The following is a 71051-nucleotide window of genomic DNA, read 5'->3' on the forward strand; positions in this document are numbered from 1 at the left end:
GTGCATTCAGGATTTCTGAAAGCGAAGAATGCTTAATAGTGAAAGATTGGAGCAAAATTGTTAACGATCGCAGAGAAGTACTAGGGGGCAGTAAGGTGAAGCGCAACCCAAGATTAGGAGACAGATTCATCTGCATGCTCCAGTATGATGAATCAGGAGAGCTATACATGTTCTATGCTATTCTACCTGAGAGGGAGCAGCAGGATCAGTAGCTACTAGTTCATGCTCTTAATTAGTACTTGTCTCATGTCCGTGTCCTGAACTTCGATCTTGGTGACGATTATGTTGAACTTGATGATATCTTTGCTTCTGTTACAAAGTGAATGTTTCCTCTTTAAGCTAGCCAGCGTTGATGATGATTAGATAGCTAGCGCGGTAATGACTATGATGATTAAATAGTGGTAATTAGACGACTACGATGATTTTTAGCTAGCTAGAGTTTATTTATATATGTGATGATGATGATGATGATGATGATGATGACGACTACAACTCATTATAACGTAAAACAATCCTAAATTAAATTAATAACACAAATTTAATTGAAAAATACAAAATAAAACAAAAACCCACAACCATTTAGTACCGGTTGGTGTTACCAACCGGTACTAAAGGGCTCCCGGCCCCCGGAGCTGGCTCGTGCCACGTGGTTCCCCTTTAGCACCGGTTCGTGCTGAACTGGTACTAAAGGGGGGGAGTGCCGAAACGTTAGTGCCGGCTCCATAACCGGCACTAAAGGCCCTTACAAACCGGTGCTAATGGCCCGTTTTCTACTAGTGCATCAAGGAAACGGGAGTCCAAAGCAACAGACCAAAGAAGCCTAGAGCCAAAGCGTTTTGCGGTCTTTTTAGTTTTGTCAGGTTGGTGTGTACGTGACTTGTATTATGATTCTTATGATATAAATAAAACACATACTATCATGCAAAAAAAAAACTTCGTGTGCAACAACCTCGATCTTTGACGTGCAATTGGTTTTTTTGGGAGAGTGAAAAAACTTCGTATTTGCACCCGCTTTGCGCAGGTACAGCCTCGATCTTTGCCGTGCAGTTGATCTTTCCGGAGAGCTCAAGACGCTTACGTTTTAGAAATTAGAAGTTTGCGCAGTTGGAATTCTTCCCGTTCATGGAAAAAAAAATCTTCCTGAGACAGAGTTGCATAAGTACTACTGTATTCAAGATGGCAGTCGAGTTTCCATTGTGATCTTTTTCACCGTCGGTTTCTACTTGCGCCGTCGTACTCATGCATACGTGTCCGGTGTGAATTGCTAATAGCACTAGTACGCCCTTGTGCTTGTGTATAAGTATAGACGAGTTGTCCGTCCATATGCTGATCCACGCATATCGTACGGCAAGTGAAAATCGCTCCGTCTTAGTTTCCCCGCCCTGAGCTCGTGATCGACCCATGGATCCTCTCGTGGACACCCTGCGAGCGCCGCTGGACGTGCAGGCCGGCGGACCTGATCTCGTCGCCGAGACTAACGTCGACGTGCCAGATAGCTCCAAACGCAGGAGACCTGATCCCATTGACACCAACGTCGACCTGCCAGATAGCTCCAAACGCAGGAGACCTGATCCAATTGACACCAACGTCGACCTGCCAGATAGCTCCAAACGCAGGAGACTTGATCCCGTCGACACGGGCGCAGGCGACGGCGGCGAGCTGATGCTGTTTCTCCAGGATTTCGCTGCCACCGGCAACGAAGGTGTTTTTCCTCTCAAGGTGTTGTGCGACATCCTGATGCTGTTCCTCGACGCCTATTTTTCAGGCACTAGGAAGACGCGGCGCAATCCTCTCGTCGACACCGTGGGAGCCGCGCCCATGGATGTGCAAGCCGGCGGACCTGATCTCGTCGCCGACACCAATGTCGACGTTTCCGAGACCAACGTTGACGCGCCAGATAGCCCCAAGCATGGGAGAACTGATCCCGACGACAAGGTCACATACGACGACGGCGAACTGATGTTTTTTCTTCAGGACTTCGCTGCCACCTCCAACGACGGTGTCTTACCTCTTAAGGTGTTGTGCGACATCCTACTGCGCCTCCCAGCAAGGACGATCTGTCGCTTCCGCTGCGTCTCCACCTCGTGGCATTCCCTCGTTGACCACCCAGGCTTTCTCGACGTATATTTTTCAGACTCAATGAGAAGACGGCGTAGCTTTATTTAGTAAAGGAGTGCCTACAACAACTAAGATATAGTTGTCTTATTTTTTTTAGTGTTAAGATAGTAGTTATCTCATTCATGTCATACCGTGTCATGTTATAAAACGTGTGGCTACCACGTCCAAACTTATTTTGCTTTTCTACGGGCTGTTGGACTACTTGTTGGTTGTTGTTGTCCCTTTTATTCATCAGGCTTTGTTCAAAAATTATTTAGACTTGTATAGAAAAACAAAGCGAAAAATACTAAGAGAGAACATTTTAGGCTCGAATTTGACATTGTCATATGTTTTTTGTTTTCGTGAACGAAATGGAAAGGGACCTTGACGTAAGCTCCTCCCTGCGGCTGCATGATTATCCACGCCCTGCAGCTAACGCAGGTTCAGAGCTCAGACGTGCATCCAAAATAATTAAGGGGGAACCAAACCAATGAGAAGAAGAAGCGAAATTAAACGAATGTAAATGTACCATGTCGAGCCTCGTCATCGGAGCTACTTGGTCCGACGCTAGCTTCTGGTCTGCCGCCGGCATGCCGCCGCACGGCCACGGAGAAGGAGAAGGCAGCAGTAATAGCACAACAAAGGCCGCCGCGATCGCCACTCCAAGAAAGAAGCCCAAGAAATTTCATGTCCCAGCGCGTACATGACAAACTGGGATCCTCGACCGACAGCGAGTGGAGTATGTTCGAATTCAGAGCACATGCTGGGCAGCCGACGAACTGAACTTGTGTTATATAGACGGTGAACTGGATTGGAGGCACGCAACATCGGGAAGCCATTTACTGATAGGTTCCAGGATTTCATATGATCTTCTGTCAGGAGAGAAGAATGAAAAGAAAATCCAGAGACGTTATGGCATATCATTACCGTTGATGAGGTTTGACATTGTGGCATGTGTGTAGTCTCCCCCGTGATGCATGCCGTCTCCCTGTGGACCCTGAAACACGAGAGAGCCTATGTTTTTCTTTTTCTTTTTTGTGTGTGAATGCTTGTGCTTGGAGCAAACCGAAGAATTCTATTGTCGTCAAGGAATCACTGATCGAGATTGCCTCGAGATTCGCTATCTGCCACGTTAAGTATGGTCAACCAATTCATGCCAAGACAGATATATATACCCGCTAGAAAAAGAGAGATATAAAATTTCCTTTTTTTAGATCAAGATATATATAATTTACCTTTTTAGGGAACATCACTGATGCTTAAACTTGCCACGAATGTGTACTTTGGTGTTTGAACTTGTAAAATACATTGAACTGGTTCCGTAACTTGACATGGACGTGCATATACAGTTCAAATCTTGTTTTTGTACGTCCATGACGCCGATGAGGCACTCGATGTAAGGGCATCTCCAGCCGTTGGCCCCCAGGAGGGGCAAAAAATCGCCCCCTGGGGGCGCACCGGCGCTAAACCGCGCACTAGGGGCGTGATGCCCCCCAGTCGCGCCCCCCCACGGATTTTTAAAATGTTCAAATTCGGCGCAAACACAACGCAAACACGGGCGAGTTTATTCAAATTTAAACATATTTTACAAAAAAAAAACTACCGCGGGCTACCCCCGCCGTCTCCCTCGCCGCCCGCCTCGCCGCCCGCCCACGCGGTTCTACATGCCGAGGAGGCTGTAGAACCGCGTGTAGTCACCGCCGCCGTCGTCATTGCCCCCGCCTACGCCTCCGCCGTCCCTGCTGCATCCCTCCCCCGGTTGGCGCGGCAGGTTGGACGGTCCGGGGGCGTCGTCGTCGTCGCTATCGAGGACGACGGCACCGTCCTCGTCCTCGCGCTCACGTCTGCGGGCGGCGATCTCCTCCAGGGCCCGGTGCTGCCGGACCATCTCCTCGCGCACGTAGTCGTCGCGCGACCACCGCATGGCGTCCTCGTCGGAGTAGCCGCGCCGGGCTATCTCCTCGTACTCCGGGGGGAGGCTGGACTCCACCTTGGGCTCGATGAGGGCGCCGGAGCTGCGGGTACGCGCGCTGACAGGCGTGTCCTGGGCTCCGACTTGACGGGGCGGAGGTGTAGGCAGGGAGAGCCGCCGGAGCTGCGGGTACGCGCGCTGGCAGGCGTGCCCTGGGGCTCCGGCTTGACGGGGCGGAGGTGGAGGCAGGGAGAGCTGCCGGACGAGGAGGAGGACACCCCGGTCTTCATGCGCCTCGGCGTCCAGGAGCTTCTCCGGCGGCGTGAGAAGGACGGGGGAGCGGGGTACTCGAGGCGCGGCGTGTTGCCGCCCTCGATGTACTCGAGGACGGCCTCCAACGTGCGGCCGGGCACGCCCCACCACCGGCGCCGACCATCGGAGTTGAGCCTGCAGGAGGGCACGACGCCGTTGGTGGCCTCGAGCTGCTCGGCGTGACGGCGGCGGAAGTAGGGCTCCCAGAGCAGGCTGTCGATGACGTACCGTGGCCCCTTCCTCGCTGCCCGTGGCAGGGACGCGCGGATGCGTGCGATCTCCGCACGCCGCGTCGCCCCGGTGGGTGGTGGTGGCACCGGCACGCCGCCGGCGCTGATCCTCCAAGCCCCGGGCACCCGCATGTCCGGCGGGACCGAGTACTCGGCCTCGAAAAGGAGGCGAGCCTCGTCCTCGTGCAGATGACGGCGCCCGAATCCGTTCGCCGCCGCGTCGTCGTCTGGGAAACGCTCGGCCATGCTTTCTCAACTGGTGACGGCGAGAGGAGGAAAGGGGGAGAAATGAGCGCGTCGTCGATGGATGATCGGGGTGAGTCTCTCCGGCGCGCTTGCAGTCGGCTTTTATAGGCGGAGACGCCGCGTGGTAGGCTTGGCCGACGCGTTACGCGTGGCGTGATTGCGTGGCGGCCGAGGGACGCGCCGCCCAGTCTTCACTGTGCCGCCCGTGAGGCATCAATGGAGGTTGACCGGCGCTGCAGCTTTGGTATTGATTCGCTGCGGGAAACGAGGCGATGAGGATGACGAAGGGGCGAGAAGAGGGTAGAGTCGCTGACGCGGCGGGCCCGCGGCTCTTGGTGCCAAAAACGATTCGCCCGGCGCCCCCGAGCGACCCCCAGCGCGCCGGGTTCGGGTTGGGTCCGCCGGCACCAATTTGGCGGACGAAAAGACGCCTGGGGGGCCTTCTTGGAGGCGCGGCTGGAGATGCCCTAAGGGACAAGGCGTGTGGCCTGTTTTTTTAGAAAAACCTCTAGAATAAAAAAATCTTACAAAAAGTCCCTCAGAGAGAAACTGATATATTGCAAAAAAATCTATTAATCTATTAATAAATGAATTGGTCCGGGGTTTGAAACCTGCGTGTGCCTAGCCAATCTACCCGTTCAAATTTAGTGTCAGGAAAGGGACTCATACACTTTATAAACATAAAACTGAACAACATAAATTAAAAAAATTATTCCAGCAATATAGTGCCACTGCTTTGAACCTGCAACCAGGGGCTATATAGTGGCCGCATGTACCACTATAACCGACGACGTTGAATGGTAAAATAATTAATTTAGGTTTATAACATAACGAGCCCGTGTGGGTAAAATGGACCACTATGTGGATCAAGTTTCAACGGGTTTGTTCTTTTTCATTTCATTTTTTAGAAAGAAGTTAATTATTATCACGTGCAAACAATATACATATATGTAATACAAATTATGTTAAAACGTTCATATAATTTCATAGAATACCTACGCAGTAATTTAATAGAGATACACATAATAAAATTATGAATTAGAATAAAATTTATAATTTGAAAAAATGTTTGTAATTCTAGAAACATTCATATATTTAAAAAAATCATATAGTTTTAATTTTTCACATTTTTAATAAACTATTTATGCAGTATATCAATGTGTTCATCCTTTAACAAAGAAATGTGTTGTTTTAAAAAGTTTATATAGTATATAAGTTTGTGTGTGTTTCTAAAAAAAATACAAGCCTAGTGTGCCATTAGACTGCGTATCCCTACATGAATAATACCAGAATCATATAAACATTTTAAGCATTCATAAATATTTTCAATTTAGAATATGTTTAAAATAACATATGAATTATTTTTCAAATGGCACGAAGATTTTTGCATTATTTTGAAATTATGTATGTTATACAGTCATAAAGAGTACTTGTACTTTTGATATATGACAACTCATTGGTTGGAGTGGCATCGGTGCTTGGTCTACAAGCTTTGTTCTGATGTTCGGGTCACAGATCTGGTGTTGTTTTTGCTGGATTATTAAATTCTATTTATTTTGTTTGGCCAAATATTTATAAAGGTTACGAATCATTAAATATCAGCAAATGTGAAGTTGTCGAGTGGCTAGCCGCGTGCACTTGACTGGTATGTCGTTGGTTTGATCCAGCACACCCGTTTTAATTTTTATCTTATAGTTATACTCCTAGTTTTTATTTTACAATTTGTCAGTTTCATCGTGAGGGCCTTTTTGGTAAGAAAATAATTCTGGAGGTTTTCCCACAAAAAACAGGCCACACACCCTTGTCAATGACAGTGGGCCCCATGGCATGCTGGCGTGCCTTCTCAGCTTCACGGACATATACAAACGCCATTTGAACCGTATATGCACGTCCATGCCAAGTTATTGAACCAGTTCAATATATTTTGCAAGTTCAGGCACTGAAGTGCACATCCATGACAAGTTCAAGCACCACGGGTGTATTTACCTCAAAGATATACTCCTATATAATTTGTAGTACTAGTACTTGGTACGATTCCATATAATATAAGAATAGAGTCCTCTTTCAGAGAGAGAAATAAATATGATGTTTGCATCGGTGTCATAAATTGCATGAATTTATGTCCACTGGTCTATCGTAGTCCAGAGTCAGAGTCGGCACACGTGAACAGATCGAGTTGTCCGTAATATCGATCGATCAATGGATCCTCTCGCCGACACCGTCGAAGCACCCCTGGACGTGCAAGCCTGCGAACCTGATGATCTCATCCCGATAGTCAAGAACCACGACCATTGCTTCAATATCGCCGCCGAAAGCAACCACGTCGCCGCCTCCACCGATACCGACTTAGACGCCCCTGCCGCCATTGACGATGGTGTCCTGCCCCTCCAAGTTGATGCTTCCGTCGACGAAGGCGTCCAGCTCCAGGACGCCACCACCGGTGACAACGACGACGACCTCCTGTCTTTGGACATGCCAGCAGGAGGTGGACCTCTCGCCGTCATCGGCACAGACGGCAGCGATGACGACGACGATGATGGCGAGGAGCCTGACAACACCGACCTGGACTATGATAGCTATTTATATGACTATGCCGTCCTTGGAGATGGAGGTGGAGGTGGCGGTGACGGCGTCCAGCTTCAGGACGTCGCCACTGGGGATAACGAGGACCTCCTCTCCTTAGAGTTGCCGGCAGGAGGTGGACCTCTCGCCGCCATTGCAGCAGATGACGACGACAGTGACAGCGACACTGACAGTGAAACCGACGGTGACGACGACAGTGACAACGACAGCGACGACGACGAAGTGCCCAACAAAACCAAGCTACGCTTCGACTATGATAAAATGCGGACTCTCGTCGGCTCCAGACAAGGGAGACCTGATCCCGTCGACAAGGACAAGGGCGACGGCGGTGAACTGATGCTCCGGGACCTCGCCGCCACCTCCAACGACGGTGTCTTACCTCTAGAGGTGCTCTGCGACATCCTAGTGCGCCTCCCAGCCAAGACGGTCTGCCGCTTCCGCTGCGTCTCCACCTCATGGAGCTCCCTCCTCCGCCACCCAGGCTTCATCACCGCCCACAGGGCCCGCCACTACCGTCCCCTCATTGCCGCCACCGTGCGCCTGGATTCCAGCAATGACATGGCGATGTGCGTCAACCTCCTAGACTTGTCCGGCAACGTGGTCAAGATGATACGAACCAGCGCCGCCGTGACCCAATGCTCCCTCTACGGCATGTGCGCGCACGGCGAGCTCGGCTGCCTCGTCGGAAGAACGGACCGGCGTCTGCGCGTGCTCGACGTGGCCACCATCGCCGCGGCCGCCTTTCCGCCGCTTCCCCGTGGTGCCCTGGCGTGCACGCTCGGGAGGGTGCCCTCCACGGGAGAGTACAAGGTCCTAACCATCGTCCCCGAGACACGATCTTTACGGGGTCGTCCTTGTAACGTCCAGGTCGGCATGGTTCTGACCCTTGGAAGCAGCGGCGGCGGCTTCTGGAGGAAGAGGGGAAGCCCTCCGGTCATGGTGGGTCGACGGCACAGGGACGTAGCCGTCGTTAAGGGGGTCGCCTACTTCTCCGTGGAGATGAAGTACGACATTGAAGAAGAAGATCGCTGGACGGTGGGGTTGGACCACGACCTTGATCTAGAAGATCACTCGATGGTGGGGTTCGACCTGGAGACCGAGAAATGGCAGTCGGAGACCTTCTTCGCACCCCCGGCTAGCGAATGGGCCCCGGCTAACGAGGACGATGCCCACAGGCATGTGGACTACAATGACATGAGCTTGGCCGAGATCAATGGTTTCCTGGCCGCGGCTCACCACGACAAAGAGGCCTCCGTTGTGAAACTTTGGTTCATAATGTACGTGGGTACGCAAACTAGTATGTGGTTCTCACTGTACAAGATCCCCATGACAACTGGGCACGGGTATAGCTTCGACAAGCCATTGCTGGTGCTGGGCGATGGGAAGATCGTCGTCTGGTCGTCGATGGATGGGTCCCGTGACGGCGTGCCGCAGATATATGATCCGAGGACGGACATGTTAACACAGGGGGCGGTGACGCCGAACTGCTACGCCGTCGGCCCCTACACGGGATGCCTGCTGCGTGCTGGGAGCGCAAATCCTCGTAGGTACAAGACGCTCGAGTTGCTGAACGCAGGGAGTTCATATGGCCTCAGCAAGAAGATTGAGCATGGCACTAGCTAGTTGCCCCGAGCACTGTAGTTAGTGTGTATTAGCTATAGCTTCAAAATAGTTGGTACTGTAGTAACTAATATAGTAAAAAAAACTATTGCCTGAGTTGGTTGCAAGTTGCAACAAAATATACTTTTTTATAATAATGTGTAGAACTTGATGGTTTATCTTTTTCTTTGAGCTAACTTTGCTTTCTTCTTACGCAACACCTTGTACCACTCCAAAAGAAGAAAATAATAGAAACATATTTCTGTCCGTGTTTGTATCTGTTAATTATCTGGGCAATTCTCTTCTTCTTAATTAATCGATGAGTCAAGGCTTTTTTTTTGCCTCCGTTTCGGAAAACATATCTTCTCTATTTGTTGCCATGGCATAGATCTTCAGGACATCTTCTCCGCATTCCCTGCCAATATGTTGCTACCTTCCCACGACGGTACCTAGGGCTACCCTACACTTTCGCCGCCTTGGCAAGATCGATTATCAGGGCCTCATTGAAAAGATTGCCAGTAGATTGCTGAGATGTCTTGGAAAGAACCTTAGGAAGCCTGGTAGAGTCACCATGGCCTAGTACATCCTCACCGCAATTGTCGCCTTCGATATAACAGCACTGAACCCGCCCAAGTGGTCACATGGATAACTAACAAGATCACGCACGGGTTTTGTCTAGCAGAAGAATGATCAGAGGCATAAATCCAGAGGGCACTCCCTTGTGAACTGGAAGTCGGTGTGCCACCCAAAAAGGCTTGGGGGCCTTGGAATCACTTACATTGACCGCTTGGGGAGGGCTTTGCGCCTTCCTTGGCCTTGGTTGCAATGGACCGACCCTGATAGGCCTTGGGTGTGCTGCCAACTCCCTTGTGACCAGGCAGATATGGATCTCTTTCGTGCTTCCACCACTATTACCTTGGGGAATGGGCGTAAGGCGTTATTCTGGCATGACAACTCAAGTGGAAAGGATTCCCTCAAGACACTCGTGCCTGAGCTCTACAAGACTGCTTATGGTGAGTAGTCTACATGTGGTTTGTTTGTATCGATTTTCATCCAGTTTTTAGTTAATTAATTGCATAGTTCTCTTCTTCTTGATTAATCAATGAGACAAATCTTTGCCTCCGTTTCAAAAAAAAAAACTAACGCCATATTTTTGTACGCAATGATCCTCGTCTGTCTGCTCGCATGATTCTTCAAGCACCCGAGGCTTGCCACGTTAGAAGTGCCGAACGTTCACGCTACCCGTCGCGACCACGAACGATCAGCCCACTCGCCCATTGTGTCGAGTTTTTACACGCACTTACCCACTTCTTCCCCAACTGACTCAGCCAGTCTCCTCATTTCTCCTATGTTTTCCTCTCCCCTCTAGAGCTCCACGCGAGCGACGATGCTCGTCGTGGTGCTTCGCAATTGGGCGAGATTCAAAGGCCACCTGCCGCAAACGCTTTCATCCAGCTCCACCGCACCGGCATTGCGTCGGAGTTCGAGGTATGTTGTGCCGCGCACCACCATCCTCTGTGTTTATCCGCTTTTCGTCGTCGTGTGTGTCCTGCGCGTTTTCCAACTAGGTCGAGTTGCCGTAATGGAGACGGCTGCTTGACGGCGATTGCGTAGTGTTTGCTCAGATTGCAGCGGTTTTGTGGTTTGGTGTCGCTGGCACATGGGCAGCAGTGCGGGGGTAGGATTTTGGTGGTTGCAGTCGCCACGCTGGGAACAACCTCCGAGGTTGAGGGTTTTTCTCGTTCTGCGGCAACGAGCATCGTCGGCTAGATCATCATTCGAGGCATTTGGTGGGCATGGAAATTTAGCTGTCATTGGGGCAATTTACCCTCATCTTTGTTGTGCTCCCATTCTGCTTGTGTAATTGTAGGATTTTTTTCCCTTTTTGTCCATGGTGTGGTTGATTGTACTTCTTGTAGTGCTACTTTTATGCAGCTTGGTTACTTCTGCCATGTCCAGATGTGTGTGATATATACCTTGGTTGCTATGCTCATGTGCCCTTTTTATGTTGAATGCAATGGAAGCCATGCTCATTTTAGCTTTGGAATGTTGTTGCACGTTTTTGCCATGTTGTCATTTTTTTACTAGTTCTCTTCAATTCAAAAATTTCCATGTGTTCCAATTTAGTGTTGGGGAACGTAGTAATTTCAAAAAAATTCCTACGCACACGCAAGATCATGGTGATGCATAGCAACGAGAGGAGAGAGTGTGATCTACGTACCCTTGTAGATCGACAACGGAAGCGTTAACTTGGTTGATGTAGTCGTACGTCTTCACGGCCCGACCGATCAAGCACCGAAACTACGGCACCTCCGAGTTCTAGCACACGTTCAGCTCGATGACGATCCCCGGACTCCGATCCAGCAAAGTGTCGGAGAAGAGTTCCGTCAGCACGACGGCATGGTGACGATCTTGATGTACTACTGTCGCAGGGCTTCTCCTAAGCACCGCTACAATATTATCGAGGACTATGGTGGAAGGGGGCACCGCACACGGCTAAGAATATGATCACGTGGATCAACTTATGTCCTTAGGGGTGCCTCTTGCCTCTGTATATAAAGGTTCAAAGGGGGGGGCGGCCGGCCAAGAGGAGGCGCGCCAGGAGGAGTCCTACTCTCCTTTCCTAGTTGGAATAGGATTCGCGGAGGGGGGAAAGAGGAGAGAGAGGAGGAAGGGGGGCCGGCCCCCTCTCCTTGTCCTATTCGGACCAAGGGGGGGAGGGGCGCACGGCCCATATCTGGCCACCTCTCCTCTCTTCCACTAAGGCCCACTAAGGCCCATATACCTCCCGGGGGGGTTCCGGTAACCTCCCGGTAATCCGGTAAAATCCCGATTTCACCCGAAACACTTCCGATATCCAAACATAGGCTTCCAATATATCAATATTTATGTCTCGACCATTTCGAGACTCCTCGTCATGTCCGTGATCACATCGGGGACTCCGAACAACCTTCGGTACATCAAAACGCATAAACTCATAATATAACTGTCATCGAAACCTTAAGCGTGCGGACCCTATGGGTTCGAGAACAATGTAGACATGACCGAGACACGTCTCCGGTCAATAACCAATAGCGGGACCTGGATGCCCATATTGGTTCCTACATATTCTACGAAGATCTTTTATCGGTCAGACCGCATAACAACATACATTGTTCCCTTTGTCATCGGTATGTTACTTGCCCGAGATTCGATCGTCGGTATCCTATACCTAGTTCAATCTCGTTACCGGCAAGTCTCTTTACTCGTTCTGTAATACATCATCCCGCAACTAACTCATTAGTTGCAATGCTTGCAAGGCTTAAGTGATGTGCATTACCGAGAGGGCCCAGAGATACCTCTCCGACAATCGGAGTGACAAATCCTAATCTCGAAATACGCCAACCCAACATGTACCTTTGGAGACACCTGTAGAGCTTCTTTATAATCACCCAGTTACGTTGTGACGTTTGGTAGCACACAAAGTGTTCCTCTGGCAAACGGGAGTTGCATAATCTCATAGTCATAGGAACATGTATAAGTCATGAAGAAAGCAATAGCAACATACTAAACGATCGGGTGCTAAGCTAATGGAATGGGTCATGTCAATCAGATCATTCAACTAATGATGTGATCCCGTTAATCAAATAACAACTCTTTGTCCATGGTTAGGAAACATAACCATCTTTGATTAACGAGCTAGTCAAGTAGAGGCATACTAGTGACACTCTGTTTGTCTATGTATTCACACATGTATTATGTTTCCGGTTAATACAATTCTAGCATGAATAATAAAATTTTATCATGATATAAGGAAATAAATAATAACTTTATTATTGCCTCTAGGGCATATTTCCTTCAGTCTCCCACTTGCACTAGAGTCAATAATCTAGATTACACAGTAATGATTCTAACACCCATGGAGCCTTGGTGCTGATCATGTTTTCCTCGTGGAAGAGGCTTAGTCAACGGGTCTGCAACATTCAGATCCGTATGTATCTTGCAAATCTCTATGTCTCCCACCTGGACTAGATCCCGGATGGAATTGAAGCGTCTCTTGATGTGCTTGGTTCTCTTGTGAAATCTGAATTCCTTCGCCAAGGCAATTGCACCAGTATTGTCACAGAAGATTTTCATTGGACCCGATGCACTAGGTATGACACCTAGATCGGATATGAACTCCTTCATCCAGACTCCTTCATTCGCTGCTTCCGAAGCAGCTATGTATTCCGCTTCACACGTAGATCCCGCCACGACGCTCCGTTTAGAACTGCACCAACTGACAGCTCCACCGTTTAATGTAAACACGTATCCGGTTTGCGATTTAGAATCGTCCGGATCAGTGTCAAAGCTTGCATCAACGTAACCGTTTACGATGAGCTCTTTGTCACCTCCATATACGAGAAACATATCCTTAGTCCTTTTCAGGTACTTCAGGATGTTCTTGACCGCTGCCCAGTGATCCACTCCTGGATTACTTTGGCACCTCCCTGCTAGACTTATAGCAAGGCACACATCAGGTCTGGTACACAGCATTGCATACATGATAGATCCTATGGCTGAAGCATAGGGAACATCTTTCATTTTCTCTCTATCTTCTGCAGTGGTCGGGCATTGAGTCTGACTCAACTTCACACCTTGTAACACAGGCAAGAACCCTTTCTTTGCTTGATCCATTTTGAACTTCTTCAAAATCTTGTCAAGGTATGTGCTTTGTGAAAGTCCAATTAAACGTCTTGATCTATCTCTATAGATCTTTATGCCTAATATGTAAGCAGCTTCAGCGAGGTCTTTCATTGAAAAACTCTTATTCAAGTATCCCTTTATGCTATCCAGAAATTCTATATCATTTCCAATCAGTAATATGTCATCCACATATAATATCAGAAATGCTACAGAGCTCCCACTCACTTTCTTGTAAATACAGGCTTCTCCAAAAGTCTGTATAAAACCAAATGCTTTGATCACACTATCAAAGCGTTTATTCCAACTCCGAGAGGCTTGCACCAGTCCATAAATGGATCGCTGGAGCTTGCACACTTTGTTAGCTCCCTTTGGATCGACAAAACCTTCCGGTTGCATCATATACAACTCTTCTTCCAGAAATCCATTCAGGAATGCAGTTTTGACATCCATCTGCCAAATTTCATAATCATAAAATGCGGCAATTGCTAACATGATTCGGACAGACTTAAGCATCGCTACGGGTGAGAAGGTTTCATCGTAGTCAACCCCTTGAACTTGCCGAAACCCTTTTGCGACAAGTCGAGCTTTGTAGACAGTAATATTACCGTCGACGTCAGTCTTCTTCTTGAAGATCCATTTATTCTCAATTGCTTGCCGATCATTGGGCAAGTCAACCAAAGTCCACACTTTGTTCTCATACATGGATCCCATCTCAGATTTCATGGCTTCAAGCCATTTTGCGGAATCTAGGCTTACCATCGCTTCTTCATAGTTCATAGGTTCATCATGATCTAGTCATAAGAACATGTATAAGTCATGAAGAAAGCAATAGCAACATACTAAACGATCGGGTGCTAAGCTAATGGAATGGGTCATGTCAATCAGATCATTCAACTAATGATGTGATCCCGTTAATCAAATAACAACTCTTTGTCCATGGTTAGGAAACATAACCATCTTTGATTAACGAGCTAGTCAAGTAGAGGCATACTAGTGACACTCTGTTTGTCTATGTATTCACACATGTATTATGTTTCCGGTTAATACAATTCTAGCATGAATAATAAAATTTTATCATGATATAAGGAAATAAATAATAACTTTATTATTGCCTCTAGGGCATATTTCCTTCATTTAGATGTGTGAATTTGTATACCTTTTTACGATGTTCTTGTGTATGCAGAAGATTTTTGTTCTCTCTCAGTTTTTCCATGTGTTCATGTGTAGATGTGTGATTTGTATAACTTTGCTGCCATGCTCTTATGTACGCAGAAGATTGTTCACTTCTAAATATTTCATGGCATCATGCATTGTGATTTCTTCACATTTTTTCCATGCATATATGTACTATTGTTTTCACCGCAAATTTGCCATGTCATTTTGCATGTGTGATCTTTTCAGAGTTTCTTCTTTTGTTTTGGCATGCTGTTATATGTGCACTAATTTGTTAAATGCAAAGTTTGCCATGCCATCATGTATGTGGTTTGCTTACTATTTGCCATCCTATCATCTTGCCATAGATTTTCTTTTGGCAACTTTGCCATTATATTATATGATGTGGTTTACTACATTCTTGCTATTTCCAGTCTTTTGTTTTTTATGAGGGGATGGAGGGGTTGTCAAGGTTCCAGAATTGAACTTATTTATATACTTTTTGTTTTGGAGAATTTCCATATTTAAACTCATATATCTCTCTTGTCATGTGCAGGCTTATTTCATCAAGGCCGACTGACGATGATGATAATTTCATGCCGGCGAGAAGGAATGATGTGGCGGGCGGCAAACAGATTTTAAAGGAGGCATTGATACCTTTTTCGTCTGTTCAATTGGAAAAATTAACAATGAAGGGTGCTAGTTTTACTTGTTCCTATGTTTCATGCCAAACTTTTTCCTTACTTTCTGTTGTTTCCCCGTATACACCACGGTAATTTCTAACACCCCTCTGATTAGGCTTTGCACACCCCCTCTGTTTTTATTTTGATTTTTTTAGTATTCAAATAACACATATCTTTACCTACTAATAAACCAACTATTGCTTCTGGACGTCCGTCGTGGCCGTTTTTGCAAAAAAGCCCCTATTGTTTGTTGAATTCAACCCGCAGTCCTATATTAAGTGAGTTCCTAAGAAAACGTTTCATTTTTGCAAAAGAGCCCCTACATTAGTTGGAATTCAGCCCGCAGTCAGTCCTTATATTCCTTATCCATTCCCAGAGTCCACCGCCGGCCACTCGCCGCCGCTTGGTGCCGGCATCCACGGCGCCGCTCCACGACCCCTCGCACCCGCCGTCGCCGGCAGCCACCAGCATGCCACTATTCTTTTTCCTCTCATCCTCCCCTTCGCGCCTGCGTCCCTCCATCGTCGGCGAGGACCACCTCCGGCCTCCCCTTCCTCTGCTCCGCCTCCTTACCTCGCGCCCGAGTGCCGCTCCTGCAGCACCTCCGCCGTCCGCCTCTGTTTCCGGTGCCCCGTCGTCGCGGGACCTCCCCTCGCACGGCATGCTGCTGCTTCCCCTCGCCCAGTCCCGTGCGCCTCATGCCTCCGCGCAAGCGCGCCGCGCCCCGAGCTCCATCCTGCCCGCTTCGCCCACGCCTCCTCCTTTCGTCACTGTCCGCGACCTCCTCTGCTCGCGCATGACCATCTCGTTGGCCTCCCCTGCTCAAGCGGGCCAACCACCAGGGACGACGGGGCTCCTATGGCCGCCGGTGTCAGGAGAAAGAAGGGTGGCGGCGCTCCTGGCGACGAGCAGCAAGCGAAGGCGAGGAGGTGGCGGTGTTCTTGGTGGTCGCCGGCGTGGCGAGGGCCCGAGGAGTCGCCGGCGCGCGCATCGGGCGCGGTCGGAGCAGAGGAATGCAGGTCGTGCTCGAGCGCAAGTCCCGTGTCCAATTTGGATTGATTTTAGACCGTGTCCTTGTCGGACACAAGTCAATGGAGTGCTGAACCCGGATTGCTGTTTTTTGGTATGAGAAGGAAGGGTACTCAGCCGTAATCTCCATCAGATCAATTTTGGAGGAACATCTAATGTCGCCGCCGAGTTCGCCGGAGGAAGAAGCGCCGAGTTTGCCGGAGGTACAAGAACAATCAGGCTACCATGGAAGTTCAGCTTAATCAGGCATCCTCAATCCTCCATGGAGGCAGTAATTAGTCAGGCATCTGATCTTGGTTAGTTTTACAACATCACAAAAAGAAGATATGAAATTTCATGTTACACATCGAGATACATAGTACTAAGGTCAACTGACTATTATGTAGCTGGAGATGCTCGCCGGAGCACCTCCTACCTCTCTCTCGCTCTTGTTCTCTCACTCTGGACACAGACGAAAAAGAACATAAACAAGTGGTTTTTGTGCAGCCCAAGTTCTGTTGTTTTTCTGCTTATCCTTTTATTCAGCGATCTAAAGTGATGTCGTGATGCTTGCAACAACCCCATCGTGCCCGTGCCATCCCACAGGCGAAGTCATGCAGCTGGCTTCCTACATATTCGCACGGAACACACAACGATCGTGCCCTCGTGCTCTAACAGAAAAACTGAAACTGAAGAACTCTGAAACTACTGAACTTTCTGAAGAAAACTTACACCTATCGACTAGACTGCTCTGGCAGTACTTAAAGAGGGAATCTGAGCATAGCATTACTTCCTAGCAGGCAGCAGGGGCTGCAACTTTTTTTTGCTGGGAGTCGTCTTACCTTCTGAAAATATTTGCTTGCTTGTCACTGTTTGAATTTGCTTGGTTATTCTTCAGTCATAGTGCTTTATGGATTTCATAATCTATCTACGCCCTACTAATATAGTACTAATGAATTCCAATTGCATGCTGAAATCATTCTGATGTTGCTCCTGACTGAAATTGGTTCAGTCATAATTGGCTCATTGCTTCAGTTTATAGGTCTAGCTAAGAATTTGTTTTCTGCTAATGGTCTAGCATTGTATTAATTTGTTGTATACATGCTGATTTTGAATTTTTGCATCGATTGATAGAATTTTGTCCAAACTAAAATGTTGTTGTTCAAGTGTAGGATAATTAGTTTTGATGTCTCTGTTGTGTGTGCACGTGAAGGTGCCAAAGGCGTCTGGTAGAACTCAAGTGGATGCCTGTAGCGATCCGACCCGAATGGATCAAGTCTCTGTGCTTAAGTGTCATCCCTGGATCGGTATGCTGACACACACAGTACTCGAGGATTTATAACAGAGGTAAATCACATGTATAAGTAACGTAAATACTATTACCTCAATCCAAATAGCGGAAGTAACAAGGTTGTGGATTCCCATCAACACCAACGACAAAGTTGAGTGTAGAAATCGTAACCCTAACGTATCACTTACTCGCCGTAAGAAATCCTGCAACATGAGACGTTGCAGCCACAAAGGGTCAGTACATGGAATGTACTGGAAATTCACACCATAGAGAATGATGAATAAAGGCTATCACTACATGCATATTTGGCTGGTGGCAAAGCTCTATGGTTATAGGGTTTTGCGTAAAGCCAATTTTTCCCTACTGCAAAGGAATAAATTTTATTTAACTATCATGGTGGTTGTTAAACATTGAGAATGGTTGACAGCATTCTTAATCCCAATTAAATATCATCATTAAAACCCAACAATATTCATTTAAAGTAACGTGATGAGATTCACATGATAATCCAGGTACTAGATACTCAAGATGTCCATAACCGGGGACACGGCTAATCATGATTAGTTTATACACTCTGCAGAGGTTTGCGCACTTTTCCCCACAAGACTCGATCGCCACCTTTTGGTTTCTCGCACTACATGGTGTTTGAGAAGACGGATGGCCGAGACATAGTCTTTCAGAAGCGCTAGCACCTTACGATGGATAGACCGTTACACCAACTTTCCCCTACATCTGCTAGTCTACCCTGTAAGAGTTCGCATGACTTAATCAACTATGCTAGAGCCCATAATAGCTTGTGGCTGCACAAGGAAGTTTCTAGTATGAATAATCTCATGATCCCTTTGAGCCTGGGTGGCGGTCCATAAAAAAAAGGCAATCCTGGTCTACCCAGGTGCCTAGACAGGCAATCCTGGAATACCCAGGTACCTCAATCCACCCAGATGTGTGTTTAAGTTGCCACCTTAAGTAAACCATTAATTAACAATTTCACATCTGTCATGAATACTCTCAAAACCCAATCCACTTCTACGAGTATAGCATGGCACTATAAGCATAACGTAATAGTAACTCCCAAGGTTTGAATGCAGGGCAATAGGTTCCTACCTCATCAACTAGTTCCCAATACCCACATGTTATCAATCCTACTCATGCAATGTTTGAGGGTGCAACTAATGCATAAAAACTGGGTATGAAAAGGGATATGATCAAAGTGTGAACTTGCCTGCAATGTTGATGAAGATGATTCGCACTCATAACTCTTGATAGTTCTACTCATCACACTCCGGTCAATCTATCATAATCAAGCAATAGTAACCACACATAAGCAATCACTCAAAAGATCAGAAAGAACGAAGAAGACGATTCGGAAAACATCAAAACCAAGCAAATAACTCTTGCAACATAAAACAATTTCTAACAGTACCAAAATTATGTGAATTTGGCCTTATCAGAAAGTTTAGGTCAAGAGCTTCGATTTGCAAAAAGAATCAACTAAATCGGAGTTACGAAACTCAAGTTATGATCAAACGAAGTTTGAATTCAAATCTGATCTAATTCAAATTTTAAACTTTTCAAAAACCTGTTTGAGTTGGATTAATGGATAGAGGGGATCGTAACGAAGACGTGAGCGTTGGTTTCATTGGATTTGGACTAACGAGTAAAAAGATGTGGTCGTTTGAAGTACAGAGACAAATCTGTAAAAGAAACTACTACAAATAGGTCCCTGGATAGAAAACTAAAGAAATAAAAGAAAAAAACTAAATAGTGAACGTTCGTTACCGATTGCTAACGAACGAAAATCGTTCGCTACCGAACTCTAGCTAACGAACGCTCACAAAATAACTAACCTAATATATAAAAACCGTTCTAAAAGAAAAACCGATCTATATATAAAAAACCAAAGAAAAACCGGGGTAGGTTAACTCGGTTTATACCGGTTCGAGGAAAAAGTCCGGCGGCGGCGGTTAACTCCGGCGGGCGGCGCGGCGAGACGGCGGCTACGGCGCGGCAGCAGGCGACGGCGGATGCGACGCGGGATGGCAGCGGCAGCGCGGCAGCAAGGCCAGCAGGCGGGGCGCGGTGTGGTGGCGGTGGTGCAGCGGCGGCGAGCGCAAACGGCGGCGGCGTTCGGCGTTCGGCGGCAGCGGCAGATCTAGTCGCGGCGGCGGCGATGCGAGAGCGGGGAGGAGAGAGTGGGGGCGAGGGGCGGCGGGGTTGGCCTTATAAGGGCGAGGGGAGGGGACGTGGTGGCTTGGAGGAGGGGCGACGGGCGGCGTGGCTCGCTCGGACTCCGGCGAGTCCGGGTGAAGCACGGGAGGAGGAAGGAGGCGGCGGGATTTTGGGCCTGGGCTGGCTCGGCGGGCCGGCCCAGTAGACGCGCAGTTTTTTTTTCAAAACATTTTTCTAGACAAACCAAAAATAGTAAAACCAAAATAAACGCAAAAATAAATAAAATTTTACATAGGCATATAATATATCAAATTTTTTAGAAAAAGATTTTCTACGATATGAACATTTTTCTAGCATTAAATAAAATACACACAAAATCAGATAATTCAAAGAGTGCTACTGGTCTAATAAAATCCAACAAAAATCATTTTAAAAATACCAAAATGATTTCAAATTAATTTTTCTCCAATTTTCTAATGTAGGGAATCATGTTACCCTATTTTCCATATATTTTTTTTGGAGAAAAATAATTTGAATAAAACTCAAACAATTCCAAATTGAAAAATAATTTCAAAAGGACTTTGAATTTGATCCTTGAAACTCCCAACTCATATTTCATAATTTGAAGAAGTCATTTTATCTCCTCTCGTGAAAATCATTGAGTTGCTTAAAGTTTCTGAATTGGAAATATTTTCCAATGAAATTCAAATATTTTCAACACCCCTCGTCATTTAAATAATGGAAGAAGTCATGTCATCTTCTCTCTAGGGTTTTGTGATGAAAAGAATTTGAATTCACGGGGATCAAAAAGAAAAAGGTGAAAGTTTGGGAAAGTCCTTTTATTCCCTCTCATGTAACTTTCAAAAGGTTTCGAATTCACTCACTTTCAGTCAATCAATCAAACAATCAATCAAATCTATTTATTTATTATAACATTCCAAAATTTAGAATTTTGGGATGTTACAATGCCAAGGAGATTCGGCTACCGGACATGCCATTCAGTGATACCAACGTGCACACTGTAAGTCCCCCCCCTTCAAATTGCATAATTTCTATACATGTTGCTGTTGCTGTTGATTTTTTATTATTACTAGTTTGTCATACATAGACAACAGCTATTCTAGAATATCATCATCCAATTCTAAGTATATAGTTTTTAGTATATATGTAATAATTTGCAGTAGAATGTCCAGCAAACACATAGACGTGTATCAGGTGGCATATGTATTTGGATTAGGTAGTATTACATATTCATAAATGCCACACTTCAGTCAATAAATGAACTAGAAAGGTGGTACTGATCTTTTAGTCAGTTTTTCGTCAATGAGTAAATCAGTGCTCAAGATTACTTTTGCATCATATATAATACAAAATATATTTATGTGTCAGCATGTGCTTCCCTTGGTGGTGGCAACAGTAGCCTATTCTATTTGCTCCATATTTGATACAATTCCCTGTTGACTCTATCTTTGCACAATCTGAAATATTCTACAAACAAAATAATGGTTTGAGGCTTACCTTTTGTTTATGTTGTAACTGCAGAAAATAGATGACATCACTGAAATGAACATTGCAGAGGATTTGGATAACCGACCTTCAAAAAAAGCAAAAAATTCTAAAACAGGTGTTCTGGAGCCATCACCAATGTCACCAACTATGTCAACATCTTCTCCAATTTCTGAATGTTTTGAATCGATTGTGCTGGAATCAGTTTTACCATTACATGATGTTATGGAACCAGATTCAAATAAAGAGATCATAGTTGAAGAGAAATATGATTATCTACCACAAGGTATTTGTTTGATTTATTCTATGTACTTCTGTATTCAATATATTATTAAAGTATTTGATTTTTTGCAGACAATACATTGACCGATCATGATCTATGTGCTCATATAGCAATAGAGTCATCTTTCAGAAAACAATTGTTGGTTCAGATCGATGGAACTTCTGTGTTACAAAATCAGTTGATGTGTCTGCTAGATGAAAAAGAGTGGGTAAATGATGATGTAAGTAGTCAAACAGGAAAATGTTATTAATCAATGCATATATCTATTACTAATGTATCTGCTCATAAATGATGATGTGTCTGCTCATATATCTATTACTAATGTATTTAAAAATAATCTTAATTATATAGGTGATCAATGCATATATATGTTGTATGAAGGACCAAATACATGTCCAGAATGACAATAAAGTATATTTGAAGATATGATGGTGGTCCTGTGTATTGCTTGAAATTATCATGTAGTTTACTAGCAATTGCAGTGCTCTTATTATTTAATTTCCACAAATATGTTTCCCTCAATCTGAAGATTGGGAATAAACAGAGAATCACGACCACGTTGTTTTGGTGCTCCTCCTGGTTTGTGTGTTGCTTCCGATGGACGATGCTCTGTTTCTTCAGTGTGTGGCAACTCTTCATTAAGATTGGGAATAAACAGAGAATCACGACCACGTTGTTTTGGTGCTCCGGCGATCTACCCTATCTCCCTCGAGGCGTCTTCGCGGGTCATTGTCCTCCCTCCATGCCAACCATGGTGGTCTTCGTGCGCCGTTTGTCCTCCCTCTGCGGCAACTGTGGCGGAAAGCAAAAAATAAAACCAATTCAGAGACTATTCCATGAACCACTACTCTTGAATCAAACAAAGAACACTATGGTGGCTTCTTAATGACCAAAATTCAAACAGAAAGCAATAAACAGTGTAACATTAATTATCAAATTTGAATAAGTGTAACATTAATTATCATATTTGAATAAGTGTAACATTAATTATCATATTTGAATAAAAGAAAATGTTGCGTAAGGACACATGGAGCAGGTTTTGCAAGATTGTACGCGTTGCAACTCACGGGCATTAAAAAAAAGGAACAAACTCTTCCCAAGCAAACAACCATCTGTAAAAATTCCCTAGCAAAAATGCTCTAAAGAATATATGTAAAAAAATCTTTTTCCTAAAAAACTATTCTTTTTTAGGAAATGTTCCAATTTTCATAAAAACGTTAATTATTAAGTGTTCCAATTTTTATGAAAATCTTAACTTTTATTTAAAATAAGGAATTTTCCATGTTGAACCTTATTATGGGCGTTTATTAAAACTGGATATAAAAAATGATGCACAATGGCACATGTGTTTTTTTTTCGCCCGGTGCAACGCACGGGCATTTGTACTAGTCATTCTCAAATATGATTTTCGTATCTTCATCATACTCATATCATGTCATTTTAAGTGCACTATCACATGGCAAGTTTCTTTAAACACACATATAGCAATTTAACCTTATTTTAGTTTTGTACCATTCTCATATTCATGCAGCCTAGCCAGGGCAACAGGGCCTCACATGAACGTCTCACACGACATCACTTTAGATGTGACATAATTATGCACATTTAAATGAGCTCTAGTCACTTTAGAATAACCGGCCCTTGTTTGTGGTGGCCGGCTATGCTATAGAGTAGGAGGGGGTTGGATGCATCGCTGTCATATTGCATGAATTTGTGTCCAAAAACTATTGCGGGTTACCTTGCCGTACTCCCGATAGAGTTTTGAGTTGGCACGTGAACAGAATCAGTGTTGTTTTCTACTACTCGGCAGGAGCCGTACGTACGTACGTGTCAGGTTTGTATTACTATATACAGCAGCACTAGTACGTCGACCTTGTGCTGTGTATAAGTAGACGATCAGCACGTACGGAAGCTGCTCGATTCTTACTACTAGTAGTTTTCACGCCATCATCGATCCATGGATCCTCTCGTCGACACCGTGGAAGCGACCCTGGACGCGCAAGACAGCGGACCTGATGAGCTCGTCCCGGTCCCGATGGCCAAGGACGGCGACCTACTCTTGGATCTCGCCCCCGATACCAACGTCGACGTGGCCGCCTCCGTCGATGGCGACCTAGTCGTCGCTGCCGCCGTTGGCCATGGTGTTCTGCACCGGCAAGTTGCTGCCGCCATTGTCGATGATGGCGTCCTGCCCCTGGACGTGCCAGATAGCTCTGCCGGACCTCAAGTCCACGGCGTCCAGCTTCAGGACATCGCCACCGATGACAACGACCAAGACCTCCTGTCCCTGGACTTGCCAGCAGGAGGTGGACCTCTCGCCATCGTCGCCACAGAGGACGACGACCAGGACCTCGACGTGCCCGACAACACCGACCTGGACTATGGCTATGACTATGCCGTCGTTGGAGGTGACAGCGACGGCGTCCAGCTCCAGGACGTGGCCACAGCTGGTGACAACGACGACCTCCTGCCCCTGGAGTTGCCGCCGGCAGGAGGTGGAATCCTCACCGTCCTTGCCACAGACGGCGACAACAACGACGTGCCCAACACCACCCAGCCAGTCATTGACTATGACAAACTGCGGACACTCGTCGCCGCATCCAAATACGGGGAACCTGATCCCATCGACATGGCCAAAGGCAACGGCGGCGAACTGATGCTCAGTGACATGGCCGCCACCTCCAACGACGGCGTCTTCCCTCTGGAGGTGCTATGCGACATCCTACTGCGCGTACCAGCCAAGACGGTATGCCGCTTCCGCTGCGTCTCCACCTCGTGGAGTTCCCTCCTCCGCCACCCAGGCTTCATCACCGCCCACAGGGCCCGGCACCACCAAACGCTCATCGCCGCTACCGTGGGCCTGGACCACAGCAGCAACGACATGGCGATGGGCGTCAACCTCCTGGACATGTCCGGCAACGTGGTCAAGATGATACGAACCAGCGCCGCCGTGACACAGTGCTCCCTGTACGGTATGTGCGCGCACGGCGAGCTCGGCAGCCTCGTCGGAAGAACGGATCGGCGTCTGCACGTGCTCGACGTGGCCACTGGAGCCGTGGCCGCCTTCCCGCCGCGGCCCCGCGGGGCCCCGGCGTGCACGCTCGGGAGGGTGCCCTCCACGGGAGAGTACAAGGTCCTGGCCATCGTCCCGGACACGTACGACCAGGTCAGCATGGTGCTCACCCTCGGAAGCAACGGCGGTGGCTGGTGGAGGGATAGGGGGAGCCCGCCGGTCATCGTGGGTAGACGGCAGAGCGACGTGGCCGTCGTCAAGGGGGTCGCCTACTTCTTCGTGGAGATGGAGGATGACCTTGAACCAGAAGATCCTCACTTGATCGTGGGGTTCGACCTCGAGACCGAAAAATGGCTGCCGGCCCCCATGTTCGCGCCGCCTGCACGCGAGGACCACGGCCACACACCTGCGCACCACCACGTCGACATGAGCCTGGCAGAGGTCAACGGCTTCCTGGTCGCGGCTCACCCCGACAAAGACGTCTCCGCCGTGAAGCTGTGGTTCATGATGGACGTCGATGCAGAGATAAGTCTATGGTTCCTACTGTACAAGATCCCCATGGCGGTCGGGCGCGAGTATAGCTTCGAGAAGCCACTGCGGGTGCTGGACGACGGGAAGATCGTCGTCTGGTCGTCGCTGCGGGGGACCCGTGACGGCGTGCCGCAGATATATGACCCGAGAACGAACACGCTAACACAAGGGGCGGTGACGGCGAACTGCTACGCCGTCGGCCCCTACACGGGATGCCTGCTGCGTGTTGGGAGTCCAAATCCTCGTAGATACAAGACGCTCGAGCTGCTGGGTGCTGGGAGTTCGCATGGCCACAGCAGGACGATCGAGTATGGCAGGTGCCGCGGCCGCACCCGCAGTAAGGAACTATTTGTCCAAAGCACTACAACTAGTGTGTATTAGCTTCAAAATAGGTGTTTATGAGTAGGAGTAGTAATGCTAGGCTACGGGCGTATTTTACAGACTTCATTATACGGGCAGACGTGGAGCAAATCTGTTGGAAATAGTTTTTGCTGTTTTGCTAACGCATATCTAGATGTGCTCTAAATATTGCACATCTGAGTCCTATGTCATTGATTTTATGTTAAGATTCGTGTAAGCATTTTCTTTTGTCTTTTGTCTTTTTTTCTTTTTCTTTCTAGTTTGATTGAGTTGTTTAGATGTGCAATAACTAAAGCATGTGTCTTGGTTTGATTGTTTTTACATAAAAGTAGTTTGTAAGAATAGGATTTCTGATACTAGTAATATTCTAGTGTTGGAACTTGAAAAAAAAAATGTTTGGATTGCTTACCACGTGTGTCATGTGACGATTGTTGGAAGTTGGCACTAGTGTTTGTATCCGTGTCATATGTCATGTTGCATGGATTTATGTTGGACAAGTGCACAGACAGAGTTGCATATAAGTATGCAAAGATTGCAGGTTATAGTTACCTTATGTACCGTAGCTAGTCCAGAGTTAGAGTGAGCCACGCGAACAGAATCACCACTAGCTAGGAGACCGGCCGATTCATATTTTGCTATTGCACAAGTGCTACGTCCTTCTGCTGTACGTGTATACAAGTAGACGAATCTCTTCTCCGTATGACAAAAAATTGTGCGCCTCGAAAAGCTTGTCGACTCTTGTTTCCACATACGAGCCACAAGTAACCCGGGGCCGATCAATCCATATGGACCCTCTCGTCGACGCCGTCGAACAGCCCCTCGACGTGCAAGCCGGCAGACCTGATGATCTCGTCCCGGTAGCCAAGGATGGCGACCTACTCTCCGATCCCGCTACCGAGACCAAAGTCACCGTAGCGGCCTCCATCGCCGGCGGCCTAGACGTCGCTATCGCCGTTGACGATAGTGTCATGTCCCTGGACATGCCAGATAGCTCTACCGGACCTCTCCACGACGTCGCCCACTGATGACAACGAAGCCGACGACGACAACCTCCTGTACCTTGAGGGGGTGCAGCTCCAGGAGGACGTTGACCTCCTCGACACCATCGGCAACGTGGTCAAGAAGATAAGGGGCCACACCGCCGTGGACCAGTGCTCCCTGCACGGGATGTGCGCGAACGGCGAGCTGGCCTGCCTCGTCGGAAGGATGGACCAGCGCCTCCGCGTGCTCGACATGGCCACCGGCGCGGCAGCCGCCTTCCCGACTGGCCACGCGGGGCCCTGACGTGCACGCTCGGGAGGGGGCCCTCCACAGGAGAGTACAAGGTCCTGACCATCGTTGTCCGCAAAAGGCGCAGTGTAGATGGGGTGATGTTTGGTACAACCAGGTGGCCCTGGTGCTGACCCTGGGAAGCAATGGCGGTAGGCGGTGGAAGAAAGAGGGAGCCCCGAGGTTATGGTGCGGAGGTGGCACGGCAACATGGCCGTCGTCAGGGGGGTCGCCTGCTTCCCCATGGAGTCCTGCCAGCACGGCCACGAGTCAGAAGAGCACGTGATCACGGGGTTCGACCTCGACACCGAAGCATGGCAGCCGTTTGCCTGGCGTGCGCGAGGCCGATCACACCGACAGGAGCCTGGCGGAGGTCAACGGCTTCCTGGTCGCGGCCCATCGCGACAAAGGCACCTCTGTTGTAAGGCTATGGTTCTGGATGAACATTGACGTGGAGAATCGTAAGTGGTTCGCGCTATACAAGATCCCCATGGCGGGCCTCGAGGGAGTCAGCTTCGAGAAGCCATTGCGGGTGCCGGACGATGGGAAGACGTCGTCTGGTCGTCGATGGATGGGTCCCGTGACGGTGCGCTGCAGATATATGACCCGAGCACGGAGACGTTGACGCAAGGGGTGGTGACCGCGAACTGCTATGCCGTCGGCCCGTACGCCTGATGCCTGCTGCGCGTTGGGAGGAGCTCGGATCCTCGGAGTCACAAGACGCTCGAGTTGCTGGATGCAGGGAGTTCTCATGATCTCCGCAGGACGATCAAGTATCGTCATGGCAGGTGCCGCAGTAAGAAGGCACTTGTTGTCCAGGGCATTGCAGCTAGTGTGTATTAATTAGCTTCAAAATATAGGCCTGTCAGGTCAGTTTTCTAAGATTAATAGTCTAGTTAAAAAATATAGGACAGTCAAGTGTTTATTAGACGGGTCACTATTTTATGATTAACTAGTCTAGTCAAAAAAATTGAGAGTTGAGCTATTACCTGAGTTGGTTGCAATAGAACATAGTTTTTTTTATAATACTGTAGAAGCTATTTGTTTACCTTTTTCGGAAACGCTTGGCTTCAACGGGCGGATCGCACACAAGCGTCCCCCGCCTCATCCGTGCGACGCATGCCCTGCGTGGACTCACCTATTATCTCTTATGGTTCTGCAATTGAGCCCTTGTTGCAGTCTGCCCACCGTAACAACTCGAATGTTGCAGGATCTGGATTGATGTTCTACCTCTAATTTGTGTAGCATCCTCCATGTTGCAAAAGTCCTACTGCAACATCATCTATGTTGCAAATAAGTGAAGACAAAAAAAAAATCTGCAACACAATTTCTGTTGAATTATGCACCATGAGCTCTATTGGAAATATACCTGGCCATCTGTCGGGCTGGGCCGGGCTTCAGGCCAGGCCAACCAAAGCCCGACGCAAAAAACCTAGGCCCGGCCCGGCCATCAGGCTTAAAAATCAGGCCCAAGCCCGGCCTATGCCTCAGGCCACGGGCCAGACCTCTTCCTTAAACGGCGAAAATGACGGGCCCAAGCCCAGCCCGACCGACGGGCTCAAAATATAGGCCCGGGCCCGGCCCGTGGGCAAGGCCAGGTCGGGTCGTTCGGGCCAGGCTAGCCATGGCCAGGACTAATTGGAAACGATTTTGCAACACTAAGAGGGTGTTTGTATACAGGGACTTATTGGTCTAGGGACTTAAATAAGTCCCTATAAGTCTCATCTAAACCAAACAGGAGGGACTTGTAGGGACTTAAAGTGGGCATTTGGGACTTATGAAATAAGACTCTTAAGGAGGAACTTATAGGGACTTATAGTTGTAATATGGTCTTATAGAGACTTACAGGTAGGGACTTTTTAGGACTTGAGACTTATAAGTTGGGACTAAAAAAAGTCCTAGGACTTATAAACCAAATAGGGCCTAACTTTGTTGCAATAACGAGGACGAGGCTAGGCTGTTGGATGGACCAGATCTGCTGCGGGGTGGATCTTTTCAGATTATCCACCGGCGGACACGTAGCACTGCCCATATGTTAATTAAGGGTATTCTTCCCCCAGCATATGCGTTTGCCCATTATTTTCATGCTGATGGCACATGCCTCGGTACGCCAACTTGGCAACTGCCCTGGTTACTCGCACTCCATCCAGGCACCCAGAGTCACAGGAGCCCATGCTCCCGCGCCATCGTTCTCTCCCTTCTATCCCGGACAGGGCACCCGCGCACCGGAGCACATAGAGCGAGTGCGTTGCGCCGCCATCCCTGACTCCCACATCGCACCGCAACAAAGTGCAATACCAGGATGCATGAAATAGAGTACATACACTGGGTTATGTAGTCCATTTCGAATTAGGGGGTTGAGTTCAGTTCAAGTCACATCAGTTTTGATCCTATAAAAGCACATCATGTAACTTCATGTAATCTATAATAATCCATCAAATTTACTAATGTATTTTTCTTTGTTTGTTTCAATAAGATGGTATGTCTGTTCATGAGGGACCTCCATGTTGCTTTTATAATTCAGCCTCCGATGAGAAAATCAAGTTTGCGAAACTATATATTCAGTCAATTGCAGCCCTCACCGATGTTTCATCAGATTTGTGATCGTGTATTCTTCCGCTCATGAGTTATTGATGGGACCGTTTGGTTATTCCTTCTTGCATTGTGTGAATAACTAAGGTCCAATCATTCGATTGATTTAGCACAAAGATGCAAGAGAGAAAAAAATCCCGAAAGACCCTACCTGAAGAGGGGATAATTGGCATGGCGCAGCTCGAAAATCCCAGCATTAAGGAGCAGAATATAGGGACAGGGGCACCTTGCCAGCAATGGCCTCGCCACCGCTGCATCTCCTGCAGAGTTCAAAAGGAATCAAACATGTGGTAGTTTGAGAGGAGTAAAGTGAGCCCGTTGAAGAAGTCAAATGACTCGGTGCATTTTACCTTTGATTCAAATCATCCTACTCCATCAATAAAATGTAGGCCACACCACCTGCAGCTTCAGAAGTTTTCAAGATGTCACCTGGTACACATTCAGTAGTCAATTCCCAATTGCGTTCTTGTGATCGGATGATGACCAAATGTGTTCCCATCTAACCAACCCACTGCAACTAATGATGTCCACGATTACCCGAACACAAGACAGGCTAAGCTTGTAGCGATAGGTCAAACTGAAACTGCAGTTAGAAATCCCGGAGAACACTGCAAGGATCAGTGTTTTTCATTCGAAAACAGATATTTCACCAGTCCACCCACATGAAGCAATCACATTATGTAGTACAGGGTGGTATGCAACATAAGTGCACGCTTCTTTGAAGGCTTCGATCTTTCTCAGAAACCTCGAGGACTTATAGTCATAAAAGTAGATGCAGCCATCGGACGAACCAGATGCAAGTTCCCTCCCACTCAAAGAGAAACTGCACTTTATCGGAAAGCCCCACACTCCATGTCCTTCGAACCGCCTGTACCTGTTTAGCTTGAATGGTGGCCTTGCTGAGAAAATAGCGATGTAGTTGCCGTTGGATTGCGCGACAAAAGAAGCTTCGTATGGGTGGTATCTCACACAAGGACAGGTGAATGCTTCTGTATAAACCTGTGATACAGGGTGGGATTCGTGTCAAGTTCCAGTGTAATTATTCAAACACAGTTCAATTTTTTGCAAAACTTGTTCCCTGAAACACCCAGTTTTGATAAATAATTCAAGATTCATCAACATGAAACAGGAACTTTTAGTCAAACAAAAAAAATTTGTTATGAGTACTTCAGTCAGCACGGTTTATCAGCTCCAAACTGCAAAGAGAGTCAGTGGATAGGACTAGCTTGCAGCTGCTGGAGAGTCGGAAGGCATTAGGTTAGGGAAGTGTTAATTTAAAAGTATCCATGCCAAACACAGTGAAATATAGGGATAAATGTTATAGCGTACATAAATTGGGTTAGATAGTCCATTTTGCATTAGGACATTGAGTTCAGTTCATATCAGATCAGTTGTTATGTTATAAAAGCACATCACATAACTTCATGTAATCAGTTGTGATCAATTAATCAAATTATATTAATATCATAGTATATTCGAGGCTACAGACATGTTTTTCTTTCTAGACACTAAATTTGCAGCTATGCTTGACAAAAATGAGCTATACAGGTGAAAATACCTTCATGGGTAAGATAGAGGCAAATATAACCAGTAAACAAACAAGCATTTTAAATAAGGATCGTTTCTCCTTTCTTTCAATCAGCAAAATATGCCTAACTTGAATGTGTGTGCATACAAATGGGGAAAACATCATGATCTACTGGAAGGAAGATAGATACTAACCTATATAAAAAAACAAAAATCTGTTACCTGGTTAGATAGAGGAACTTCTCGTAATATATCCCATACAATTATAGTGTTCTCACTAACATTACTTCTGGTTGTGTCGGTTGAAGAGATAAACTGCTTCCCATCAGCACTGAAGTCAAGGTCGAGGATGGTGCCAAGACTTCTGTTGAACTCTTTAGTTGTCAAGCCAGTTCGAATATCCCAGAGCCTAAGGGAACCCTTGGACCCACCAGACAGGAAGAGATTTGAGTTGCTTGGACTGAACTTGATGACCTCCACTGGTTGATCCTCCTTGAATACCGTGATTTCTTTTCCCACCTCGGGGTCAACTAGTCGTGAGGAACAATCAAGCCCCCCAGAAAGTAAGAAGGGCCGATGATGGGACCACTTCACATCCTTTACAGCAGCAGTATGATGTTTTAAAACTCGAGCAGTAGTATCCCCTCTGTTCCAAACGTTCCATACGCGGACTGTATGATCCATTCCAGCAGAAGCAAGAAGATGTCCTGTGAATTTGCTTCTTGGTGAGTATCTGCTGGCAATAATGTTCTAATTGAATAGAATAAAAACAGAGAGCAGGATTATCCTGAAACTGTGTACATCAATATGTAAATTACAAAATTACCATCAAGTCATCTCATGCATCACACATGGTAGCAGTAGTTAAGAGTGGAACATGATAGTATGGAAAACCAAAGGATCTTAATATATCTATGGAATTGAGCAACACAACATCAAGATATACACTTCAACTATCTGAATAACAGAATACTTTCCAACTTTGTTCCCATGAATAATAGAACCTTATCCGACTTCTTACTTGTGGGTTAAGAGAATGTCATAATATGTAAGATAATACTTTGCCAGGTTCATCATAACCTTGACTTCACAACTGCTGTCATTATAATGAAGACATGTATTGCATGTCCTTTCTTCACTAGTTAGTATACCATCCTCTTTTCATGTTAGAAGACCAGTTTGTCATAATACAAAAATTTATTGTGAATCACAAACCAAAAGGCTAGAATCCTACATTTGTTTTAAACATGTAACGCATAATCCCAGAGAACGCTCCACACCTCATCATTTATAAGAGGTGTTACTTATAATTTGGTCAATATAAGTCAATGCGAAAAGTTAAATCAAAGTACAGAGACTACCTACATACCATGGCTCGGTGACCAATCCACACAATTGACTGCTTTAGTGTGACCCATCAAAGACACTGAGAGCTTCAAAGGTGAACTGCTGTTTGATCCAGGCTTTGGTTGGCACCGTAAAGAATGCAAAACATCAGCTCGAATATTTGAATCAGCAAAAGATCCAACAACTGCAATAAGAAGCACAGAGCACATGAGCAAGGAACATAAATGGTGTTTAAGAAGCAAGAAAAAAAAACTACGATAACACTTGCATCACTCGCAATTCACTGAGTCATCATCACCAATGCTTCATATGAGCAAAATATCACTACAAGGGACAAAACAGGGCTTCGGTTTTCTTGCACAGCAGCTAACAATTCAGAGCTTTTAATTCACATTTACACAATAATTCTCCACAATTCCTCATGCAGTTTCAAGTTCAACCATTAACTACCGGTATGTAAATAGACAAGATCGGGTCGATACTAAATTTTGCATTATGCTATTGACGAATGACAGCTCGATTTTATCTTGACATGGATGACACGAGAATCTCACTTGAGCAGCGTAAAAATTTCTGACATCAATGTTGTTGGTCACAATGCATATTCGGACATCAATTTTGCCAATCTAACCGCGACAAGGAACTCGGAATGTCTTATCCAACCTCTGCAGTGGCTGTCAGAAGGGGGTCAAGGGCGTCCTCACCTGGGGAGTCGAACTCCGGCGCCACCGGCGGAGGAAGCAGTGCCGCGGAGCCCACGGGAGGCTGGGATGCCGCCAGGAGGGCGCGCTCCCTCTTGGAGACGTACCTTCTGCCAGCCAGTGGCGGCGGCGCGGCTTGGGGTGGGGCCGGTCGCGGGGAGGGGAGGGGAGGTGGTGGTGGGTACCCAGGGTACGGGGGAGATTCCCACCGCGGCCGCTTCGGGGGAGGCGGGGCGACCGAGGGGAGGGCCGTGGCGGACCAGCTGGGAGGCGGGGCGGCGTCGGCGTCGTCGTCGGAGGTGGCGCCGTAGGCGGCGGAGAGGAGATCCATCGGCCGGAAGGTTATTTTTTTTCGACGTCAATATCTGGCGTTCGATCGCCAGGGGGGGCTGCCTCCCAGCGACCGTTTTTGCTCTATCGCCAGCAGGCAGGCCCAGCCCAGCGCGACCCCCCAGACCCAAAAGGCCCAGTTAAAGTGTTTTTCTTGTTTAAAATTGCCACATTACAACTTTAAACCCCCCCTAAAAAATACAGCTTTAAAACAAAAACAAAATAGTTTTGAGTGATCTGCCTTTTTTTTGCCATGCCAAACTTAAAAACTGCCATCCTCCAGATAAAAACAAAAACTGCCATCTTTGATAAGAAAAATGCCATGAATTAGAAAATACGCGCAAAAATGCCATGTCAACAATAATAAAAATGACATTCTCTCAAAAATAAAACTGCCACCTGTTAATAATTAAAATTTCCATGCTTAGTCATAAAAATGTCATCCTTTAGAAAAAAATAAAAACTACAATTGTTACTAATAATAAATGCCATGCTCTTAAAAAATAAAACTGCAATCCTTTTAATAATACAAATGCATGTAGATAATTATTTAAATGCAATGCTCTAATTAAAAACTGCCATGGGGGCACTCTAAAACATGGGAAAATTGTCATGCAACATATAATAAAAATGCACATGCCAAATTTAGAAAAACAATCACCTCTAAAAATTATAGGGATTTTTGTCCTAATAGACAATGGCAATTATCGAGATTTTGGATTTTTTGCAAATGAAAAAAACAAATTTAAAACAAAGAAACTCAAATATATAAAAGTTGTTTGAGTGCAAAGTGTTCACAACCACCTCTCTCGATTTCCCTAGGGTTTCAAGCGCCTAGACCCCCAGGTCTCCTTTGTTATGGGACTTGCCCAATGGCTCTCTTTTGCTTCAAAAATAATATTCGGATTTTTCCTGTAAGTTAAAACTACCTATATTCCTTGAAAACATAAACACTAAAAACAAGAGGTGGTCATGCACACTTTATTAATATGTTATTTCTTAAGGACTTGAAAATTTAGCATACATGATGGAAATAAGAACTGGACACTACAAAAAGGTACATTTAGAATATATATATATATATATATATATAATACTCTGGTTCAAGGAAATAAGAAGTTAAAGGAAAACGAGAACAATACTATACCTTGCCCACTAATGGTAGTACCTGGTTGTGTTTGTAAAGGTTTCTTCTTAAACTTAAGGGATTTTTTGGATAGCTTTATTTCCGACTTAGTGGACAAAACTAATTCAGTGGTCGGCAAAAGAATGATGGAGGTGGAAAGTTCAAAATGTCTCTGCTTTACTAAATCTAGTAAAATAAACAACGATACATCACGACAAACAACATGTAGAAAGAACTCCAGTAATAACTACATATGTTGCCAAATTGCTAGAAATGTTCAAAGTGCTAGTTTATATCATTTCAAGGAGCATTGGTTGAATGGCGACCTGTCATTGTCCATGACGTTCTCGACTTAACTATTGGATTGAGTTGGGAACAAACAGTAATGTGTCAGGGCTCGCGAAAGAAGAGAAGCAAGAATAACATAAACAACTCACTGTTAAACCTATTTAATCATTAACACACTGTAAGGTAATTGCCGTCATGATGATTATTGATTTCATCGTACCATTTATACAAGTTAGGTAAAAAAATTGAGATTGACAATTAATATATGCATCTTTTAAATTCTCCGGATAATTTGTTTGAAATGTATTAATCTTTGTTTCAGTATACTTGTTGCAATTTAACAAGTCAGGTTTTCAGTGTTCTGATCAATTTAACTTTTTGTTTTTCTATTCAAATCTGCATACTCATATAATTATTGTCGCGTATTACTATGTAGTGTTTTGGGCGTTAAGAAAATACATGTCTGAAGTGTACTTCACTATAGTTGTTAGAGCATGTCTGTGTTTTTTCTAAAGAGATTTACAATGCTGCTCTTACCATATTGGCTACCTATATTTAAATAAATAAATGTTGAGAGCACAAATTTCTTTCTTAATATAAAAAAATCCTGAAAATAAAAATCGAATCTAAATAAATTAAATATTTATATTAAACTTTTATACATGTTTATAACTCACTATTAACTGCCAGTGGTTACTTATTTTTTATATTTACTTACAATAATTATGCTCAATATAAATAACAGTATTTTCTGCTAAGTTGTAATGTATGTCATTAAAAAATGTGCATGCCCTACGCAAAATTTGATTAGCTTCTTTCTATTAAATAGATTGCACCAAAAATTAATATTTAAACTCAACCCCCCTAACCATAAGAAAATAGAATACATAAAATTGCATGCTTTCATGGATTAAATTGTGACACTCACATGACCATAGTATATATGTATATCTCTATGTGTGTGTGTCTTTAAAAGTCAGAGATATCCTGATAGCGGCTTCTAGTAAACTATTAGGTATTCATAGAGAGAGAAAATCTCGTACATATGTTTACAACATCCCAAATCCTTGGCCACATATCGCATCTTCGTCGCATCTCACATGTGGATCGTGCATGGATGTACCTACCAGGATCGTGGAACTTGGAGGCAACATCATATTATGACTTTGATTTGGTGGTAGAAGTTGGATAAGTCGGTCTAAGTTTCTGGCTCTGGTTCGATTGGAAACATTAGTATCCTAATATGCATTGTGACCAACTGCTAAAGTGAGATTCTTGTGTCATCTACGTGGAGATAAAATTGAGCCGTCATTCGTCGATAGCGTAATGCAAATTTTAGTACCGATCTGATCTTGTCTATTTACATACCGATAATGGTTGAACTTGAAACTATGTGAGGAATTGTGGAGAGTTATTGGGTAAACGTGAATTAAAAGCTCTAACTGTTAGCTGTTGTGCAAGAAAATCGAAGCCCTGATTTGTCCCTAGTAGTGATATTTTGCTCGTATGACGAATTTGTGATGAGTCAGTGAGTTGCAAGTGACACAAGTGTATCTTAGTTTTGTTTTCTTGTTTTATTAACAACATTTATGTTCCTTGCTCATGTGCTCTATGCTTCTTATTGCGGTTATTGGGTCTTTTGCCGATTTAAATATTTGAGCTGATATTTTGCATTCTTTATGCTGCCAACCAAAGCCTGGATAGAGCAACAGTTCACCTTTGAAGCTCTCAGTGTCTTTGATAGGTCACACTAAAGCAGTCGATTGTGTGGACTGGTCACCGAGTCATGGTATGTAGGTATTCTCTGTACTTTGATTTGCTTTTTTTTGCTTGGACTTATGTTTACCAAATTATAAGTAAACACACTTAGAAATGAGATGTGTAAGACGCTCTCTAGGATTATGTGTTACATTTTCTTTGCAGGATTCTTGCTTTCTGGTTTTTGAGTCATAATAAATGTTATATTATGAGCAATCAGTCATCTAACATGATATGATCATGGTATATTAACTAGTGAACAAGGACATCCAATACATGTGATAATGACGTCATTTTCTAAATTTGATGATATAAACCTGGCAAAGTATCTGTAGATATCAAGTGCTATACTCACTCTATTCCATTCTCTTCCCTCACAAGGAAAAAGTCTGATAATGTTCTACTATACACGAAAACAAAGTTGGAAAGATTCTGTCATTCATATAGTTGAAGTGTATATCTTGATGTTGTGTTGCTTAATTCGATAGATATATTGAGAATTGGAGATTCTTTGGTATGTCATATTATCATGTTCCACTCTTAACTACTACCAAGTGTGATGCAATGAGATGAGTTGATGGTGATTTTGTAATTTACATATTGATGTACACTATTTTAGGATAATCTTGCTCCCTCCTTTTATTGTATTCAATTAGAACTTTATTGCCAACAGATACTCACCAAGATGCAAATTCACAAGACATCTTCTTGCTTTTGCTAGAATGGATCATACTATCTGCATATGGAACGTGTGGAATAGAGGGAATACCACTGCTCGAGTTCTAAAACATCATAGTGCTGCTGTAAAGGATGTCAAGTGGTCCCATCATCGGCCCTTCTTACTTTCTGGGGGGTTTGATTGTTCCTCACGACCAGTTGATGCCGAGGCGGGAAAAAGAAATCATGGTATTCAAGGACGATCAACCAGTGGAGGTCATCAAATTCAATCCAAGCAACTCAAATCTCTTCATGTCTGGTGGGTCTAAGGGTTCTCTTAGACTCTGGGATATTCGAACTGGCTTGGTAACTAAAGAGTTCAACAAACCATCCTTGACCTTGAATTCAGTGCTGATGGGAAACATCTTATCTCTTCAACTGACACAACCAGAAGCAATGTTAGTGAGAACAACTATAATTGTATGGGACATATTACGAGAAGTTCCTCTATCTAACAAGGTGCCATATTTTTAAACTATTTATATGCTTGATATAGCATATTATCTATCTTCCTTTTGGTACCTCATGACATTTTTTTCCAATTATATGCACACACTCAAGTTGGGCATACTTTGAAGATTGAAAAAAGAGAGTAGACATTATCCTTATTTAAAATGCTTATTTATTTAATTTTTATATTTGCCTCTATCTTACCCGTCAAGTTATTTTCACTTGTATAGCTCATTTCTGTCAAGTATAATTGCAGATTTATAGTCTACGACATATGTATGACAGAAGATAAACATGTATGTACACTTGAATACAGTATGATACTAATAGAACTTGATTGATTGATCACAACATAGTGCCCTGAATGTATTGTGATAGTGTTACAGTAGGTTAGTACATTGAACTATGGAGTTAGCAGTACATAGCCACGCCAAGACGGTTTACGGAGCTATCCATTAAATATTGGTGGAACGGCATGTCCAAGGAGATGAAGCCTCATAGAAAGCAATGACCTCTTTACCCATGCTAGTCTCTTGGACAGGTTGAAATGAAAGGAATACTAGGATCTTCCACGATAAATCTGCATTGCCCATGATCCTCTTGCAAGAGATAAAGAAGGAGACAAAGCTTTGGCTCATTGCGGGTACTAAACATTTGAGTATAATGATTTTGAGAGAGTAAAGACCCCTTTGTAATGTGTCGCTTGTTCGCTAAACTCTGTCTGTCTTCTTCGTAATTAATGGATGACAGAAATCTTTGTCTCTGATTTTCTTTAAAGAAAAATGTTAGTCTTCCTTTTTTTCTCATGGTAATATATGTCTCATTCATATCATAAAAATTAAAGTACAAGTCACATAAAGACCGACATGACAAAACTGAAAAGATAACAGAACGTCTCTGAACTTGACAGGAGGAAAACTGATCCTTCTCCTTTGATAAGTCAACTAATTAATGCCACGAGCGCTATACGGAGTTAGTTGACTGTGTGTAATGTAGTTATGCTAAGTCAAAAATGCTCTTATATCATGGGACGAAGGGTGTACATTTTAAAATATTTTAATCTCCTTTTAACAAAAAAGAATACAACGTCAATTGAGAGATGTCTTAGCATAGACTTGTGCATGTCATCCTCGTCCCTGCTAACGGCCTCCAAAAATGCTAGACGTATAGGGTCTTACATGCTCCTATAGGCTTCTTCCAAACCAACTAAACATTGCCCCTGCTGATTTTCAGATGGGTGGGGCCCCTCACTCCCCTTAATCCAATCATGATTTGCCAGCTGAAATCCACCCTGTAGAACCCTGTAACAGTCCGTCGGTGTAGCATTACTGAATGGCCCCTGTGTTATTGCAGACCTGTTGGCCGCGGCCTCGCCGTGCAGCCTCTGATTGTGTCCCTGACTGAGTCAGTACAGTAGGAAAGAGCAGGAATAACAGGAGACTGATTCATTCTTCATCACTTTCCCGTCAAAACATTCCATGTTCCGGGTCCCGGCATTCTGCCACCCACTATAACTGTCGGGTAAACCAAGGAGGCCTATATTGTGCGTCCCGAAAAGACCAAAACCACATAACATACAGCTCGCGGCTTAACAGTGGAACAAGGACAAATGATGGGTATGGACTTTGTCCATCGTCCTGCTAACAGAATGATAACCTAATAATCACCCACCAATTTGTCCTAACAACATGATAAGCCAACAGTGCAGTAGAGAGATGATGCTGGCTTTCCATGGGTGCTGGAAGCATGCGTGTCGATAGCAAATACGCAGAGAGGACTGGCAGGTGCTACACGATGACCATCTGAGTTTGAGCAGCCGTTTATATATAGAGAATACACGGGCCGGCAAGGTGTCAGTCAGTTAATCACTTTCAGTAAGCCCATCGATCGTCTCTCCTCCCTCTCTCTCTCTCTCTCCCTGCGTTGCTACTCTGCACGCGTACTACTGCATGTAGATATCACGCCGGAAGTAATTCCCTGGGAAATGCTGAGCTCTCCACGTGTGCATGTAATAGGCGTAAAATGACTGCCGAGTCAAACACTAACTTGCCTGTCATGCCAACGCCACTAACCGGCTACTCAGTACTCCCTCCGTTCGGAATTACTTGTCTCAGAATTGAATGTATTTAGAACTAAAATACGTTTAGATACATCCATTTCTACGACAAGTAATTCTGAACGGAGGGAGTACTTAGTAACGTCGCAGCTCGCAAGTGTAAACCAATCATTAGTTTATCCATGAGCAACATAGCAACTAGTCGAACCCACAACTTAATTATGCAGGTGTAGCTTGGCTACTTGCCGGGCGGTCTTTGGTTACTCCCGTGGTCAAGTGTCAGTGCCGCCCTGCTGAATGCTGATGTTCATCTACCTAATTAACCGCTAGTCCTATGCACTAAGTAACCAATTATCACCCATGGTTAGAGTCGAATTGTCTCTGCTGCCTCGCTGGCTCGCCCTTTTGTTTCGTTGCTTTATAAATGCTGGATCGGTAGGCGCACCGACCGCACAGGCACACGGAGACGGGGACAAGGACGTGATCACGGGAGAACTGGCCACCCGGTTACATACACTTGCTACCCGCCGGCCGTTTGCCCGTGCTCTCAACATACCATCTCTTGCACCTAGCTAATTAAGCTGGTTATGGACTCTCCGGTGGTTGCCGTGGCGTCGCCTCTTCTTCCTCCTCGAACCAAGAAGGCGACGGCCCTCCTACTGCGTGCCCCGCTCGCTCCACATGCTTCCTCCGGTGAGTACTGCCCTCGGTCCTGCAAGCCTATATACTTAAGTCCAGGTCGAGCTTACATTGATGCTATTATTAGTTTCATCGACCGTGCAGCTGACAGGGTTTGCTACATCTACAAAGCTTTCACTGACTGAAGTACGGACGGCGGACTAAAAGTGGACCGCAATTTAATTGCGTCAGTCGGGTTTTAAACTAAAGACCTATTGACTCTGATACCATATAGAACTGCACGCATCCGCTAGTTCACCCAAAAGGTCAAGCTGATGGAGAAAGATGGGCTGTGTATTTATATGTCAACACAATTGAATAAATATGCGTGGCATCTGACCTGCTACAAATCCATCTCAAGTTCTAGTAAATACAAAAGCTCGATCAGTACGTATACATGCATGATATGGATCATGGCTGGAGACGGATGGTGATGTGCTTGGTGTCGTCGCTGCGGGCGAGCGAGAAGGTGCCCTCGGCGGAGGAGTTGAGGTAGGTGACGGACAGCTTGTACTCCCCGAGGAAGGCGCTGAAGTTGAACGAGCCGCGGTCGTTGGTGGCGCCGAGCACCTCCCTGGTCTGCCACTCCCCGAGCAGCCGATCGACCACGTCCCCGGCGGGCAGGTTGGTGAAGTTGCCGTCGGTGAGGCACATCTGGTAGCAGGCGGCGCTGGCGTCCATGGCGGTCCAAAGCATGATCCCGTCCACGGACGGGTGCGCGAACCCCTCCCGCAGCACCTCCTCCAGGTACGCCGCCTGCGTCTTGGGGTCGAGGGCGTTGCTGATGTCGACCTCGGTGAGCCAGATGGGGAGGCGGAGGGTGCCGAGCTTGTCGAGCACGGCGCGGACGTAGGGGATGTTTGGCTTCGCGAAGTGCGCCTCGAGGCCGATGCCCTCGAAGGTGACGCCGGCGTCGGCGAGCTGGCGGAGGCGGGAGACGTAGGAGTCGGCGCTGGAGCTGAGGTCGTCGCAGACCTCGACGACGTTGAAGTCGTTGAGGAAGAGGGTGGCGAGCGGGTCGGCGCGCTTGGCGGTGCGGAAGAAGTCGGTGGTGGCGTTGCGGCCGAGGCGGGACTCGTAGAAGTCGAAGTGGAGCATCTCGTTGCTCACGTCCCAGTGCACGAAGTCGCCCTTGTAGCGGGAGAGGAGGCTCTCGATGCGGCCGGCCACGGCGGCGCGGAGCTGGTCGGCGGAGGTGAGGTTCTTGACCCACCATGGGGTGTACTTGGGGTCCTCCCAGAAGATGTTGTGCCCCCGCGCCACCGCGTCGCTGGACTGCACGAACTGCAGCAGCTGGTCGGCGAGCGCGTAGTCCTCCTTCCCCGGCGCCGGCTCCGTAGCGTACCACTTGAGCTCGTTCTCGAACACCGCCGCGTTGAACCTCTTCTTGAACCAGTCCTGCACCAATGCAAAGTTCTTCATCAGTTATTCCGACATTGATAACAAACACAGTGATCATGGCATGATCGACGACGTAGGAATCATTGACGACGTAGGAATAACTGATAGGTATAGCTAGATCTTAGTCGATTGAGAGATTTAACCAAGTCTCAGTCAAGGAGCAATGCTACACGCACGGATTATTTTTACAGAGTATTATGGAGTGGATTACTTGGCTGATTTTGATTGGATGAAAATAAACTGACGGGCCCACCCCCACTGAAAATCAAGGGGGGGGGGGGGGGGGAAGGGGAGATTTGTTTGGAAACAGGCCTGTAATGCTCCGTAACAGTCCGTGCGTATAGGATTTTCGCTCAGTCAAGTCACAGAATATATAAAAAGGAAGAAAGAAAAAGTTTGATTTCTTTTACACAGATCTTTATGTAAGGTTTCATGAGTGAAACATCAACTGAGACTTGGTTAAGTACGAGATTTAGCAGTCCCGATACCTGATATGGCTTGTTGCCGAGTATGGTCTTGCTGATGGCGGAGCCGAAGGGGAAGTCCCTGCTCATCTGGTGCACGGCGACCTTGGCGCCGACGACGCGGGCGCCGCTGCTGTCCGACACGTGCACGTTCACGAAGCGTTTCCGGATCTGCCATGGAATGATCAAAGATCAAGGTGATGCTGATGCTGCTTGCATCAGTTTCATAGTAAAATTCAGTAGCAACGTAGTGGTATTCCGTTACCAGCTGGATGCGGTCCTCCCGGTGCTGGCTCCATTGCTCGGGCGAGAACGGCTGCAGCGAGGCGCTTCTGATCGAGACCATGGACGCATTCGCGGTTGCTGCCTGCAGAGAATGAATCAACAGAGAAAATTGCATGAGCTGCCATTCGATCATATCTTTTTTATCTTAAGTTTACTGATGATTCGTTCAAGCGGGCCTCGCCTGGAAATAGAGGACAGACGTCTGTGACGGCGAGTTGAGGGTGAAGCCGCCCTTGAGGAAGGACCAGCAGTCGTTCCGCACCAGAGCCGTGCCCAGGCACTGTGATCCAGCGTTGTCCAGTGACATGATCTTGGCCTTCACGTGGATAGTTCCTGGCCCATTGAATTTCACCCAGCCTAGAAGATAGATCACTCGAGCATTTCAACACATTGACAAATCATGGTGAACAAATGAACTTATGACACCAAAATTGCTAAAAACATATGTGTAATTACGGAACTAGCAGGTGTTCTGCTTTTGCATTAGGAAGAGGGAATCGGGTTGAGTACCACAAAGACAACAAAGTTATCATTCAACGGGGACTCAAACGCTCATCAACTACATTTGCTAGAAATCAAAAAAGACTGCAGAAAGCTGGGTGGAGTGGTGCAAAAAAAAAACATGTTTAAGGTGAACATGCATACAAACATGGTTTTCACATTTGTGTGGTATAAACCGAATAAAAAAAATCATTGCTTTCTAAGTTTGAACAGGCGCGGCATAGATATGAAAATATAACGGTTTTGATAAAGCACATCTAGATGTGTCCTGAGTATTACACATCTAGATTTGACGTGAAGTTTCATGTGGGCAATTTTTTTCTTTTTCTTTCCTTTTGTTCTGCGTTTATGAGTCACTTAGACTTGCAATAACTTGGGACAGACCCAAAATATAAATATAAAAGCATTGTCGACCATTAGATATATCTTAATAATGTGTTTATGTAATAGCTGTTGATATATTTTTTGTCAAAGTTAGAAATATTTGACTTTTTTAACTGAGTTTATGCGCTATCTATTCTGGGGAAGGAGGGAGTGTGCAGGTGCACTAAGGTCTGTACTGTACCATCATGTCATGATACAGGTATAAATAGCTCATGATACAGGTGCACAAACTCCAGCTCACAGCCCAGTAGTACTAGTAGTAGTAAAAAAGGTTCGTGGTGGAAAGAGCATGAGCACGCATGCCTTTGCCCAATCTGGGGCGCCGTCCACCCACCCGAATCACCCAATGAGCTCACTTCCCTCTCGCCACCGCCATGCATGCCCCGCCACCCTCTCCGCCAATACACGCACAAGGCTACAAAAGCTAGCGCTCGCCTCTCCCTCGCCTGCCGCTGGGTGCTCAGTGTGGATCTCACTCGATGCGTGGGCGTGGTCACACAAGCGCACGCGTCCGTCCGCTCCCTACCATCGGAATGAGCATCGGAATGAATGAAGGAAAGGAAACGATCGATCGCTGGTCCATGCAGTGTCCACATGCAGAGCAGCGATGCGCACTGTGCGCCCATCCATCCATCCATCCACCCACGGCCATAGGCGACACGCGTGTGAGGACGGCGGCCGGCTGGTGCGCATACGACGTGCCTCATCTGCCCGGGCCGCCCGCCGCGCGCCCTCGTCGCCACCTCTTGGTTTTGCCCCGAGCTTTCTTGTCTCGCGCGCCCACCCATACCTGTATCTGTATCTGTATCTGTATGCGCGCGCGGGAAGAATCTCCGTCGCCGTCGTCGCCCCCACCACGTACCGGTACCAGCACTCACTCGATCGGTCGTCGCTGGCTATGGCTCCTTGCCTCGCCCGTCTTTCTCCGCGCCCGCTACCTCCTGCCCGTTTCTGCTACGTAGCTGCTGGATCCAGCGAGAGCCTAGAGCCCAGATCCCTGTGCCCTCCCTCCGTGATTGGATTCATTCCCTTGGACTGTCCGCTTCTCAATCTTCCCGGTGTGTGTGGATGTATGTATGTATGTATGTGTTGCTAGTATGGCGAAAACGAGGACAAGTTTGGGTGGGTTGGACCTCTGAGATCTGATGACCAGCTGCAAGTTACTCCTACCTCTGAACTACAGTTCTGTAAAACCTGGACAGGTTTGGGTGGACTGGACCAATTGTGCAGACACTTGCTCTCTTTGGGTCCTCAGTTGTCTGTGTTACGTTAGTACATCTGAAATCTGACGCTCTGAACATGTAGACATTCCCGCTCTGAGCTGCAGACCAGTTCAGTAAAAGCTTTATGAATCTTATTACTGACATTTGTACACAAACCCTCTTTTTCGTCTGAAATGAAAAGGCAGTGCTCTTGCCGGTTCCTCGGAAAAAAAAAATCTTATTACTGACATAACTGTAGGATCAGGCAATGTCGTGCGCAAATTCTCAACTTCAAATGCTACATTAATTCTCGGGCTTCAAAAAATAAAATAAAATGAACGTCAAAAAAATACTACGTAGTACATACTCACTGAATTCGCGAAAGGGACAAACTGTTCGAGGAATACGAATAACTGACAGCGTTATAACTCTATAAAATGTCCAAACTCAGTTGGACTCTTCGTTCTCAGTTTCACAAAGCGTGTTGGATTTCAAGTTGAAAAGTGCACGGATGTGCAAAAAGCCAAAAACTGCATGCACAATCGCACGCCATACCAACGGAGTAACACCCTGTTCTCCCAAGTACGTAAGTCGCAAATCTATTTTGAGATAGTTTTTTGAACTTTTGTATATGGTTTTCAAATGGCATTTCCAGATTTCCAAAAATTAGTCTGTTTTCACCTAGTAATACGTCCCCAGAGATTCTCTGCTTAGATCTCGGCAAACAAAATTGTTTTTCTTTAGAACCAGGGTGTTTTGACTTTTGAGTCTCAAACTGAAGAAAGGGAATTAAGGGAAAAAGGACCAGTTTGACTGACACATTTTCAATCAAGTTATTAACCTATTTAAGTAAGGATAATTAGCCGTGCATATACATGGAGTGAGTCGCTCACAAAACAAGCAATGAAATTGGGAGCTGGGCTCCTTTTATCAAGGAAAAGAACTCACATGAGAAGCTGTAGGCCATGCCGGCGGACATGTTGTAGAGCACGAAGGACGGCGAGTAGTTGCCTTCGTCGGCCGTCCTGAAGTCCTTGATTTTCTTGGCCCACCGGAGGATGCCGCCGTTGTACAGTGCAGGCTCAGGGTGGCCTTTGCACTGCAAAGAAGAAAGAAGCAGCAGAAAAACGCAGTGAGATAGAGACGTACGGCGCGAAGCAGAGTTTTATTCAGAGAGATCGATGGAGACGGTGCAGCGTACTTCAGTGTAGGCTTTGTAGTCGTAGCGCACCCCGTCAGCTGCACGGAGGGCGAAATTAAGTGGCATCAAAATCAGTAAGGCGTCGGCCATGCTATAGAAGGCAACGCCTGCAGCATTGATCGGTTGATAGATGCATGTGTGCAAGCTTGCAGGGAGGAGCGCACTCACCAGAGGAAGCATGTGGAGCGAGCGAGGCGGCGAGCAGCAGCAATGGCAGGAGGACCGCCGTGGGCTTCATGGCCCGGGGAGGAGGAAGAAGAGGTGCCGCCGCAGAGTCCATAACTACCTAGGTGCAAGAGGTGGTATGTTGAGACTTGAGAGCACGGGCAAACGGCAGGTGGGTAGCAACGAGCAAGTGTAACAGGCCAGCTCTCCCGTGATCCCTTCCTTGTCCCGTGTGTGCGCCTGTGCGGTCGGTGCGCCTACCGATCCAGCATTTATACTGCAACGCAACAAGGAGCTAGCCAGCGAGACAATTCGGCTGTAACGTGGATGATAGTACTAGCTGGTTAATTAGCGCAACAATCTTACTAGTGATTAATTAGGTAGATGAACATGACCACTGGAGTAACCAAAGACCGCCTGGCAAGTAGCCAAGCTACACCTGCATAATTAAGCTGTGGGTTTGACTAGTTGCTATGTTGCTCGTGGATAAACTAATGGATAGTGGCGTTGGCATGAGAGGCAAGTTAGTGTTTGACTCGGCAGTCATTAAGCTGATTACATTGCATGCACGTGGAGAGCTCAGCAGTGCCCAGGGAATTACTTTCGGTGTGATATCTACACATACAGTGGTACGCGTGCAGAGTAGCGACTAGCAACGCAGAGAGAGACGATGGACCGACTGACTGACACCTCGCCGGAGAGCACTAAATTATACTCAGACGGTCAGTGTATACCACCTGTCACTCATCTCTGGGCATGGACACGCATGCTTCCAGCATCCATGGAAAGCCAGCATCGATCGTCTCTGTACTGTTGGCCTATCATGTTGTTAGGACAAATCGGTGGGTGATTATTAGGCTATCATTCTGTTAGGACGGTCGACAAAGTCCATACCATCATTTGTCCTTGTTCCACTGTTAAGCCGCGAGCTGTATGTTATGTGGTTTTGGCCTTTTGGGGACGCACAATATAGGCCCCCTTGGTTTACCCGACATTTCTAGTGGGTGGCAGAATGCCGGGACCCGGAACATGGAATGTTTTGACGGGGAAAGTGATGAAGAATCCTGCTGAATCAGTCTCCTGTTATTGCTGCTCTATCCTACTGTTCTGAGAGCATCTCCAGCCGTTCCCCCAGGGGTTAGAAAAAGCGTCGTCTGGGGCGAGCCGGCGGTAACTTCGGCGTGGAGGCGATCGGGTTCCCAGCCGCCGCCCCAGGTCGTCCCAGACGCTCTTTTTTGGAAAACAAAATCAGTCAAATACAACATAAAATTCATCCAAACTCGACGATTTTATTGATATTTGTAAAAAAACTAAAAACATAAATTAAAACTAACTAAAAACTCAGCCAGGGACACAATCAGAGGCTGCACGGCGAGGCCGCGGCTGCAATAAGGAGGGGGGCCGTGTTAGCCGGCAAGCATGCATCCGGAAATTGCTAATGAAGCTCGAGCACAAGCTTTGGAAATTTCAAAAATTAACTGATTTTAGTATATAAAAAATTACAAAAGCATGCACATAAAGGATGTTGGGGCATTTCCAACGCCAGCCCTCAAATCTCCCGCAACCGTTCAGACCATGCTATTCGGACAGCGGAAACCATCCAACGTAGGCATGTGTCGATCCGTAGGCATTTGAAGAATTGTGCTGAATCAGTCTCCTGTTATTCCTGCTCTTACCTACTGTACTGACTCACTCAGGGACACAATCAAAGGCTGCACGGCGAGGCCGCGGCTGCAGTAAGACCATTTACGGACCCCTCAAACATCCGCGGACATGCTTAACATGAACAGTGACTAGACACTCCTCAATTTAAAACAACTACATCCGGACATCTCATACTAGATTTTCAAATCCATACAAACGTAGGCAAATGAAAAAATACTCCTCGTTGGAGATGTCGACTATTTTCGTGCCCGGCTCCGGGTACATGGGCGGCAGCGGCTCCTCCGGCTGCTCCGCTCCGGCCTCCTCATCTATCTACTAGTCGAGTTCGGCGAAGAGCGCATCGGTCGCCGCCTACTCCTGCCGGAGGAACTGCCGATTGGCCTCCACATAGCCTTCATCATGGATAGACTCCAGGATGGCCAGCTGCGAGCTCTGCCATCTCCGCGGCTTGTGCGACGGCGAACTCCGCCTACGCCTCCTTCATGTTGAACCCCGGGGCAGGCTGCTCCGCCTCGTCCTCCTCCGGATCTGTCACCTCCATCGGCTCCGGCAGTTGCTCTTCCTCGTTCTCCTCCGACTGCTGCTCCTCATCCTCCTCCGGCTCCGGCGAGTCCGGAGGCAGGCCGACAGCGATGTGGGCGGAGCACATAGCCTGGATCCCCTCCACGATCTGTCTCCGGCGCTCCAGCGTGAGCATAGCGTATGTGGCAATCTTTCGCTGGACCATGGCGATGCCGGAGAGCGGGGGAGAGGAGGCGGACGGGTTTGGATGGCGACACAGAGAGGGAGAAGGTGGATGGGCTAGGGTTGGGGGAGGCTGGCCGGCTTAAAAAGCCGGGTTTGGCCTCGGGCGGCGAGCTGGAGCGGTGCCATGTGGCATTCACACCGCAGCGACGGAGGAGGCGTCCGTTGGACCACTGGGTTTACGTGCGATTCCGCGGGACCCCATCGTCAGTCCTACGTGGCACCCCCTTTATTCGTCCCATATTTAGACTGAATATGAGGGGTGCCGGTCAGCCCAGGCATTTGAAGCGCCTGGCGGAGTCAAAATCGTGACCGGGCAGCCCGCCTGGGCGTTTGAGAAAGGTTTGGGTTGCCCGGCTATAGATGCTCTAAGGGGGCCGTGTTAGCCGGGAAGCGTGCATTCAAAAATTGCTAATGGAGCTCGAGCACAAGCTTTGAAAATTTCAAATATTAACTAATTTTAGTATAAGAAAAACAAACAACAAAAGCATGCACATAAAGGATGTACTATACAACATGTTACTAATGTTTCATGACGAAATATGTCTTGATTCGAGTTTTTTATATCACCGATAAAGAAAACTTATTTTGTCATGAAAATTAGCAGAAATGACGCGTGCATCCCCACGGGTGCGCATTTTTTCAGAATGTTTTAAACTTATTAAGGCCCAGTTTGGATTATCGTTTAGCTTCTAGATACCCTTGTAAAACCATAAACACTGTGTTTTCTCCTCGTGATGGACAGAGGCCATTCTTCAGACATGTTTCCTCTGTCCAGCGTCAGCGGGTAGCCATGCCTGAACCTTTCTAATCCTTGCAGCCCCGCGCCGCACTACAGCAGAGCAGCCGGCGGGCGAGGAGAGTTAACCCCACCGGCTGCCGCACCTCTCCTCGGCCCCCGGCCCGCCAGATCTCCCTTCTGTTCTTCAGTTCCCCCGCGAGCAACTTCTCCGGCCGCATGGAGCAAGCCGTCGATCTGGTCTCACGGAACTCAAGAGGTTTGGGTTCATCATCGATCCACGCCTACATCCCCTCAGGTAAATCTCATGCCGGAGACGGTCCTCATCGCAAATTAATCAGTACTTATTCCCATGTCCATCAAAACTGATAATCATCCTGTTCGCCATGCATCTTACCTACAGTAGCTTTCTTGATTCCATCTACCATGCTTTAGTTTAACTGGGTCCGATGAATATGCGCTTAGTCCCTTTGGAATCCTTCAGTTCACCCCAAAACACGCTTTTGTTTTGCCCATGCTAATGGCTGTAATAATCCTTCGAAAAGTTGAGGAACAGAAGAAGAAATGACACCAATACAATGTATTTAGAGACGCATCCTGCATTCCAGACTGCTCCTGGTTTTTTTTTTTTTTGGAAAAGGAGAATGACCCCCGGCCTTTGCATCCGGAAGATGCATGCGGCCATAGACTGCTCCTGGTATAAAAGCAAAAATCCCAGCATCCCAATCAGTATGCAAGTCCAGTTTCGCAAACTGGCTAGCCATTCATGACGACAGCACTATACAGTTCAGTTATGCAGAATTGCACAGAGCTGGTTAATGTTGACCTCACATTTTACATTCTATTCACATGTACTACAGTGATATACAGAGAGCAGAGGAAAGTGGCCAAGTAAATCAACTACAAGTTACTTGGATACGGTTCCTAACTCTTAAGCATCCTATCCTTTTTAAGCATTACAAGTCGCTCAACTACCGCCACCATGTCGGGCCGATCTTCTACATCTTCTTTTAGGCACTCAATTGCCAGCTTGCCAATTTCTTCCAGGCAATAGATATCTTCTTCTTCAGCTGCGATCTCCTTGTCCAACATTGCGCTACCGCTCTTTTCTTTCTCACAAACTTTACGGAACTCCAAAATGAGGCTACAGTATTTGTCGTATACACTTCGCTTCCTGGTAATGAGTTCTAAGAGAACCGCCCCAAAGATGTAGACGTCGCTTTTTTCTGTCAGTTGCCCCGTTTTAAGGAACGTTGGGTCAACGTAAGCCATGTCCCCGGCTACAATCTTGCCGAAATAATATTCCTCTCTAAGCAGCTTCCATAACCCGAAATCCAAGATTTTTGGTACGAACTTGTCATCCAGAAGTATGTTTTCCGGTTTGATATCACCATGCCGTATGGCTTGATCTCCATAGGAGTGCATACATGTTAAGCCCCGTGCAGTTCCAATTGCAATATCCAGACGCAAGTCTAAGGGGAGCTTTTGGTTTCTGCTGTTGCCATGAAGGATGTCTTGAAGACTTCCTTTGCCAGCAAACTCATACACCAACATTGGAACATCCACCTCCAGGCAGCAACCGACGAGCTTGAGAATATTCACGTGCATCATATGTGTCTGGATCTCTATTTGCTCGATAAACTGCTCCTTTAAAGCTTCAGTAACCTTGACAGAGGACATAACTGCCACTGCGGTGTTGTCAGGAAGGGTTCCTTTGAAGACTCTACCAAAGCTTCCGATTAAAAGAAACTCTGAGTAGCTGTTGGTGATTTTTCTTAGTTCACTTTTTGTGAAAATGTATAGTCCCTTGACATTCTGCAGTACTGGACCTCCATTCCTTTTGAAATTTGTGTGTGCATTCCTACTGAAGATGCCCAAACTGTTCAAGTTGAAGAACACGGCAGAGTTAGAGCTGGAAATCCTTTCGCTCTGTGTTGTGTTGTTGTCTTGTTTTCCCCACAATGTCCCGTGACCTGCAGTTTTTTCTTGACCCTGCTGGCAACGAGCTTTTATTAGCATCCGAAGACGTTCTGCAACATCTTCCATTTGAGGGCGTTTGCTCATCTCCATTCTGAGGCACTCAGCTGCTAGATTTACAATCTTGTCAAGAACCTTAATGTTGCTCGACTGTGCTATATCAGCATCGAACATCTCTCTTGCCTTCTTTCCTTTTTGAACAGCTTGGGAGAAAGTTCCTATGAGGCCCATGCTCCCGTTTTCATATGCCTTTTTTCTGGTGACTAGTTCTACTAAAACGACCCCAAAACTGTAAACATCACTCTTCGGATTGATGCACCCATTATGAGCATACAACGGATCCATGTAACCTATTCTGCCTATTATATTCAGTGTGTATTGAGTGCTGTCCTTGGAAAACATTCTGGATATCCCGAAGTCAAATAATTTCGCACCAAAGTTATCATCTAAAAGGATGTTACCAGGGGCGATATCACCGTGAATGGTTGGTGGACACATGGAAGAATGCATGTAGCTTAATGCCTCTGCAGTCTGCACTGTCTAGAGCAATACCCAACCTTTGATCTAAAGAAATGGGATAGTCTTTCCAATCAAGAACTTCTCTGAGGCTTCCTCCAGAGATGTACTCGGTGATCATCATTAAAGCGTTTTCCTCTGAACAGTAGCCCAAGAGCCTAACAACGTTCTTGTGGTTGATTTGGCAATGTATGATTATTTCCTTAGCAAAATGTTCTTTCATATCTGGGAGTGGAATCTTGACTGCAACGGAACTACCATCTTCAAGAACACCACGGTAAACTTCTGCGAAGCCACTTTTGCCAATGAGAGTGCTATAGTTGTCAGTGATCCTTCTAATCTCAGCCTCTGTGAACTTGTTTAGACCATCAATGTTGAATGATCTCCAGTTTACCTTTTCATCCTCTTGGATAAGGTCTGCAGGCTTAACCTTCTTGTGACTCTAACAAAGAAGATTGTACTGTTATATTATAGGGAGATCAAGAAAAGTGAAAGAAAAGTATAATTCACAAAAGGTCTCCAACACGATGTTATCTGTTGCACGTGGCGTCTAATAAGTAAACTTCTTTCTTGAGACCGTTCAGTAAACCAACCTGCTCAGCTGATGAACTGCTGATACCAATTTTGTCTGAATAGTCCACACTTCCTGTTTTATCAAGCCTATCGATTATGTCCTCTGTATCTGGTCTGTTCTTCGGGTCCAAGTCCAAACATTCTATCCCTATCTTAGTGCATACTCTTACTTGTTCCAACTGTGTATCTCCCTCTAATGCCTCCAGTCGATTCATCCAACTTGCAACTACCTGATCCATCCAATTGGCAACTACCTACAAAGTTGCAATCATGAGTTACTTAGTATTTATATAACTAACGCCGTGCTCCATACAACAGCGTGGGGAACAACTTTTCTCGGTCTCACGTACATATGTATTTACATATTGTTTGCAGGAAAGCCATATTAACAGCCAAACAAGTCAATTGTATATAATTTGGGATCACTAAACATAATTAAAGGTCAGATCAAAAGCAATATGATTAATTTTTTGTGAGTTACAAACAATTAATCATCTCGCTTTTGATCACTAACACACAATATTACATCCCTATACAACATCAAGGCTCCAAATTCCAGCTGGGTTATAGTTTCAGTTATTTGTGATGAAAAGGGTCATCTGCGATGTTGCCCGACAAAATTATGTGGTGAATATTTCGTGTCATGTAGATGAAATAATACCAAGGGGAAAATATCATGATGTATGTTTTACAAGTCACGTTACCTGAAGAAAATCCTGATGCAAAAAATTCATCACAAAATATATCTAGTGATGCGGAGACTTTGTTTTGTGGTGATTCACTATGCATAGTTTCATGTAATGGGTGTCTAGAAAATGCGAAATAATTTACTTACACAAAAGGAAATATGCATACCTATACTACTTAGAAGAATGATTTTTGTGAAAACCAACAAATGCCAATTATCCGGAATATCAAATCTGATGGGGGCAAAAGGAAAACTTGGAACCTTAGCTTCTAATGACTTAACTAAAGGGTTAATCACATTTTTTTAGTCCTATTTATGTATTCTAAGAAAAACACTGTGTTAGTTTATTATTTAGCACGGTGTAGTTAATATTGTGAATGTGCTAAGTTCATAATAAACCAAATAAAATTCAAGGATAATTTTAAATCGGTAAAAGTATATTTTGGGTGGAGTAGTCAATATATTCAAAACTGTGCATCACATGTATACCTTAGGTACTAGTAGAAAATCAAAATCACATAGCTTGGGAACAAAGAATATGAGTTGTTTATAAAGTAAAATGTCAAAACGTTGTTATCTCAAGCATCCGAAGGCTGTACAATTTCTAGGAAGTGTACACGTGTGATGTACATAGTCCAAGGGAAATGCACCAACATATGTAAATATCACTTGAATTTAACTTCATTAAATATGTTTTTTCTCTCACTAACCACACAGAGGAAACTAGATTTCACAAGTATGAGATTAAGATATGATTGTTGCAAACTTAAATAGTGAGTGGTTGCTGAAAGCATGTTTGGATGGGTCAGACTGAAATGCCCTACCACCTTGTACTTGTATTAGTAAAAATGGAGCAGAGATATTTGCTAAACTGGAGTGTAAAATATTAATTTAAAAATATATCCTTTGATTAACTTGGAGCATAGCACAAATTGTTTTTCAAAAAGTGGCGCTTTATTACTTCAAAGATTTAAGCATTACACCCGGCCTCTGCACAACTAAGATGCACATAGCCAATAGCATAATTTTTTATTACCTTCTCATCTTCAGGATAACTCTTCTCTCCTATCAGTATCTATATGATTATGACGCCTAGGCTAAATATATCTAACTTGTATGTGATTTGTCCTCTTAGGAGTTCCGGAGCAAAATATCCTCTGTTGCAAGATTTATGAAGTCTGATTGATGAATGTGCAAATAAATTGTACAATAATTTTTGCTACCAAAGAGAAGAATAACTTTTAAGAGGCTTGCTTATGGTGATAGACATATGTGTTTAGTGAAAGCACTCGTTTGCCCTTCATCGAAACACCTTGATAGACCAAAATCAGTAATTTTAGGTACCATGTGATGATCTAACAATATATTAGCGGGCTTGAGGTCTAAATGAAGAAGGTGATTCTTATGAAGATAATTTAGCCCCTCACATATTCCCCTAATTATTCTATAGCGCTCTGTCCATTGGAGTCCAGTAGATACACAATTTTTATTAATGTTGGCATTGTAATGTAAATCAAGGAATGCAAAGTACAGAACATTCTAAGTACTTAAATAACCCACAATAATGCAATATAGTAAATAAGCATGGACGGAAATAGAAGTTGGGCATCCTTACCGGTAATATGCTTATCAAGATTCCCATTGGATACATACTCAGGCAAAGTAACCAGTTCCGTTGATCCGCCATGACAAGCTTTCCCTCATAGTCTTCCATTTTCCCTTGTGTCTCAGCGCAATACCCCAGGAAGCGTACTATGTTCTCATGCTTGGCCATCATCAAGCATTTAACCTCATCGTGGAATTTATACTCGTGGACATTGGACGTGTTGGACAACTTCTTGACAGCGACCATGTATTTTCCGACCATGCCCTACGGTGACAGTATGCATTGTCAGCTTCAACTCGTGTGATCTAGTGTGGCCCTGCACATACGGAAATGTCGTTTACCTTATAAACCACCGCAAACCCTCCTATGCCGATTTGGTTATCACTTATCAGGAGAGAAACGATTCGTGATGTCCTCCAAGAGTGATAACGGCAGGTTCATGGGCTGTGCATTTTTATCAACCAGCAAGCGCTCCAGGATGGCGTGTTTACTGTTGCCTTCGCGATCCATTCACAATCTCCTGAATCTGAGAGCAGCATATAGTACATATTAGTATATGATGCACGCCGACTGTTGAAGAAATTAAATTGCGCGTGAACAACATGCACCATGTAGTTGTAATGATTTGTTGACAAATGCACGTTGTTATTCCGATGACCAAATACCCTTAAATGGCAGTGTTGCCCTGCTTAAAGACTGAAAGTTTCAGTCCAACTTCACAACTTATTGTATTTCAGCAAAAATGGTAGACTTACAAATAGGCTACGCAAATTACCATACTTAGAGCTGAGGAGCTGGGTTCGAGCCGCTCCGCGCGATTGTGCTGGCGCTCCGTCGGCTCCGGGAGCTGCAGTTGGGGAGTGGAGGGGATTCGAACAGAGCCTTAACTAACCTGCCCCTCTCCCAAAATTTAATTGAGTACACCCATAGGATAAGTAGGTGTAGCTTTACTCGTATTTCATATACCGGCGAAATCTCCAAGCGGCGAGATGAATGAGCCGGACGGTTTACCATTGACCAAGAAACTAACTAATTACCGTGGGCTAAGAACACAGCCAGATCAGATCTAGTATATATATATACTCTTATAAAAAACAGAGTTGGTGATGATGGTGTGCCTGCCATCCTGCAATATAGGCCATCCGATTTATATCTGACGGATAGGAATGCTGTAGTGGCACATGTCATCACAGCTCCTCGCCGTTGAATCCAGCGCTGGCAGGGCTTGGTGAGGTTGGATCCAGCGTCGCCGCCAGGATAGCGGAGAGTTGAAGGTAACTGCACAACAGATATGGCTGGGGAAAGGGACATTTGAGAGAAATAAAAGATGGAGAGAGCAACCGAATCGTCAGAGAAGATTAGACTTGAACCTTGGTGGGCTAGGGATGCCGTAGTCCTTCTAACCATCCTACCACATGTTGGTTCGCTCCCGTCTTCCCTTTTCTACGGACAAACAAAACCTGAAAAAGCAGGTGGACGAGTTGCTTCACATCTTGTGTGGTCAATGTAAGATAACTTGCTTTGTTAATAGAGGAAATTCTAAACAAAAATCATGTGAGGTGTATTCTATTTAGAAGCCTTTCCACGCAAAAAAATAGTATAAAAGATTAAAAGTTGAATGCAAGGTCAGAATTTGGCTGGGATGCACACATGGTAAGGACACTAGCTATGCTTATTGTGACATTAGCAATTCATATCCTAGTGGAAGCAAGATTAATAAAAGGGAGCATTCTTCGTCATTTACATTGTTGTTATAATAAGTCATAAATTGTTGTGTTCTGTAAACATGTTCTACGGTCATCTTATTTCTAGATAATGTCAAAGTCATGAACAACTATGTCTAGAACATTGTGTAAACATGACGACAATTTTTATTCAAAAAAATACATGGTGAATATTTTTAATATGTGATGCTATTTTTTTTAAATATGGTGAACTTTCTATTAATATTGTGCACACTTTTTAATTATGCGATGAAAACTTTTAAAAACATACATGCTACTTTATTTTTAAATACAAAGATGAACTTTTAATATATGTGATGAACTATTTTGAATCCACAAAGAAGTTTTCTAAAATACAGGACGAACATATTTCAATTCATGACGAACATGTTTTGCACAAATGATGAGCATTTTCTAAAAAAAATTCACCTAGCTACAAAATGTTCATCCGCTTCAAAAAATGATCCAAAATATAAAAAAAATTATATATTTTTATCACTTTCATAATGAAAGATTCGTTCTTTTATATAAAAAACCCATAGATAAAGCCTCAGTGACCTATAACGAATAGAGAGAAAAAGTCACTAAACCCACATGCGTGCGTTTTTTGTTGACTAAGCGTCAATTAGGGGGCACGCCTATGTCTCGCTTGACATGAGACGTAGGGCAGCCTCGCCTGAAGGCGACCGCGAGATGGGTGGCCCAGGCATGCACGAGGCCACAGCCTCCTTTTTTTCATTTGTCTGTTCTTTACTTTTTTATACTTCAAAATATTCTAAATATATATATATATACTAAAAAAGACTTTAGATAAAACGTTGAAAAAAATGTTAATCAAGCATTTAAAAAATATATAATGTGTATAGAACAAATGTTTCTCATGTATACGAAAAATATGTAGAAACAATATACAATGTGTATTACAAAGTTGATAATGTATTTAATAAATTCCAATCGAGCATTTAAAATAAGTGTTAATCAAGTATTTTGAAAAAATCTTAATCTAGAATTTCAAAAATATTAAATGTGTATAGAAAGTATGCTATCAACGAAAAAATATAAAATATGTATGAAAAAGCAGATCACATATTTAAAAAATGTTAATCAAGCATTTCGAAAAATTAATCAAGTATTTGAAAAATCTTACTGAAGTATTTGAATATGTTAAAAGTGTATAGAAAAAATATTTCCCATGTATTAAAAAACTATACAATTTGCATGAAAATAATGTTTGTCATCTTATTTAAAAAATGTTAAAGGTGTATAAAAACATAGATTATGTATTTGAAAACTGCTAAAAATTAATTAAAATCATTGATCATATGTTTAATTTTTTTAATGGCAATATTCATTTTTTCACGCACAATGTACATTTTTTATATAAATCAGAAACACTTTTATATACATTTTTAACTTTTTAAAAATACAAAATGAACTTTTGTTAAAATATATGTTTTCTGGTGTCTACTTTTATTTAATGTACGTTATACAATTTTTTTCTATACATCATGAACATTTTTTATTCACATTTCACATTTTGAAAATACATGATCAACCTTTTTTTATTCACGTTTAACATTTTAAAAATACATTTTTTCGGTTTTCTTCTTGTCCTTTTTCTTTGGTTTCTTTTCGGTTTTCCATTCCTTTTTATTTTGTTTTTCCATTCAATTCTTTACAAGGAAGCTCAAGCTATGGCTAGGCACGTGTTGTTCAATGATATTGATATGTATGAAAAAGCAGATCACATATTTAAAAAATGTTAATCAAGCATTTCGAAAAATTAATCAAGTATTTGAAAAATCTTACTGAAGTATTTGAATATGTTAAAAGTGTATAGAAAAAATATTTCCCATGTATTAAAAAACTATACAATTTGCATGAAAATAATGTTTGTCATCTTATTTAAAAAATGTTAAAGGTGTATAAAAACATAGATTATGTATTTGAAAACTGCTAAAAATTAATTAAAATCATTGATCATATGTTTAATTTTTTTAATGGCAATATTCATTTTTTCACGCACAATGTACATTTTTTATATAAATCAGAAACACTTTTATATACATTTTTAACTTTTTAAAAATACAAAATGAACTTTTGTTAAAATATATGTTTTCTGGTGTCTACTTTTATTTAATGTACGTTATACAATTTTTTTCTATACATCATGAACATTTTTTATTCACATTTCACATTTTGAAAATACATGATCAACCTTTTTTTATTCACGTTTAACATTTTAAAAATACATTTTTTCGGTTTTCTTCTTGTCCTTTTTCTTTGGTTTCTTTTCGGTTTTCCATTCCTTTTTATTTTGTTTTTCCATTCAATTCTTTACAAGGAAGCTCAAGCTATGGCTAGGCACGTGTTGTTCAATGATATTGATTATATTAATAAAACCAGAGATCCCCCCCCACCCCCCCCCACCCACTAGGACTGGCAGTATGAATGCATGCTTTCGTAGCTGCCATTTGTCGATGACGTGAATGTCGTCAGTTCTCTATGACAAAATCCAATTGCACACTTGATTCAATTTCTCATGAGTTTCAGTTCACGGATCAGAAAATTGAGTGGAAATAATGGCAAAATCACATTGTCCCTATCATGTCAATCGTCTCGAACAGCTGCAGTGTACTTGGGTTGACAAAATCGACTTGTTTAAATAAATTACTTGATTCATAATAACTTCGGTAAACGCACCGAAATTACAAAATCTTGATAAAGCAACACACCTTCACACTCGGCTGACACAGTGACACACATACCGCTGTTATTCTGAACTCTCAACTCTGCAGCGAATGGCAGAAGACCTAACGATACCCACACATGCAAACCGATCATAAATAGCAACGTCGATCATGAGTTCATGAGTTCATGCCCATGAACCCGGTGATGAGATTTCATCGCTGGGCAGGAGGGTGGTAGATCGGACTCAGTGGTGTCCGTGGTATCCACCACCGCCGCCCCCGTAGGTGGGCGTGGGAGGGACGGGGTGGTAGTCCGGGTGGGGCTGCGGCTTGGGCTCGGGCTTGGGCACGGGGCCGTAGTCCGGGTGGGGCTGGGGCTTGGGCTCCGGCTTCGGCGGCACAGGCTTCTTGTGGTGGAAGTGCTCGATGATGTGCTTCTTGATCGGCCCGCATAGGGTCATGGACGCACACTCCGGCGACGCGGCAGACGGCGTGGCGGTGTTCTCGCCGGCGACGATGCCGTACGTGGTGCCCTCGGACACCGGCACGATCTTGGACGGCTCCTGGCCGGGGCAGGGCGCGTTGGAGGCGGCGCTGTGGAGCTGAGCGACGCAGTCGGCGCCGTGGAGGTTGGCAGCCAGGGGCACGCTGAAGGCGCCGGTGCCGTCGAGGCCGCCCACCGCCTTGCTCTCGTAGTCGCCGTGGACGTTCTTGCACTTGATCGCCACCTGAAGACCTGAGGTACGTTCATGGGAGAACAATGGTGGTGATCAGCGTCAACCCATCATGCATTGCCACGCAGAGTCGCAGACACAGGGGAGTAGCACATGAGCGCTTACCCTTGAAGGCTTCCTCGGCCTTGATGTTCTTCCTGGTGCAGTCGGCGCACTTGGCCAGGCCGACGACCACGGAAGCGGCCTCGGCGTTGGTGACAGCGACCGCCAGCAGGACGCAGAGAGCGAGTGCTCTTGGAGCTGCCATGCCTGAACCTCTGAGTCTCACTACCCTTGCTTGCCTGTGTGAAGTGGCTCCTCGATGGATGTATGGATGGATGTAACAGGCGACGCATGGCTTATATAGGCCGCCGCGTTGATGGGCACAGCTCGAATGCTCAACCGGCCGATCTGTCTGCAAGCGCAGAAGAAGAAACGCAGTGAAGCGAGACAAGGAGAGATGAGCTAACTCGCTTTCGGCGCGCCGATGTTTCCGATGGCGAATTAATCCACGCCATTGTTCGGTTGGTGGCTTGGTGATCGAATTTTTATTTAAAATAAACAAACAGGCCACGAATGGCATCCTAGCTGGCAAACATCTTTGGCGCGGAAGCTTGAATTATTCAGAAACTCACTGCACTACGTAGCGACTTCCAGTTCAAACATCAATTTTGCTTCATTTCTTTTTTATTTTACATATTGGTTCTGTCTTGAAGTCAAACTTTGTAAAATTTCATCAAACTCATGTTGAAACTATCAATATCTATAATACCAAATAATATGGAAAGTATATTTTATGATGGATGTCACATTGATTTCGTATTTGTAAACGTTGATAAATTTCTTTCATTCTAAGAACCTGGTCAAATTTAGAAAGTTTGACTTAAGACCAAACTGACATGCAAAATAAAAAGAAAAGGAGAGAGTAGTACTTACTACAGATTGCAGGTTGACGCATCAAAATATATTACACTGCTGACTTCCATCTTTATTTGATCAAATAGATACTTCCTTGGTTTCGAGATATAAGGCATGTTACTTTTTTTAAAGTCAAACTTCTCTAACTTTGACCAAGTTTATAGAAAAAATATATGAATGCCTACAATAAAAAATTATTATTATTATTAGAATCAGCATTAAACATATTTTCTTATTTTATTTTTTACTATTGTAGATATTGATATATTTTTCTCTAAACCTGATCAAAATGTTTGACTTTTTTAACAACTAATGCACCTTATATTCTGAAACTGATGGAGTACGACAAAAACATGTGACTCATGACATTGTACAAACTAACACGACCTTTTAGTTTAAGAGTATGTAATAAACACCAGGAACAGACGTCATAAAAACTTGATGTTTCTCAAATTGGTGGAAGCAATAAGAGAATTCATATATGAGTGGACATAATAAAGCTTCATCTCATTTCAGTGAAAGCTCCACCGGGGTCGGCAACTCCAAGGACAACGGTGTATCCCGAATGAGATGGTAATTTTTTTGGGGCGTATCCCATTTTGCCATGCATCCAATGGTTATGCGATGTTCATATACTCCACGTGAACCATTACTACCTGAGCTTGTTGTGTCCCAGCGGAAAAGATCTACACATATACAACATCCCTTTTCCAAGTATCATGGTGGCATGGATCTTCTTATTTTTACACTTGCAATCCCCTTTTATTCAACAACGAGAAACATTACATCGTTGACAAGAATTTGGAATAGCTCCCAAAGGGCTTTATCCATCCAAGTACCATGTGTAGAAGATCTAGCTAATCTAGCTAATTCATGTGCAATTGCTTTAGCCTCTCTAGGATAGTGATTATGAATTACATGAGTAAAATCAAGAGACATATAGTAATAATCGTCAAATAAAGCACTCGTGAGACCTGACGATGAACCCCCTTCCTATATTGTCGTAATCACCTCCAAATTATCTGAGTTCACTTCAATCTTGTTGCACCCAACTGTGCGTGGAAGATTCATCCCATATCTTGAAGCAACAATGAATTCTCCCATACAATATCAAAGGACAACTCCTACAAATGCCTAGAGAATATCAAGGTCAAACGAGGCATCCACATTGAGCTTTAAATAACCATGGATCGGCTTGGTCCATCTCCCATGCTTCATAATGGGTTTGGTGTAGCTTGCTAATGTGAAGTTTGCTTTGAATGCTCTCATTACAAGATGAATTTGACTTGGTGTCTGTATCGACTGGCCATGCAAGAGTTTCCTCTGCTCCCACTAGACATACCAAGACGCAATAGCTAATTGGGATGGCTGTCCTAAAATCATCGCTTCTTGATCAGGGAAGTTCAATAAATATTCCAATGCCTCCTCCCAAGACAAGCCAGCGACACAAGATTTATGAATTATATCACCAAGTCCCAGGGGATTCCACACTTCACTAGCCAAAGATCAATCAAATAGAAGATGTTTAACGTCCTCAGCCCATAATTTGCAAACGGGGCGATGAGGAGACACCTTTATATGTTTATCAACATGATTTGCACGACAGGATGTCGCCCCTTTGAATTGCCCTCCACAAGAAAAAGATTACCTTGGCTGGACACTGCATGTTCCAAACTAAATCCCACATACCGTTGTGCGTCGATGCTTCAAGAGTATTCTTAGATATTTAATCCAATGTACCATCCATTTGTCCCAACTCTCTTATTTTTTATTGGATGCAAACTTTCTTAGGCAATCAAAACATTGTCAGTAATTAACCGTCCCGGAACAAGGGCACCCTTGCCGACCTATGTGTTGTTGGTTGCTACAAAAAAGGGTATAGCAAAGCTTTTGAATCCGAAAAGGATGTTCTTCTATGGTGGCATCACCAATCACAAACGTAACTTTTTCTATATCTTTTACGGGCCGGTTCTTTTGAACAGATTAAAATCAGTACGACAAAAGAACGCAATTTCGCATGAAAAACCTTGAGATAATCCCGGAGAATCTAAATAGCTAGCCCCACTAACCTATTTCTCTCAACTGTAAGTAAGTCATCGATCAAAAGACCCACCTTTAATATGCAACCATGCATAGGAAAAGTCTGACCTCGACATGCAAACATGGATGAGAATTTACAACCATACAATAATCAAACACAATAAACCATATATATTTTCAGTTTTACTTATTATAATATCACTCTAAATATTCATGTTACACAACCAAATACATTGAAATATAATGCAAAATATTCATGCTAAAACTTGTGGAGTATCATCTAGTTATAACGAACGCCTAATCACTTAGTTTTCAGATGTTTTGCCATTAATCATTTATCAATTGCACCCAACTTTTCATATATTAGCTCCGACCTCGATTTAGTTATGAAAACTACTTATCAACATATTGTGGCACCAATTAATAGAAATCTCGCATTCGACGAGCCGGTAGTCGTAGAGCAACTTTCAAGTAAAATGGAATACAACTTTCTTCTGAACTGCAGAACAAAATATGTACAGCTGCAACCGGCGTTATTCTGTTCAAAGTTTGAGAAATGTTTATGTTATTATTATGCCACCTGTGCTGCTCTGGTGCTCAAATCCTACATCTAATTGGTTGTAAGATTGCTTTCAAATTAAGCTTCTAACCAGCCAATCCACGCTGCTAGCTAAGTCTTGTTGATTTGGTACATATAAATGCTCCGGAGGCGCGCCGCACGTAGAAAGGGATCAACAGAGAATTAGGTATGTAGGTTCTAACTTGTTTAGGCTCTAGTACGTACTTACGTACTTACGCTGCATGCATGCTTGTCCATGTGCCGCGTGGAACCTACGAACGAGAAGGACACGATCGGCCAACAGCCAATGCAAAGTCGATGACCAACCGAGTATAATGACTAACGACGTGCGTGGATCAAATCGATCGTTGATCGATGCGTGCAGAATCGATCAACCGAGTTTTAATTCGCCATCTGAAATTTCGGCGAGTTAGCCGGCCTCTCGTTGTCACGCATCACTTCGCCGTCCACCACCACCCTTGGAGCTTCGAGCACGCATGCAGCCAGATCATCCATCGAGCTGTATCGATCAATGCGGAGGCCTATATAAGCCATGCGTCGCCTGTTCCATTCATCCATCCATCCATCCATCCATCGACCAGCCACTTCACACAGGCAAGCGAGTGGTAGAGGTTCAGGCATGGCAGCTCCGAGAGCGCTCGTCCTCGCCGTCCTGCTGGCGATCGCCGTCGCCAACGCCGAGGCGGCGTCCGTCGTGGTAGGCCTGGCCAAGTGCGCCGACTGCACCAGGAAGAACCTCAAGGCCGAGGAGGCCTTCAAGGGTAAGCGCTAGCTATATGCAGCTCAATTCGTACCATATATGTCAATGCACACAGCCACGCACCTATAGATGGAGATCAGCTCATGGTTTTCCTGCTGCCATGAACGCACCTCAGGTCTCCAGGTGGCGATCAAGTGCAAGAATGTCCACGGCGACTACGAGAGCAAGGCCGTGGGTGCCCTCGACGGCACCGGCGCCTTCAGCGTGCCCCTCGCCGCCGACCTCCACGGCGCCGACTGCGTCGCTCAGCTCCACAGCGCCGCCTCCAATGCGCCGTGCTCCGGCCAGGAGCCATCCAAGATCGTGCCGGTGTCCGAGGGCACCACGTACGGCATCGTCGCCGGCGAGAACACCGCCACGCCGTCTGCCGCGTCGCCGGAGTGTGCGTCCATGACCCTATGCGGGCCGATCAAGAAGCACATCATCGAGCACTTTCACCACAAGAAGCCTGTGCCGCCGAAGCCGGAGCCCAAGCCCCAGCCCCACCCGGACTACGGCCCCGTGCCCAAGCCCGAGCCCAAGCCGCAGCCACACCCGGACTACCATCCCGTCCCTCCCACGCCCACCTACGGCGGTGGCGGTGGCGGTGGATACCATGGACACCACTGAGTCAGATCTACCACCGTCCAGCCCGCACTGAAATCTCATCACCGAGTTCATGATCAGTGTCAGTGAGTGATCGACGTTGCTATTTATCATCAGTTTTATGCGTGGGTGTATTGTTTGGTGTTCTGCCATTCGCTGCCCCGCTTTAGCATCTGCACTGCAGAGTTGAGAGTTCAGAATAACAGTTGTGACTTGTGAGGTACACAGGGATCAGTGTGTATTTTGCTTTTGGAAGATTTGTAATTTTGGTATGTGTTTTGTATACGAAGTTGTTGTGGATCAAGTAACTTAATCAAGTTCACTTTGAGTCAATGGAATTACTGCCGAGATGTTGCCTTCTTTTGGCTTGACTTTGCTCTACTGTGTGCTCTGGATTGAGTTTCTGTGGTGTAGAGCCAGGTTTGTCTTCGCCTGTAGGTTGGTGAGTTCAAAGACTGCAGCTCCATGTGTTTATGTTGGTCACCCAAGAACAACATTATCAAGTTCCTCGTCATTGAGGTCCATGTGTTTTAGCATCTCCTCAGTTCCTCCGTCTAACCATTAGGGATAAGTGTGTATTTCGCTTTTTAAAGATTTGTAATATCGGTGTGTGTTTTGTATACGAAGTTGTTGTGGATCAAGTAATTTAATCAAGTCCATTTGAGTCAATGGAATTACGGCGGTGTTGGCTTTTGTTGGCTTGATCTTGTTGGCGATGATCCCGACTGCCGCTAGTCGCGGAAGTACTGTCTCGACAAACTTTACTGACCGATGCTTTTGGCCACGGCAGCGTCAAACCATATGCATATATGGACACGAGCGACCATAACAGGAAAATGATTCAGATGTCTGCTCACAGTATCCGTACGTGTATAATTTCTATGGCGGCAACACGGCCGAAGACTACTTCTGATGTAAAGGGTGGTAACAACAACGCAGCAAAATATACTTTGACGGGCTTTCTCGAGGAGAACCGCCGACCCCAATGAGTGCCTTCTGTTGGAACTGTCGCGGCGCGGGCAAAACCGCGACAGCCCGAGAGCTTCGTGAGTTCGCGAAGAAATTTGCCCCTGCCCTACTATGCATCGTTGAAACACAGATAGAGGGATCTAGGGTAGAAGCATTAGCTGGTACTTTGGGTTTCGATAATCCATATGCTGTTAGCAGCCAAGGGCGGAGCGGTGGTATTGGACTTTTTTTGGAATAATGCAACAAAAGTAGAGATTCTCGGTTACTCTGTTTATCATCTTGATGTTGTGGTTGAGGAACAAACAAATGAAAAGTGGAGGCTGACTTGTGTATATGGCGAGGCACAAACACACTTGCGGCATCAAACATGGACAGTCCTAAAAAACATTAGCACTTTGAACTTGTTGCCATGGCTGTGTATGGGTGATTTCAACGAAGTTCTACGTCCGGATGAGCATGAGGGAGTTCGACAGCGTAGTTATGCCCAAATACAAGCGTTTCGGGACACGATTGACATTTGCATGCTGCTAGATTTGGGGTTCAAGGGCAACTTTTGGACTTTTGAAAAGAAGGTATCTGATGGCACTTACACAAGATACAGACTAGATAGAGCCTTGGTCAATGCGAGGTCTAAAATCTTCTTATAGAAGTTTAAAATTTTGACAACTGCATGAAAAAACATTGGAAGTGTAACGACAAGAGAGGTGGGATGGATTATTTCTTCATGTTCTTCTTACTTGCTAACAATCATATTAAAGTGCTCACGGAAAGGTTCATATTTTTCTTCCTTCATCTGCTTCTAACTATAAATAGCTACCGGAAACTACTTAGCAGGTTGTTTTAATGGTAGTAATAGTTGATTATTAAATGTTTATACACACATGGAAATTTCGTACATAACCTTCAGAAAGACATTAGAAAATTACTACCCATGTGTCAATTCTTTAACATTGAAATTACATGTGTGCCAAGTATGACCATCGAACTAATTTTGTCTATATTGTACAACTCCTTCATAAATTCCAGGATATGATTTAGCTATGACAGTATGACCATCGACTAATTTTCTCTATATTGTACAATTTGAGTACAGGAGGCCTATCATATCTTTGGTGCAGAATCCTCCTCAAAAAGTAGCTGAGCTCGTTGAATTAGTAACAGCGATGTGGAAAGAAGAAATGATGCAGACTGCCTTTACACACTTTGACGCAAAAGCAATCCTCAAATTTCCGTTGTGCACAGAAGGATTGATGATTTTTGGGCATGAAGTGAGGAGCAGTGCTTTATTCATACGACAACCAAGAGGTTAGAGAAATAATTTGTAACGAGATCATGAAAAGTTTATTGGGCTACTGAGGGCGTAACTTCAGTGACTTTAGTGACTTTGTGAAGTAAAGTTACGCAGTGTCTTAGCCTCATACACCAGTCCTTCATATTCTACAAATATGAAGTCAGCGTATTGTTGTATGAGTCCCGCTTCGGTACAACCCTCCACAAAACATATAAGGGCAGTTTGGTCTTTTGAGAGAAACGTATACTTTACCTCAGTATGGGTCTCCTTTCGGGACGTACACACGCGTCTGCACATCCTGGCTGCCTCCCCTCCGTCCTAGGCCGGCCCAATTTATACTTTTCTTTGCTACACTTATTTTATGCTAAAGTTCAAAAAAAAACAGATGCGTACGTGGGACTCAAACACACAACCACAAGGTTCACAAGGACTCGAGATAACCATCTGGGAAGCCTAAGTTTCGTGTTACAATGTACTTGTATTTTCTTACTTTTTGTTCGCTGGTTGATTTTTTTATTTATTTTCCTTTTTTCCGGTTTTAGTTTTTTTTCTGTTTTGGTCAAATTCGTGAATTTACAAATACGTGCACTTCTTTTCATTTTTGTTTTTATTTTCCAAGCTCTGCGAACATTTTTGTTCCAAATTTTGTGAACTTATTTTAAATCTCATGATTTTTTTAAATTCATGAGCTTTTTGAAAATTGATGAACTTTTTTCAAATTTGTGATTTTTTTCTCAGATTGATGAACCTTTTAAAAAACCGATGAACTTTTTCAACTTTCATGAACTAATTTTCAGTATCGATGAAACTTTTCCAAATCTATGACCTTTTCTTCGTTTTTCAGAGAACTTTTTTGACTTTTTGCGAACTTACCTTATTTCCTGATTTTTTTACAGCATAAAAAAACCGGCTGGTTTTCCCTACCAGACCAATAGAAAAAAACCAAGAAAAACTCGTGCGAGTAAGAGAGCGAGCAAGCGAGTTGTGAGCGCCTCGTTTTTCAACATTCATCAAATGACCTCAATTTTTCATCACCTTGTATCACCAATTCATGCCACCATACCAAGTTGTTTCCGGTTTTTGTCAAGTTTCATATTTCTTGGAGTTTTCTTGTTGAAAAAGGCCGATAAATGACCGAACATGTCGCAACGTGCAAACAGATTTCAAATTCGTTCAAACCAGGCATGGACGCCTACCATGGGCACGCATCCTTGGTGGCAAAAGTTGGGGTCATTCCTCACATGTCCAAAAAAGTATGTTAGACAGAGAGTGTTTGGATAGACTACAAGAGTCTGTTTATGAACACCTGGTTTTTGACATCCGTCAGATGGTCCCAATTTTTTCCATCACCTTGTATCACCAATTCATGCCATCATGCCAAGTTGTTTTTCTGTTTTTGACAAGTTTAGTAATTCTATGGAGTTTTCTCAGTGAAAAAAGGTCTATAAATGGTCGGACCAGCCACAACGTGCAAACGATGTCTGAATTCATTCAAACCAGGCATGAATGCCTAGCATGGGCACACACCCTTGGTGACAAAATTTGGGTCATTCCTCACATGTCCAACAAAAAATCATGTCAGACAGAGGATGTTCGGGTAGGCTTGAAGGGTCAGTTTGTGAACACCATGTTTTTTACATCCGTCACATGGCCCCAATTTTTTTCATCACCTTGTATCACCAATTCATGCAACCATGTTATGTTGTTTTCGTTTTCACCAATTTTTGTACTTTAAGGTATTTTCTCGGTGAAAAAAGGCCGATAAATGGCCAAACATGTCGCAACTTGCAAATGGTGTCCGATTCATTCAAACCAGGCATGGATGCCTACTATGGGCACACACCCTTGGTGGCGAAATTTAGGGTCATTCCTCACATGTACAACAAAACCATGTTAGGCATAGGGTGTTCTGGTGGCCAGAAGGGTCCGTTTGTGAACACCTAGTATTTTGCATCCGTCAATGGCCTCAATTTTTTCTATCACCTTGTATCACCAATTCATGCCATCATCTCAGGTTGTTCTCGTTTCCGACAAGTTTTGTATTTTCTGAAGTTCTCACGGTGAAAAAAGGCTTATAAATGACCGGACGTGTTGCAATGCGCAAACGGTGCCTGAATTCATTCAAATCAGACAGGTATATGCCTACCATGGGCATACACCCTTGGTGGCAAAAGTTGGGGTCATTCTCACATGTAAAAAAACCATGTTCGATACATGGTGTTCCAGTCTATTTGTGAACACCTCATTTTTCGACATCCGTCAAATGCACTATTTTTTCCATCACCTTGTATCATCATTTCATGCCACCATGCCAACTGGTACTTTCATAGGACAAGTTTTTGATAATTTTGAATTATTTTAGTGAATAATGGTCTATATAATGGCCACACATGTTGCAATGTGCCGGCAATGTCGTAAGTCGTTCGAATCAGGCATGGATGCCTATTATGTCCGGGTCAGGCTACTGTAAAAGTTGAGGTCATTTATCCATAGTGCAAAAAAAAGTTAAGAGTAGGGTGCCGAACTAGAGACTGCATCGGCGAGCATGTAGTTTTCTTAAATTCAATGCTTCTGTTGATTCAAATATGAAATTTCCATAATTATGAATCAACATGAACATATTTTTATGTTCTAACCATTTTTAATTTATCATTAATTTTGTAATTTCAAATTATTTATGAAAATCTTAAAAACTTTAACAATTTTATGAAAATTGCTAAAAATAAGTTCCTAACAGTTGCTGAAAATTGTCAACGAAACAATAACTAAACTCAAGAAAGGAAAAAAAATTAAATAACAAAAAAGGAAAGAAAAAGAAAAAATAGATAAGAAAATGCGGCAGCCATGGCCCAACCCGCCGCCGGGGCCTGTTGGGCCGGCCCAAGCATGCCAAGTCGTTGTTTACAAGAAGAAGAAAAAACTTTCGCGATCCCCTCTCGCTAGGGTTTTCTATCCTCTCGGCGGCGGCGTGCTGCACCCCGTAGAGAACCTGTCTCCCTTGCCTCCCCCGCTGGTGATCTGCCGCTGCCGGAGCCCGGGGCTCTGGGTGGTGTAGCGGTCCCGGGGGTATCTGGTTAGGGAACCTACCGCCTGCGGATACTGACTTCTCGGGCAAGAGATCTGATGGAGAATAAGGCTTCGGGCTCGGGCACGGCTACAACCGAGCTAGAGGCCATGATGGAAGAACTAGGGCTAAAGGAAGATGATCTGCAAGATGTAGTTGTGGAGGATGCCGAATTGGCGGAAGAAGCAACGAGGTGGATGGCAATTGCTCGGGTTCACACTGACAAACCCTATAGTTAGTACTGGTTTTACCGCAACATGAGGGTAGCCTGGGATCTGGCGCAGGAAGTAAAGATCCGCCCCCTCGAGGACAACCTGTATACGCTGAAGTTTTCATGTCTTGGAGACTGGGAACGGGTTATGGAGGAAGGTCCATGGACGTCCAAGGGCAAGGCAGTGGTTATAGAGCACTATGATGGTTACACACAGCCATCTTCGTATGAACTAAACAAAATAGATATCTGGATGCAAATCCATGATCTACCTGATGGTTTCTTCCACAAGATCAAGGCACTATCATCAACAGTTGGTGAGTTCATATATGCTGAGCCAAAGTCACATGATTTTGAGGGCAGTTTTTTTCATGTCCGTGTAAAGATAGATGTAACGAAGCCACTAAAGAATGCTGTTTCGCTTGTCGTCAAGAGGAAGGGAGAGATTCATAGGGAGATTTACAGGGTGAAATATGAGAAACTGCCAGATTGGTGTGCGGTGTGTGGCCATCTGGGTCACATGTTCAAGGAGTGTGGCGATGGTGTGCACCCCCCCCCCCCCCCCCCCCTCTGCTCTCTACAACTTTTCAAAGATCTTAGAGCCACGTGGTTCCGTGGAGCTGGCGAGGGACCTGCTGGTGGTCGAGGTCAAGGACGAGGAGGAGATCGATCTGGTCGTGGAGCTGGGCGCAGGAATACGCAGGGCAAGGAGGACACATATGCTTTTGGGTTAGGGGAAGATGACGTTGATGCAACTATGACTGAAGCTGATCTCAAGAACACGGGTAGAAGGACTAGCTGGTACACAGGAATACGCGGTGCGAGCAAGCCGGCGGCAGTTCGCGAGCTTCGTGACCTAGCGAAGCAATTTGCCCCTACCGTGTTATGTATTGTAGAGACACAAATCTCAAGAACA

The 71051-nt window shown here is 44.9% G+C and overlaps 6 protein-coding genes across 6 annotated transcripts; 2 read left to right on the forward strand and 4 right to left on the reverse strand.

Annotated features, from left to right (window-relative positions):
* The first annotated feature begins 16140 nt into the window (after positions 1–16140).
* LOC125534842 lies at positions 16141–22160 on the forward strand. Its single transcript, XM_048697919.1, has 4 exons — positions 16141–16400; positions 20896–20968; positions 21490–21739; positions 21808–22160. The coding sequence occupies exons 1-4, from the start codon at positions 16141–16143 to the stop codon at positions 21984–21986; spliced, it is 762 nt and encodes a 253-aa protein (XP_048553876.1). The 3' UTR covers positions 21987–22160.
* Positions 22161–30090: 7930 nt separating this feature from the next.
* On the reverse strand, positions 30091–33458 carry LOC125535325 (WD repeat-containing protein 25). Its single transcript, XM_048698378.1, has 4 exons — positions 33080–33458; positions 32398–32559; positions 31251–31735; positions 30091–30500 (listed from the first exon to the last, which is right to left on the reverse strand). Exons 1-4 carry the CDS (start codon positions 33405–33407, stop codon positions 30129–30131), a joined length of 1347 nt encoding a protein of 448 aa, XP_048554335.1. The 5' UTR covers positions 33408–33458; the 3' UTR covers positions 30091–30128.
* Positions 33459–40755: 7297 nt separating this feature from the next.
* LOC125540797 (endo-1,4-beta-xylanase 5-like) lies at positions 40756–46321 on the reverse strand. Its single transcript, XM_048704355.1, has 7 exons — positions 46086–46321; positions 45918–45955; positions 45665–45815; positions 42811–42986; positions 42610–42711; positions 42369–42515; positions 40756–41877 (listed from the first exon to the last, which is right to left on the reverse strand). Exons 1-7 carry the CDS (start codon positions 46195–46197, stop codon positions 40891–40893), a joined length of 1713 nt encoding a protein of 570 aa, XP_048560312.1. The 5' UTR covers positions 46198–46321; the 3' UTR covers positions 40756–40890.
* A 3700-nt stretch (positions 46322–50021) lies between these two features.
* LOC125535326 (cysteine-rich receptor-like protein kinase 43) lies at positions 50022–52695 on the reverse strand. The gene is made up of 2 exons (XM_048698379.1): positions 52317–52695; positions 50022–52165 (listed from the first exon to the last, which is right to left on the reverse strand). Exon 2 carries the CDS (start codon positions 51715–51717, stop codon positions 50155–50157), a length of 1563 nt encoding a protein of 520 aa, XP_048554336.1. The 5' UTR covers positions 51718–52165; positions 52317–52695; the 3' UTR covers positions 50022–50154.
* Positions 52696–58971: 6276 nt separating this feature from the next.
* LOC125535327 (proline-rich protein 4-like) lies at positions 58972–60066 on the reverse strand. The gene is made up of 2 exons (XM_048698380.1): positions 59844–60066; positions 58972–59740 (listed from the first exon to the last, which is right to left on the reverse strand). Exons 1-2 carry the CDS (start codon positions 59983–59985, stop codon positions 59250–59252), a joined length of 633 nt encoding a protein of 210 aa, XP_048554337.1. The 5' UTR covers positions 59986–60066; the 3' UTR covers positions 58972–59249.
* Positions 60067–63779: 3713 nt separating this feature from the next.
* Positions 63780–64933, forward strand: LOC125535328 (proline-rich protein 4-like). The gene is made up of 2 exons (XM_048698382.1): positions 63780–64016; positions 64131–64933. The coding sequence occupies exons 1-2, from the start codon at positions 63788–63790 to the stop codon at positions 64622–64624; spliced, it is 723 nt and encodes a 240-aa protein (XP_048554339.1). The 5' UTR covers positions 63780–63787; the 3' UTR covers positions 64625–64933.
* The last annotated feature ends 6118 nt before the right edge of the window (positions 64934–71051 follow it).

The sequence above is a fragment of the Triticum urartu genome, chromosome 2 (assembly GCF_003073215.2).
Source record: "Triticum urartu cultivar G1812 chromosome 2, Tu2.1, whole genome shotgun sequence".
Taxonomy (NCBI): Eukaryota; Viridiplantae; Streptophyta; class Magnoliopsida; order Poales; family Poaceae; genus Triticum; species Triticum urartu.

Bases quoted from the DNA above. Each gene is read 5' to 3' on its own strand.
- LOC125534842 (XM_048697919.1), top strand. From the start codon at position 16,141: ATGCTGCTGCTTCCCCTCGCCCAGTCCCGTGCGCCTCATGCCTCCGCG. The intron at 16,401-20,895 runs GCGAGGAGGTGG...TCCAAAATTTAG, and splicing joins GCGACGAGCAGCAAGCGAAG to AATTTTGGGATGTTACAATG. The intron at 21,740-21,807 runs GTATTTGTTTGA...GATTTTTTGCAG, and splicing joins ATATGATTATCTACCACAAG to ACAATACATTGACCGATCAT.
- LOC125535325 (XM_048698378.1), bottom strand. From the start codon at position 33,407: ATGGATCTCCTCTCCGCCGCCTACGGCGCCACCTCCGACGACGACGCC. The intron at 32,560-33,079 runs GTGAGGACGCCC...TTCTTATTGCAG, and splicing joins GCCGGAGTTCGACTCCCCAG to TTGTTGGATCTTTTGCTGAT. The intron at 30,501-31,250 runs GTAACAGATTTT...CCTGTATCACAG, and splicing joins AAGTTCCTCTATCTAACCAG to GTTTATACAGAAGCATTCAC.
- LOC125540797 (XM_048704355.1), bottom strand. From the start codon at position 46,197: ATGGACTCTGCGGCGGCACCTCTTCTTCCTCCTCCCCGGGCCATGAAG. The intron at 42,516-42,609 runs GTAACGGAATAC...ATTCCATGGCAG, and splicing joins GGGAGGACCGCATCCAGCTG to ATCCGGAAACGCTTCGTGAA. The intron at 41,878-42,368 runs GTATCGGGACTG...GCATTGGTGCAG, and splicing joins TCGGCAACAAGCCATATCAG to GACTGGTTCAAGAAGAGGTT.
- LOC125535326 (XM_048698379.1), bottom strand. From the start codon at position 51,717: ATGCATTCTTCCATGTGTCCACCAACCATTCACGGTGATATCGCCCCT.
- LOC125535327 (XM_048698380.1), bottom strand. From the start codon at position 59,985: ATGGCAGCTCCAAGAGCACTCGCTCTCTGCGTCCTGCTGGCGGTCGCT. The intron at 59,741-59,843 runs GTAAGCGCTCAT...AACGTACCTCAG, and splicing joins GGCCGAGGAAGCCTTCAAGG to GTCTTCAGGTGGCGATCAAG.
- LOC125535328 (XM_048698382.1), top strand. From the start codon at position 63,788: ATGCGTCGCCTGTTCCATTCATCCATCCATCCATCCATCCATCGACCA. The intron at 64,017-64,130 runs GTAAGCGCTAGC...AACGCACCTCAG, and splicing joins GGCCGAGGAGGCCTTCAAGG to GTCTCCAGGTGGCGATCAAG.